Raw genomic sequence first — 72,089 nt, forward strand, 5'->3', positions numbered from 1 at the left:
GTGCCTCACACACAACACTCAGTAACATCACTCTCATTAACTGCACCTGCCTCTTGGTCCAGCCAGACACGCCTGCAGCTAGGCAGATTTTTCCATTCTTCGGCAATGGGAATAAAGTGTTTTCGCGTTTTTCTTTTTGCAAGTTTGTAACTTAAATCCAACTGTTACAACATGTACCTCTTACGATGATTAATACGGTCTTGCAGTGGCTAGAATGAATTTGAGACACAACGGCCATGCCACGTTGAGTACACCGCTGCCCGTCTGATCAGCGAAGTTAAGCAACGTTGGGTCTGGTTAGTACTTGGATGGGTGACCGCCTGGGAACACCAGATGCTGCTGGCATAACGTTCTCCCTACGTGTCAAGTGGGGTTGGTGGAGGATTAGTGCCCCTCCCTGTAAAACAGTTAACTCTAAGCCCTTGGCCACCCCGTTTGGGATGTCATAAAAGACTTTGTATTTACTTGTGGTTAGTTTTATATATATTAGACTTGTGGACGAGCGGTTTTTATATCTTGGAGTAGCTTGTAGTAGATAATCTTCTTTCCCATTTGTCATGTAGTGACAGGAGAGGTAAAGAATAGTATGGAACTATTTTTATTTGTCTTGGAAATATTAACAAGTCTCTCACACAGAGCGAAGTATAGAGTCCCGCTAGCTATCTCTCTGTCTCGCTCTCGCTCCCTCTCTCTCTCTCTCAAGTTGCTAAGCCTTTCTTGCCACTCCCTGCCTGTTCTATGGCATGTCTCCTTCTTCTCCTGCCTGTTCTGTGGCTAATCTCCTTCTGAGCTCTCTTTCCTAAATTCTGGTGTAGCAGGGGTTGTATCACGTGTGTTCCTTGTGGGTGGAAAGTTCTAGAAGCCTGTGTGTGAGTATGTGTGTATGTGTGTGTGTATGGTCACTAGGCGCTGTCGTGTGCCTATGAAGCATTCCTTGAGTTGAGAGTGTGTAAGCATGTTTAGCATTGCTCGATTCTCGCAGACACAATACCTTCTCATCATCTGACTCCCTGCTTCTATCTGTCTCTCTATCTATCTATTTATTATGATTTGTAATTATAATATGGAGTCCTAACACATTGCTCGGCCGCGCGAAAATGGCGTACCATCGACAGTTAATAGTCCTAACATATTAATACATATTATATACACATTATAATGAACTTATAAGCTAATTAAGTGAAATACATAATATTGTAAAAGTAACATAATTGTATGAACATTGTATACATATAATATTTATAGTAAAAAGTGATTATTCAGTAATATTACATTTTAAACAAGTTGTATACATATTTGAATAAATGCAATGGTTGTTGTATAACACTTTGTAAGACGTGCATGTACAACAGACGTACGCATATAATTGTGCAATGGTAATACTGCTAGGTTATACATTACATAGAGTTATCACTTTAGTAATGTCTAATATTTCACCTAACTTGTATGATGATACTGGTAATACAGAATTGTGCTATAATTGTATGACTTATAATATTGTACTAACATTGTGGTACTACATAATTGTAACATTTTATGAATTGTTACAAAATATTGTGTTAATGCATAATTGTGTTGGCCTTATAATTGTAGTTACATTTTGTTAATGCAACTGTTACATAAGTGTCTTGGCCTTATAATTGTAGTTAAAGTTACATAAAAGTTACATCTTGTTAATGCAACTGTTAATTGGCAAAGTGTAACATAATGCAATCGTTTGTCGTTACATAATTGTTACATATCGTTTGTAGTTACATAATTGTAGTTAAAGTTACATAAAAGTTACATCTTGTTAATGCAACTGTTACATAAATTGGTACATATTGTTTGTAGTTACATAACTGTAGCAAGTGTAACATAATGCAATCGTTTGTCGTTACATAATTGTTACATATCGTTTGTAGTTACATAATTGTAATAAGTGTAACATAATGCAATCGTTTGTCGTTACATAATTATAGTATGGAGTTACATAATTGTTACATATCGTTTGTAGTTACATAATTGTAGCAAGTGTAACATAATGCAATCGTTTGTCGTTACATAATTGTAATAATTGCAGTCCTAACATATGCTGCGGTCGATGATAGTGATGATGTGTCATGCCACTTGCTTGTGGAGACAACAATTTGCTTTTTTGTTTGTAGTTTATGTGGTATTTTGGCATATGTAGTAACACTTACACTTATTTTCATTTGTTTGTTATGTGATCTTACTCTATTTCTCTCGTTTTTCTTTCTTACTTTTTCTTTCTTTCTTTCTTTTTTTTTTTTTTTGTATGTATTGATTTTCTATAGTTTGTTTTTCTTCGCTTGTGTACGCTTTTTCCATGTTGTTCATGGTTGCATAATTACTGGCTAATTTCCTTGGGATACTTTTTTAAAGTTTAGTTTATATTGCACAGGTATTACTGAAAATGATATATTATAGTCCCATATTTTGTTATTTTATATAAAAAAATATATATATATACTATATACAGTATTAACTATATACACTGACTTGTTGTTCACTTGTACCTATCGTGGGTAATATGTGTGTCAGCACTGTGTGGAAATCATTGTCTTCATGATTGTGTTGAAGATGTTCGCTCTTGCTAACGTCATTTGTGTTGGCCATTTTTTTTTTTTCTCTAGTTTACCTTGTAACTTAATTTATATGTTTCCACTAGGTAGCTTTAATTAATAAATGTTTAATACAGTTCTCTTAATCGCTCACAGAGTAACTGTGATGGTATATTTTCTTTATCACTTTGTAGATGTAATAATGTATAGCTGTATGTATGAAACACGTATTTTATGTAGGTATAAATGGTAACACTCGTTGGTAGTAAATAAATGTTATAATAAATGAATGAATATATACAGTGTAGAATATTTATTGTTGGTGATTATTTAGTGTTTGAGTTATGCAGACAACTGAAGTAAGTATGTGTATTTAAGCTGTAACTATACAGCACGTTTTATATGTTTGTGCAGAAGCTTATTGTCTATCACTGTGTATTGCATAAATGAAGTAACTATGTAACTCACTAATTTTTACCGTGGTGGGAATGGTGTGAGTGGTGGTGCAAGTGGTGAGTTGACTGACGTGGCGTCTTTTCAGCAAGCACGCATGATGACCTCAACTTCCCACACTGGTAGCTTTGGTGAGTGAATGAGTAGCGATGAGTAACATGAGTGAAGATGAGTGAGTAAGATGAGTTATGAGTCGTGTCTCACTCTTCGTTTGTTTGTTCCGTTTTTCTATGTCGATGTTTTCTCGGTCCTTTTCTCTAGTGATTTACTCGTTGTGGGATGAAGACTGCCGCTACTTGTAGGTGCGTGTAGAAGATTATACAGACGACGTAGAGTTGTTAATTGTAGTTTATTGTAGATGGTTGTAGTTCGCTGATTCGTCGTAGAAATTGCAAGATCGTAGCAATATTTTGTTAAACTACTTGCAAGGCGTCGTGTGATCACTTCTAAATCAGCGTGATGATCGTGGAGACGGAGGGGGCTGGTTGGAGAGAATACTGTCAGGAGCTGGTTGTAAGTTGTTGGTTGTGAGAGGTATTTTTTTGCTTTCAATCTTGATATTTTGTAGGAATTCACTGTTGATTCGTAGACGAGGTTCGTATCCCACCGCTGCCACCAAATGTCATAAAAGACTTTGTATTTACTTGTGGTTAGTTTTATATATATTAGACTTGTGGACGAGCGGTTTTTATATCTTGGAGTAGCTTGTAGTAGATAATCTTCTTTCCCATTTGTCATGTAGTGACAGGAGAGGTAAAGAATAGTATGGAACTATTTTTATTTGTCTTGGAAATATTAACAAGTCTCTCACACAGAGCGAAGTATAGAGTCCCGCTAGCTATCTCTCTGTCTCGCTCTCGCTCCCTCTCTCTCCCTCTCAAGTTGCTAAGCCTTTCTTGCCACTCCCTGCCTGTTCTATGGCCTGTCTCCTTCTTCTCCTGCCTGTTCTGTGGCTAACCTCCTTCTGAGCTCTCTTTCCTAAATTCTGGTGTAGCAGGGGTTGTATCACGTGTGTTCCTTGTGGGTGGAAAGTTCTAGAAGCCTGTGTGTGAGTATGTGTGTATGTGTGTGTGTATGGTCACTAGGCGCTGTCGTGTGCCTATGAATCATTCCTTGAGTTAAGAGTGTGTAAGCATGTTTAGCATTGCTCGATTCTCGCAGACACAATACCTTCTCATCTTCTGACTCCCTGCTTCTATCTGTCTCTCTATCTATCTATTTATTATGATTTGTAATTATAATATGGAGTCCTAACACAGGGATACATGGCGTCTGGCAATGAATGAATGAAATATTGATGGGGTAAAATGAGTATGCTTCATACTCTCCACTATGGAAGTTATCTCATGAGATAATAAAATTTGTTTATTGCTGACAAGAAATTGTATGGGTCAAAAAATACAAGCAGACAGAAGATACAAAGAGAAAATCAAAGCAAGACGAGCGTAAGACGTACCTGTGCCGCTGCTGGATTTTGGCAGGTCATGCCTCAAAACACCATCATTAGTCACCATCACTCAGCCATGCTCTGTAATTCGCACGGAGAGAGTGATTTCTGTCTAGCCCTTACTTCCATCACCTATTTCACGTTTCCACGATGATGACTTCATTATTGAACTTCGTGCAACTCATTCTCACCTTCCACCAATGGTGGCTCTAAAACTGGTAGCAACAGCATCTAGCTTTGTTGTGCGAGGCTGTCTGAAGAAAATATACTCACCCTCAGTTTCCCTGATGTGGCAGAACGTCAGGTCTTCCGTGAGTGTGTAGTGGAACGATATGACCCTCCAGATGGCGGAAGCGCAAGCATAAAATAACAACACCTCGCATCCTGCTCATCGAGTTGCAGCAGCCTGTCAGAATATAATGATCCATCGGATCACTTAAACTCTCTGAGTGGTTTCAACCCACCTTGCTGCTGCAGTCAGCTTATGTGTTGTGATACACCAGATTGTAAAGATACCAGGAGACCAATATAGTCCCGTGAGTCTCGCCTGTCTTCAGTCATGAGTGTCATCTCCAACACCCTGGCCAAGTACTGGAACTTGATCGACTGTAAAGACTGATATCACCACAGAGGCAGTCCAGGCCAAACTCTTCCTCCAATGACCCCACAACGAGAACGAGGGGAACAAAATCACAAGAACATCACACTCGCACTTAGCCTACCCTTACACTGCCCTTCAGGTAATTTGCACCATGTTTGATGGCCACTTAGACAATACCTGCAGTTTCCATCACTCTTTTCCTATCTTCAACCCATCTCGCTCTTACCTCCTCATTCCAAATCCCGCCTACACCTCGTCGTTTCCATCATCATCACCACCACCACCACTACCACCACCAGCTCCCATGCTACACTGACAGTCTCCATTTATATAACATTTCTGTTCATCAGTTAACTTCAAGCCATCACCATATACAAAATCGGCCTGAACACGTAGCCTCAATGGAGACATGTACACCATATTCACCTGTTCATCTTGTTCATCTCGTTCACTAACTTGAGACGATCGGAGGTTTTTTGGTGGTCCGAGGAGTTGATACCCTGAGAGTTACTCGTCCCGGGTTATGGCTGGGTATGATAAAATTACGGGCAGTTATACGGAGTGGTTTAAAAGGAAATTTTTAGTTCGATATTACTTACGGTTTGTCGGACGCATTCCCTACGTTGTAAAGAGGAAAAAAAGAGAGGAAAGAAAGGGGGGGAAAATACAAATTGAATTAAAAGCCTGATGGTCTTATCTGATCTTCAACTAATTGCAAGTTTATCGTCGAGATCAATCTGGGAGGCACGCTAAGTAGCCTCGTAATTCTTGTTTTATGTGTTTCGTTCTCTGTCTGCCTGTCTATTGCTGTGTTTGTCCATTTATCTATCTGTTTATCACAGAAAGGTCCCTATAACTCTTTCTCAACCAGTGAAACTATAGATGTGTGTGTATATATATATATATATATATATATATATATATATATATATATATATATATATATATATAATCTATTTATCTATTTGAGAGAGAGAGAGAGAGAGAGAGAGAGAGAGAACGAGAATATTAAGATTAAACTATATTCCCTTTTCTCTCTCTCGTATCTCCTCTCTTGCCTAATACTAACCCAATACCCAGTCAGCAGTCATCCCTTCGCTGATACTATCTACCTATCTATCTATAGCCCGACGCCCTAATCCCGCAAAGGGTGGCCGCAGACAAAACGCCTCCAAGTCACTCTGTCACCCACCATTTGACTCCCCTCCCCCCAACTCACCCCCCCCTCCCTCATATACCTCTCAACTCCATCCCTCCACCTCATCCTCGGTCTACCCCTCCCTCTCCCTCCCTCCACCTCACCTACATACACCCTCTTAGTCAGTCTTTCATTCTCCATCCTCTCCACATGTCCAAACCACCTCAGTGTATTTCTCCTAATCTTTTCAACCACATCCACATCTACCCCACAACGTTCCTTCACTTCTTCATTCGTCAACCTGTCCCTCCACGTCACTCCACATGCTCCTCTCAAGTAACTCATTTCCACTGCTCTCACTCTTGACTTGTTCCCCTCTTGCAAGGTCCACGCCTCGCTTCCATACGTCAGGGTAGGGATCACAATACCATCATGCAGTGACTTCTTAACTTCCATACTCACCTCCCTATTTCTCATCACTGCTTTCAGTGTGCCAACAACCTTCCTTCCCTTCGCTGATACTCATGCTGATTATTAGGAAACCTCCCTTGCAAACCACGTCCAAGCAGCCCAGTTGTATCCCAGTAACAGCGTCTTGATCAGGGTCGAATGGTGAGTTGGGTGAATGGATGTGTGACCTATTACGAATCAGTGGATCTGTAATGAATAAATGTTTGAGCAAGCTGGAGTGAATGCATGTATGATCTTTTTTTAGTGATTGGATGTATGGTGTGAGTGGTCGGATGTAAGGACTACTGTAAAATGCATGATGAAAAATAGTCTTCGACCTGTTTTGAATGTGTGTGTGTGTGTCTTGCCTCTTGGTACTGTGATCTGCCACCGATATTCCAAGTTTTACATACATTCTTACCCAGAGAAAAATAATATAGTTCTTGAAATATAGTCTGCTCATGTTTTAGGTAGAACTGATAGCCATTCTGGGTGTTTTCGAGGCTGCCAAGTTGATTAGATTTCACTTGTTTTACCTCGCTTGATTGGTCCAGCATCCATCACGTCTGAGATATTCATGATGGATAAACAAGGTGAACCGTGGGGCATAATTGAGTTAATGAATGATGAAAAATGGGTGGCAGGTGACGGGGAGGGAAAGTGGGAGGGAGAGAGGTGGAGAGAGAGATTGAGACTGATGGAGGAATGATGACTGGGAGAGAGGGAAAGAGAGGAGGAAGGGGGAGAGGCAGGATGTGACGGGGAGGGAAAGTGGGAGGGAGAAGAGTGGAGGGTGAGTGAGAGTGATGAAGGAATGATGATTGGGAAAGAGAGGGGGAATGAGGTGAGAGAGTACGTAGGGACAGAAGGAGTACAAAAGAAAGCAAAGAGGTTACAAGATGGGAGAAATATGGAGGGAGAGAGAGGAATGTGACAGACAGGAAGAGTGAACATGGAGAGAGAGAGAGAGAGAGAGAGAGAGAGAGAGAGACAGACAGACAGACAGACTTAATCAAAAGTGCTCATCTGTGGCTAAACATACGAGTGTACCTTGATCCGTAACCTTAAACTCTCATCCATCTGCACCAAAGTCGAATCATTTCTTCTTGGAGTCATACAGTGACAGGTACAGTCGGCGTCAGAAATCATGGCCCTTCCCCTGCCTCTCTTTCTCCACGGACCTTGAAAATCAGTGTGGTGTTTCGGCAGCAAATGACGCTAAGGACACTGATCTGAGGCCAAAGGAAGCCATCAGTGTCGGTTGTTGGAGATCCACAACACTGATTTTTTTTAAGTACATGGAGGCAGGAGAGGTGACAGAATTTTTTATGCCGATTGCACACGACAAACTTTATCTAAATCGGTTCAGGCGTTCATGAAATTTTTTGCTCGCATACATATAAACATAGAAACTAACCTAATTACAGCAGTTACCCCGGCATCGCAAACAGACACAGAGAAATAAACAGTGAAGAAGAGGGTGAGAGATTAATGAGAAGAGGAGACTGATGAAGGTTGTTGATTGGAGGATCGAGTAAGTAGGTAGGTTGGTAGGAGGAGAAGGGGAGGTAAGTTCAGTCAGATGCTTGATAAATAGGCCTTAATAGCGGCGTAATGACCTTTATTCGACTGGGTAGCGGCCCTGATTAGGTAGAGGGGTGAGGGCGGAGGAGGGGGTGAGGGTGGGGGTTGAGGAGGGGGTGAGGGTGGGAGATGGGGAGGGGGTGGAGGTGGGGGGGAGCGGACAGAGATCGAATGCGTGTTGCTCGGAAAGGGAGAATGAGAGAGAGCGATGGATGGAAAAAGGACGTTCAGTGAGAGAGAGAGAGAGAGAGAGAGAGAGAGAGAGAGAGAGAGAGAGAGAGAGAGAGAGAGTACAATAGGGGAAAAAAAAAAAAAAAAGAGAGGGTGGGAGATGCACACAAACACAGTGGAACGCATATCAGTAGGTAATGAAGTCATAAGGCACAGCTGAACCTCCCGCAAGAATCCTACGGTGAACCCTGAGTATGAACCAATGAACCTCATAACAAACCCCTCATTTGTTGTTGTTGTTGTTGCGTTAAGGACATCTGGACATGAACCTGGTGGAATGCAGGCTAAAGTTGGCCCTTTTCTGCAGTCCACCATCCTCCTTTCTCGGAATAGGGAAGGAACTGAGGGACGTTTGTGTAATTAGACAGCAGAGCCGCCTAGTTCTGTCGGTGCCCGCGTGAAGGCGCCCCTCTCCACCACCAAAACCTGCAGTGTGAACCCGAGATGAGGAACATTAAAAGAACCCCCCTAAACTCTCCACACGAACCCAGGGAGATGCGTATCACCAAGAACCGCACCAGCAGGCAGGCTAATGAACCACCTTACATCATGGCTCACAACAACACAACAACCTAGTATGATGGATAATGAGGTGGGCTAATGAGGGTGCCGGCCCGGAGCACCATCACTAACGAGGTGTGAAGTTATTAGATTCGTATAATGATGGGGTTATTATCCTGGCCAATGTTATTATTTAATCATGCTTGCTGATTACATCTCTCAGCCCCGAGACTGAAGTGTATCTTGGGCTTGATCTCTTATCTCCTCCAACACCATGGTACAGTACCTTGCTGCATCAGGAATATGGTCGATAACTACCTGAGATTGTGAATGTAGCACTGTTAACGCCTGTTGCCCTCAGAAAGATTTTTACATAGATAGGTAGATAGATAGATAGATAGAAATAAAAATCACTTAGGAAATTTTCTTCAAATTATTGCTTTCCTTGAGTCGTACAGACTGACATACAGCATCACTTATATAAAATTTATGCATAGTTTTTCCTGGACATGGGGTGGGTAGGATCCAGAAGCAGGACACATGTAACACGCAAAATCAGGAACATAATACGCCACGCTTCCATACACTCATCATGCAAACCATCGAAGTTCCCGGCACAACCACGCAAGAGAAACCGTCTGCATTTTTGTTTCACGTGATCAGGTCCCTCACATGACGCCTGTAGGATAGAGCCATTGCACTGGAAACCAAGAAAAGAATAATAATTGGAGGAGGGGAGGTACTGGCAAAACTCCTATTATGTGATGGTCATACGTACTTCATCCATCCAATTCTGATATCATTATAATCATCATCATCATCATCATCACAGTCACCAGCAGCAGCATCCTAACCTTATTTTCCGCCTAAGATATGAGGTTACGATAAGGAAGCTGGATGAGGGTAAATGACTTCGCGGATAGGGTCGGTGTTCTCTTCGTATGTATGTACTCCCCCCCCCCTCTCTCTCTCTCACTTTCTCCTCCAACAGCTGGTTACCGAGGAATGCGCAGGGTGTGCTGGCGGTGAGTCGTGATGCGCAAGTCCTGCAATTTATTCGGCGGCCGCGTGTGTCCTGAGAGAGAGAGAGAGAGAGAGAGAGAACCAATCCCACGGCCGGTGTCATATGCACGGAGTGACTTTATGATGGAAGTTACCGTTCCTTTCTCTGTTACGCCTAAATTAACCAAACCTAACCAAACCTAACCTAACCTTAACCTAACCTTATCCTAGATCAACCTAACCTAAATAAACCTAAATTCAACTAATCTTAATTCGCGAAATGACTAATTTCATAATCTGCCTGTAACATACATATATATCTTTATTTATATATATCCATATATCAACCTATAGTTACCTACAGGTCGATAAGACATCCAACTATCTTCCTGGCACATGTATTTCATACAATGTTGTTGATAAATGGCATAAAATTTGGGATAACACGCAGATACTTTCAAAACAGCAGACAAACGGCCATTCGGCGCATGCGCAGTGAGCGGAACGGTGACTTCCAGCATAAGTCACTCCGTGCATACGACACCGGACCTAATCTCATTGTCAGTATTCGAGTTAAGACAGATTTTATCAGGCTGGGTGAGATGACCTTACCTAGCTCGCTTCATTTTCTCCATTTTCTTTATATCACTAAAGCATCCCTTCTGCATAAACTGGCTTGGCTGGTTTATATTTCTTTATTCACTTTCGTTTCCAGTATTGTCTTGGGCTTTGTCACGCGAAATACCTGTCGTGTTCTGTTGAATCATGCCGAAGCCCAAAATATTATATCCAGTGAGGCTGTGTTGAGGAATTTATGTGTAAAAGTGATGTTCTAGAGTGGCAGTGTTTGTGGGTGAGAGAGACTGTTTGTATACGTGATGGAGTGAATCTGGGAAGTAAACTAGTGTGGGAGAAATTTGTAAGGAGTTTAACCCAATCATATCATCGTTTTTCTTATCTTCAGTATATTATTCTTTCTATTTGTGTGCCTATCATTTTATCTTTGTTTTTCTACCTTTATACCTACCTACGGACCCCTATATATCTGTTTATCTATCAGTTTACCTCTGCCTGTTTTCCTACCTATATACCTACCTACCTATTAATTTATATACCTGTTTTTCTACCTATATTCCTGTCAACGTTCCCTTATCTCTAACTGTCTACCTATTAATTTTTCGTTATCAGGTTTTCTACCTATATTCCTACCTACGTACCCTTATCTCTGTCTACCTATACCTGTCTGTTTATCAATCTGTCTGTAACTGTTTATCTATCTCTCTGTCTGTTGTCCGAGGTTACATACTCTCAAGGGTGGCCTCGGCAGAAGAATTTCCATCCTTTACTGTCCCCATTATATTCTGTAACAGTCCTACTTCCCACGACACACTCCTCTCCCTCACATACCCTTACACCTTATCACTCGACATGGTTCTTAGTGTCTCTCTCTAACCATCCCACTCTCATACACTCCTAATCAGTCTCTCACTCTGTCATGACCTTGATGGGGTGAGGTAAAATACAAAAAACAGACAGAGGAAAGTAGTTGGAATATCAACACAGAAACGGGCCTCACAGTTATTCACACATCACTCAAACCTTCAAGATCTTACCTCCACCTCACAAGCAGAACAAATAAATCACTATATTCTGTGTATTGTTGCTTGACTTATCTAAGCAGAAAAAAAAAAAAAAAAAAAAAAAAAAAAAAAACCGTTTTCACCGTCAGTGTGGCAAATGCACCGTGACGAATACTTGGTGCATTTTGATACATCGAATTGTATTATATTTTAAGATCTGGCCGAGTGCATTCCAGATTCTAGTCACTTAAAATTCCTGTGTGTGTGTGTGTGTGTGTGTGTGTGTGTGCAGTGACGGCGGTGGTATAGTGAGTGACATGCGTGGACCTCTGCTTGACCGCCACAGATGCCTGATAATCAATTCGTGCCGTGTGGTGACCGCCCGTGGAGGAGGGGACCGGGAGCAAAAGGTGACTGCTTATGCATTTACCTTGGGTGGGTTAGGCTGGGGGGACGCTGTTGGTGATTGCTTGTACACAGGGACGGGAGGACGGAAGAGGTTTAGGGTAGATGTAAACTTCATTAATTCCTTACAGCTCGTGGACATACACTGCATCTTTGGCTTGGTAGCAGCAGATTATGTTATGCAACAGACTATCTCGGGGGGAAATAGTAAAACCCTTCAGTACGGTGACGTCTTTTTTTATTATTCTGTAATACCATTTTAATCGGAGCGTTCGCGCGCCTGGAGAAATGCCAGATGTCACCAATATTTTAATTTTTCAGATGGAAAAAAAATCGCATGTCGGGCAATAATTGAATGTCCTTTTTCATGCATCTTACTTGTTGTAAAAATACACAAATATTCTATTTCTTCTCTTTTAGACAGTATTGTGTCAATGCAGCATGAACAAAAGTAATGATAAAAAAATATTCCACAGCGGTTGCAGCCTGGTTTATGCATGCATAGAAATATATATGTATATCTTTATCCAATAACAGAAATTAGTTATAATTTATACTAACAAATTAAACTCCCTTTGAGTAAGAATAAAATTCAATTCACTTAAAAAAAACATGTCGATATTTATATGCTGCCTCCGGTAAAACAAGTTTTCCGAGGAAACCGAAACAGCCGTCTGTCTTCACTTGCTGATCTGCTCATCAGCTGTGCCTACTTCGTACGTCTGGCAGCGCTAAGCTTCGGTACGCCCTAATATTTTAGAGTCTAATAAATGTAAAACTATAGACAGACCATATGTGCCATTTTTTGTACAAGTCAGATTATATACAAATGTCAATATTCATACGCCTTTTTAACTTCTTACAGTCCAAAAACCGTCTTTTTGTTAAATATTGTGCTAATCTTATTAGGGAAGAATATACAAATATATTATTTTATAGGCGATATTTTGGGTCAAATAGCATAAGTAAGAGTGATTTAAATTTTTTAAAGCTATTTGCTTAACCAGTATCGTAATTATCGATCAGAAAAATAACACTGAAATTTAACTAAGACCCCCTTAGCCCGCTGAAACGAAAACGAGACATAGTTTATGGCGGTGTCTGGCAGATTTTCCTCTTCGCGCGAACGCTCCTATTCAAATTCGTTTTGGGGTGCGGCTCCCGATAGTGAAGAGATTCCTCGTAAGAATTTTGAACACCTTACATAGCTTTTTTCTGGGTCTACCACACCCAACCACACTGCCATATCAGTACATTAAGAGTGAAAGTGTGTGACTTGGGCGCCGTTTGTATGCCCGCTAACCTCCTTTCACAACCAGGACCCATATATGTATATGGATCCTGTGTGTATGGGTCCTGTTCACAACTACAGAGGCTGGCGGTAGAGAGGCGTTAGCGGTGGTGGCGCGCGGGACGATGAATGACGTTGACTTAGGCCTGGCGGTGCGATGCCAGGCGCTGATGGTGCAGTACCCAGGGCTGAGTTGGAAAGTCTGTCTAAGTAATGAATTGAGGCGGGCACAGAGGGATGACTGGCGGATTGGCTGCTGGGACCCTCCATATTCAAACTGGTAAATCTCATCATTTAGTTTTCATCTGCATTCTCACATCTCCAGAATACCTGAGTCTACCCCTACACATCACATTACTATTGCATTCAGTTTCTAGCCGACCTCTTAAGTTACTCCTCCACATTTCTTCCACTTGAAACTCTGTCAGTCAAGGAAGTACCACACATTCCTCAAGATTCTAGCCATCTTTATCTCTGTACCTTCAGACCTGCGGGTGTCATTCTCCTTTACTGTCCAAGCATCACTGTTATATACATTAATTCCTTCAGCCAGAGGACTTGCTTTTTATCTACTTGCAGATGATCCCATTCAGTTTAGGAAGGACCTCTTAGTAGATGTACTTATGAAGGCTGCATTTCATCCCATTCAGTTAGAAAAGTCCCTTCTTATCTGAATATAATGGTTTAAAGTTAGCAGGAATAAGTTTAATTGACGTCCCTTGGGTGAACGTGTTAATCTCTGTTAAACAACAGATTAAAATCTCTCATAGGCCAAAGGAAAGGAATATATAGAAAAATAAAACGCGGAGAGGAACACTTACGTAACCGGTACACAATTTTAAATAGAGAAGTAAAGAGGGAGATAAGAAAAGCAAAGAGAAGTTATGAAATTAAGGTTGCAAGTGAATCAAAAGAAAACTCCAAGGGTTTTTATCAAATGTACCGAACGAAAAATAAAGACAGGATAGGACCACTCAGAACAGAATCAGGTGACATTACCAGTGAAGATAAAGAAATGTGCTCCATCCTAAATAATTATTTCATATCAGTATTCACCAAGGAAAATCTAAGCCTGGTCCCTCAAGCAGCAAATATTTACCATGAGAATACGGAAAATATTCTTAGTAAAATAACCATTAGTAAGGAGGACGTATTGAAAGAAATTAATAAGTTAAAACCTCAAAAATCGCCAGATCCGGACGATATATATGCAAAAATTATAAAGGAAACCAAAGAAGAATTATGTCAGCCACTTTTAACGTTATTTAATGACTCTTTAAGTTCAGAAGTTCCAGAGGCGTGCAAAACCGCAAACGTAGTGCCCATCTTTAAAAAGGGTGATAAATCAGCTGCGTCGAATTATCGTCCGATAAGTCTAACGTCAATAGAAGGAAAAATGTTAGAGTCAATTTTGGCAAATAAGATTAGAGAACACTTAGAAAGATTTAATCTTATAAACGAAAGTCAGCACGGATTCAGGCAAGGACGATCCTGCCTCACAAATTTGTTGTCATTCTACTCGGAGGTCTATGAGGCAGTAGATAGCGATAAAGCTTACGATGTTATTTATCTGGACTTTAGTAAAGCTTTTGATAGAGTCCCACACGAAAGGTTAGTTAGAAAGGTTCGAGCACACGGTATAGACGGCGATATCTTAAAATGGATAGAATCCTGGCTGAAAGGACGAAAGCAGAGAGTATTAATAAATGGAACTAAGTCGGACTGGGGATTAGTAACTAGCGGTGTACCACAGGGTTCAGTACTCGGTCCCTTATTATTTATCATATATATAAATGATCTAGACTTAGGAGTCAATAGCAGCATCAGCAAATTTGCCGAAAATAGGGCGTATCATTAACTCTACTGACGATTGCCATAACTTACAAAAAGACCTCGATACATTGTCCAAATGGTCTAAAACTTGGCAAATGGAATTTAACGTTGAAAAATGTAAAGTACTTAACGTAGGCAAGACCATTGGAGATACTAAATACAGCTTAGATAACAAAGAAATTAGCAAATCGGAATGCGAGAGAGATCTAGGAGTTATGATTAGTAACGACCTTAAACCAAGGCAACAGTGCATTAATGCGAGAAATAAAGCAAATAGGGTCCTAGGATTTATTTCGAGAAGCGTGAGCAATAGATCATCTAAAGTAATACTAAAACTTTATCTAGCATTAGTAAGGCCTCATTTAGACTACGCAGTACAATTCTGGTGTCCCTACTATAGAATGGATATTAATTCGTTAGAAAATGTACAGAGAAGAATGACTAAAATGATACATGACGTCCGGAACCTGTTATATGAAGACAGACTGAAAAGACTAAGTCTGCATTCGCTAGAGAGGCGTAGAGTAAGGGGAGACTTAATTGAGGTGTTTAAGTGGATGAATGGTATAAATAAGGGAGATATTAGCAAGGTACTTAAAGTAAGCGTACAGGATAGAACTAGAAATAATGGTTTCAAACTAGAAAAATTCCGTTTCAGTAAGGAAATCGGTAGAAATTGGTTTGGTAATAGAGTAGTAGACGAATGGAATAAGCTACCTAGGAAAGTAGTTGCTGCCTCTTCCATTGAGAGTTTCAAGCATAGGCTAGATAAGCATATGACAAATAAGGGGTGGATATAGAATAAAGAAAATCTTATAACCAATACTAATTCAAAAAAATTTTCTTTTCAGGTTACACTATGATAGTCTCTATTCTCCTTTCACACTTTCCTGTAAAATGTCCACGCCAGTTTTTCTATACTGCGTGGTGTTCTTTCTGACTTTTTCCTGCCGGCTTCGGCTGGAGGGTTTGGAGGGCGAGGGAGAGCCTTCTTCTTTGCTATCCTTATCTCATTCTAGTAGTTCAATTACTCTTCTAGGAGCTGCCTAGCATGGGCCAACCGGCCTACTGCAGTTATCCTCTCTTCTTATGTTCTTTCCCTGGAGCTGCCCTCAAATTCCCCTCTCCCTCCCTGACCTCGCCTCATACTACCCTGATAATACTCCTCCACACATTCCAAAACATATATCGATAGAAACCTGATGTTCTTTTTCGTTTTCAAATAATCACTGATCAGGTAGTTTCTCGTATAATTCTCCTTGGCTGTGAAATGATTAATGCCGTTTAAGTCAAATGAGGCGAAGGTTAATTGGATGATAATATAGATAAGGTGACACCTAAAGTATTGCACAGTACAGCTTTCACAGAGTAAGGTCTCCCATACCAAGATATACCCTTGTTTAATTCAAGCAGTTGATTTTTGCTGTATCTGTCGATGGAGAATATCTGATGTTCATAAAAATGGTAAAAAATAGTTTTTTAGATATATAAATCCATTTAATTAAAAAAAAAAAAAGTATTTCTACGACGATAAAAAAAATATTCGTTTTTCGATCCTGCCTCGTAATCTGATCAAGGCCCATCACTTCAGAAGACCCTCGCTCAGATAGCAAAGCAATAATTATAATGAGCACTATTGTCACCCCAGACGCCGGGACATCACCAGGGACAGGCAGGCGTGTGAGGTGGCAGTGTGTCCTGTGCATAATGAATTCCTCCACCACACGCATCGAGGAACCAACGTGTGTAGGGAGGCAGGCAGGCAGACAGACAGGTATGAAGGGAAGAATGGAGAAAGGCAGGGGGGAAGGGAAGAATTAAGACAGGAAAACGGTCTGGCAGACAGGTAGCAAGTAATACAGGAAGGAATACAGGTAGGCAAGCAGACAGGAATGAAAGGAAAGTAAGAAGTAGGCAGGAAGGTAATAAGGGAAGCAGACAAGCAAGTAGCCCGGCAGGAAAACCGACAGGAATGTGGACGTAGATAAATTAACCGATACATTTGAACAGGCAGGCAGGCAGGAAGGAAGGAAAATAAAGAGGTAGGCAAGCAGGCAGACAAACAAAAACATTTAGAAACACGAAGGAGAGAAGGCAGACAGACAGGTAGGGAGGCAATAAGATAGAAGTCCAGGCAGATAGACAGACAGGAAGGTAAGCAGAGAGGAAGGCAGACAGGCATTCATGTATGTAGGAAGGCACGAAGGAAGAAAAGCGGGAAAGAGGGATGGAAAGAAAGAAGAAATACAGACAGTCATGCAGGAAGGCAGGTAGACATGAGAGGGTGGACAGGTAGGTAGGTAGGTAGGAAGGTAGAGAAGTAAATAAATAAATAAATAGCTGCACTCCAACAAGTCCAGACCGACAGGGGACGACAAAAACCCTTAACATTAAAGTGGCCTCCGCAGCCCCCCACGTAGCTGCACTTAGCCAATTCACGAGGACACATCACGTTTTATTCTGGCGACCAACAAAGTATTTTATTCACCTTAGGACTGGAGCAGATTGTATGTATATATATATATATATATATATATATATATATATATATATATATATATATATATATATATATATATATATATATATATATATATATATATATATATATATATATATATACGTATATATATATATATATATATATATATATATATATATATATATATATATATATATATATATATATATATATATATATATATATATATATATATATATATATACGTATATTGGATGGGGGTCATTGGAGTCACTTAACCCTTTCATATCGAGGACACCTTTTATCTGATCTTCATACCACGATCATCCACTTCTCTTCAGACAAACTAACTCCGATACGTCTCTCCTAAACAAGAATAATATACAGAATATGCCAAGGAGCTGAAGAGGTCAAGGGTTAAGAGATCTTCTGTATCCGTTTCAATTCCATGACGTATTTTATTATTGCTGTGACCAGACGATAAATATTTAGCTTTTAATAGAGTCTCCCTTAGAATCCAGCTTATAGTGAATCCCTCATAGAGTCCCATAGTTTACAATACAGCCCCGCAGCCCTCCCGTAGACTTCCTTACCTGCCCCCTCCTTCCGCCACGCACCGACACCACACCTTCTGGGAATTCTTTTGAGGCCTTGATTGCCTGTTTGTGATGGAGCGAGAGAGAGAGAGAGAGAGAGAGAGAGAGAGAGAGAGCAATTCTTTCTAGCTTAATTCTCTTTCTCTCATTCAAGCTCTCTCTTCCTTACCTGTATTTGCTAATGGTGTCTCTCCTATTAAGATCTTATTAACCCCCATTTAATCCTGTTACCCAAATACTCTCCAGCTAGGAAAAGAATCAAACCCTCTCCTTCCATTTACAAAAAGCATTAGATTCTGCTACTATTAAGAAAGCATTCAGACTCCCCCAGATTCTCTCCTTCACTTGTATTTACTAATTCTGTGTCTCCTATTATGCTCCTATTTATCCTTCATCCATTAATCCAACACTGGGACTATCCTATTAAGCTCCTATTACTCCCCTAATTTAATCCGACGCAGACCTCTCAAAGCTATAAGCAGTAAATTGGGCTAACTTGCCATGAAGCAGATATATGTAAGTATCTCCTTAACTTTCGGAGATGAAAATGGTTTGCTTTAAAATTTAGAGCGATTGGAGACCACTTTATGAGAGAGAGAGAGAGAGAGAGAGAGAGAGAGAGAGAGAGAGAGAGAGATGCATAAGATTTTTTTTTAATGGGTGCTCTTGCAGGATTTGAGTTTATTCTATGTGATTTGATTTATTCTCTCTCTCTCTCTCTCTCTCTCTCTCTCTCTCTCTCTCTCTCTCTCAGAATAAATTGTGCCCAAAAGTCTAACCTTATTGAATTACAGGGAACACATACACTAAATACCTTGGTTATATGACATGAAATAGTGTGTGTTATTTGGATTCTGTTTTCTTCTCTACAATAACGACAGTGATGTGCGATTCAGTATCTTCACTCTGTTCACTGTTCCTGTTAACTTTATTGATGTATGATGTAACAGTCCAAAAACTACAGACATTACAATCATACTGTATTGCTCAGTAGACAGGATAAAGTTACAACCAGATTAATGCAATATACTGTAGTGGCATTGCAACTGAAGGTCCAGTTAACGTAGAATCAGCCAAATTTTGCGTGTTTTTTTTTTTTCTGCAAGGAAGAAGGAACCAAAGGCCTATGGTAGTGGGATGCCCCAGGAGTCAGTTTTGGGGCCTCTTCTGTTCGTTGTTTAAGGTATTGACGTGTTTATATCTTCTCTATTTACTGTTCACGTTAACGATATCCATCTATAATTTAAATGTATCAAAATCAGGTGACAACACTAAAAAAGGGAAACTTCATATTAACTGATAATGAAAGGTTACATTTACAAAGATTTAAAAACCAAAGAAAAATTATGGTCATCCAACTGATAAACGTCAATTAACGTAAAAAAAACAGTCAGACGCTGCATGTGGAAAGTCGTAATTATAATTATGAATATGAAATGTCCGATCATAACGTCAGAGTCCCATAACACTAAAGACTCAGGTGTGACGGTTGCAAGGTACTTAAAATTCTCCTAACATAGCGGCTAAGATCGCTAATGTAATGCTAGGTTATACCGGCAGAAGTGAAGTATACTGAAATTAAGTACATTATTATTCAGTACAGAAGAATTTATGACCACCACACTTGGAATACGTAGTGCAAATATGGATTCTGCATAAGAGTCATTATGAGCATCTAAATGACTTTTTAATAACTAATGTCATAATAAAGATAGGTTAAAACAACGTGATCTTTATTTTCTGCTAATTCAGGTAAAATAGGGTCTTATACAGTTCTTAAAATATTCAGAGAGATTTATATTTTGAATGTTGATAATTTCTTCGCCTTTGCTCCCGACTTCCCTACAGAGACTTAGCCTAAAATAAACAGGTCATAGAGTTAATTTATCATCATCATCATCATCATCATCACATGGAGCAGCAGCATAAAACTTGAGCCACTGCAGGATGTATACGTCTCTGGTCTTTCTCAAATCATACTTATTAACTCTTACCTGTTCCACCCAGTCCCAGCACAACTACGAATTTCTCCTCATATTCTTTGCTTGCCACTTCCTCTCACTCCATCTCTAGATTGCTACTCGGATACCCTGATTTTATCTCTGCTGTCTTCTCTGTAAAAAAACCTTTATCCTTGTCCTTTTCTCCTTTTTAAATCTGTTACTCATCTTTAAGCTTATTTGTTAACTCTCCGTGTTCACTTCAGATATTCATTTCCTATAGGTTCTCTCCAGGTTCATAAAAAAATTGTTAGTAAAACGAATAATGTTCAACTTCTCACCGTTTATTGTAATCCCTTTATGTTTATTCTGAAAGCTCGTCCGGGCACACAGTTAATAAGTTTGGCCAGCTTGTGTTAACTAAGATGTCACTTAATAAATGGTACTTTTAATTAATAGAACAGGATCCAGGAAAACATTATAGAAAGCAAAGACGTAAACATATTAAAGGAGAGATCAGATCACGGTTTGTCGACTGTCGGCGTTGCTTCGCGTCTCGTAAAGCATGTAAAAGTTAATAGAAGTTTGTGATAAAGTGTTTGTTGAAGCCTTCCCCTAATTGTATGTAAACTTTGCTCGTTTAATAAGCGATGCATTTTCTGAAGTGGTTTTGCCCTGATCGAAGTAATTAGGTATGACTGATGTGGGTGGTTTTTAGACCTTACTCTCTGGCTGTGATATTGGCTGCATAAATTAATAAAGTGCTCTCGGCTACATAAGGTTAAATTCTGTCTATAAAGATGATGTGGTTATAATCCTTTATTTTATGTCCAAGGACAAAGAGGGGAATTATTATCCTTTTTTTTACAACTCGAGAGAATTACTTTTGTTACCTAATCATTAGTTACTTAAAATTCACTTATTTCTGTATTTATTTCTCTCATATACTGTAATTCTGCATCTTTTTTCTGTCTATATTCTTTAATGTTCTGCTCCCTGGGTTGGCTTCGTGTTTTGATGTCCTGTCTTGAGAAGTTTATGATTAGTGAATAAGTGTCTTTAATAGTGTACTGTAACTTATGTAATCTCTCTCTCTCTCTCTCTCTCTCTCTCTCTCTCTCACACACACACACACACACACACACACACACACACACACCAATCGTCCTTACCATACTGTGTGTGTGTGTGTGTGAGAGAGAGAGAGAGAGAAAGAGAGAGAGAGAGAGAGAGAGAGAGAGAGAGAGAGAGAGAGAGAGAGACGTCATGGTAATCTGGGAATGGATGGAGACATGCAAACACCTTCGGTAAACAGATCTCTCTTATTAATGATAAAAACACCATCCTCATGACAGGGTCACTCAGGATCTTTTGGTCAGTTGGAGTCTCTTCATTGTAAACATCAAACCTTCTATATATGTATTTGATTTCTTAGTACCAGAGAAACTTTTACGACTGCTTGACAAATGGGCTTGGGAATTTCACTTTTCATCGAACTTTTAAGAGTAAATTCACTTCATCCTGGGACACATTAAAGACATCATCACTCCTTTTTATCCTGAAATGGCCTGGTTCCTCTTTGATGATGTATTTTTCGTGTCAGATGCACTCGAAGTTGAACCATAAATTCAGGTATGATGGGAGCTGCTTTCTTTAATGAGGAAAGCTTTTAAAAAATTGAATAAAATCCATTCTTTTCTTTTTACCGACAGATCGCAAAATTTCAATTGAATAAAGAATGTTACAGAATCCACAAACGCTTTTATTATGAATGTATTTTTGTGTCAACAGGAAAAGTATTAAAATCTCTTCCCTTTCCAGACAGACCATGCAACATCTTTCCAGTTTTTACCGACATATCACAGAATTTCGCTTAATATCATGCACATGGATTCTCGTCATGAATTTTTTTTTTCTTTTCGTAAACAAGAAACCGCTTCAAACCCTTTCTTCACTAATTTTTAAAGAGAAAAGCAGAATTTAGCTTTAATTCGGCACTACAGAGAGCTTGCTTCTCACCACAAATATTCTTAATACAGGTGTAATTTTCTTGGAGCGGGAAAAAAATAATCTCTTTGCATTTCCTCTTACCGGGAGATCGCAGGATTAATCAGGAACTTGTATATGGCTAGACCACAGATGGATTTATTAACGGCGTAGCTTCTTGTAATCCAAATAAATTTCTCAACTCTGACATCTCAAAAATCTCTTCCCTGCCTTTTACAGACCTCTCGATTATTCTTTTTAATCCTGCACTTTGCTAGAGACTAATTCGTCTTCTGCAGGCCGAATCATCCATATCCATGTTATAGGTGTATTTTCCCATTTTTAGGTAGGAGAAAGAGTTAAAATTGATGACGATGGTGATGATTAAGATGACGATGATGATCATGAAAATGACAATGATGATGATTTGCCTATATTCAGGAAAACTTCAGAAACGTTTCTTTTTTCCCCTTTTTAACATTTGTATAGAACTTCATCTTCAAGTTTTCGGACACTTGGCAGAAGTTCTCATTAAGCGTGCACTTTGCAAGGGTCTGATATCATCCCCTGCAGGCCAGACCACACCGACGGATCTCACTGCAACATAAGTCTCCCCATAACAGCTCCACCCACTGATACGCTTTTTGCCTGATTTCTAAATGTCGGGAAAATGCCTAATCTGAATACAATTTCTCTCGCATGATAATGAGCCACCTGCCGCCTTCACCTTGAATTTGAATTCCGATTACGCTGCACGATAGTAAAACACCTGCTGAGTGGGGTATATGTAGGAGATCTTAATCCATTTACAAGATAGACGCTCCATATTTTTACCAATTTGCAGGAGAAATAAACCTCCCATTTACTCGTACAAGACAGACGTTTTCATCTTAACCAATTTATAGGATACATAAACTTCCATTACAGCTCACAATTATCATGGATCTTCTTGTTTTGTATTTTTTCCACTTTAATGTTGATCCTGATTTGGTTGTAAAGTGTGTGGTAGGTGTATGAGCGAAGGCAAACGTAAATAAAAGCACTCTTTCGTACAAAATCGTAATAATAAGACTTTTCATTTTTCCTACATCACTCGAGTATTTATTTTTAGTTTGGCTGGAAAACGTAGGGTGACTGTAAGAGTGAAGTCAATCGTATACGCAAGCAGTCTTATATACATCATAGGCTTGAGATAGTTAATAAATACGACCCTGGTTTCTTCACTACCTCCCCCGCCACTGAAAAAAAACGATGAAGGTTCAGAAGACTTTATTTGCCAGTTTGGGTAAGTGATGAGAAGAATATATAGTAGCAGAATAGACAATGTTTTTGATGTCTTTTCCTTGACTCCTTTTTTTTTTTAATTTATTTTTTTAATTACGCCACCACCAGTCGATTTTAGTCAACTACGGAAGAATTTTTGGTAGTAATGATGATGATGATGACTTTTTTTCTTTTTTTTTTCAGTGATTGCATTACTGTAACTCTTACCTGTCGAGCTGTTTCCTTGTGGCGAGTAAAATCATGTGGCATTACAAGAATAAAATACATAGCCTTCTTGTATGACGTCAGCCGTCGTTATTACTCAGAATTTAAGACACCAAAGCTTATAAAATATCAGTCATGGCCATTTTCATCGACCCTGCTGGAATGAATGATAATAATTGTTTTGTTGAGTTTACAGTATAAAAAAAAAAAAAAAAAAAAAACTTTATCTCTAAGGTCGATGATTCTGGTAATGAGTGCTTTTTCTCTCTTTAGTTCAATATGTCTTTCAGTTCTGAATAACCATTAGCAGGCGCCATTTTATCTTTCCCTTAATTATGGCATAGAAGAGAATAAATACACGTTCACTGAAAAAAACATAGGACACTGTACTTTAAACTGCAGTATTTCGTTTTCTTTCGGAATGCAAACTAGTCAGAAAGTAATTAAGAAATATTTATCTTACGTTTCTGAATGTAAACCACAGAGAATAACGTTACTCATTCCTTTCACAGTGTACATAACCACTTAAGAATTCTTCGTGTTGTCTGCAGAATATAAGATCACAGAGAGCTAATAATTACCTTCTTTTCGAGACTGTACATATATGCAGGTTGGGCTTGAGCCAGTGGAAGGGAGGGAGGCTTGGGGGGCGACATTGTGTGGTCTACCCTCCCGTGCACCGCCTCCCGTTTTTTGTTGGGGAATTAGTTGGGGAATTATGACGCATGTACAGTCGTCGGAGGCTTTGTTGAAGGTTCCTTGTTCCCTAACCATCCCTACCCCCCATTCCCGCCCATATTCATAGCAGAACTTAAGCATTTTTTTATAACTTCATTGCAGTCAGTTATGGTCTTATTTAATTTTGTTTTGTCTTCTTTTTTTTTCACGTTATTCACACTGGTTTGGTTGGGTGTGTTTATGCAGCTTTAATGAACTGAGATAGAAGCATAGAAGATCTTGTACGTAGCTGAAGTACAAGAAATTTTATGAACACGTCCCCTGGGGTTGTGTTGGGTCAGAGCACTCCCACAATATGCTGGGTCAATTTGATTCAGACAGGCAACATTGCAGCACTGCGTTCGTTATCTTGCATGAACCGCCAGGGGAGCCCAGTGGTGGTACAAGGTGTATTTTTACAGAAATTGTCTCTGATTTAATGTTCTAATTTTCTTCTTAATAGTGGGCTTAATTTATGGTTCCCTCTCGCCTAAATGCAGTCCTCAGTTGCATGGTAAAATAAAATAGCTAATTGATGTTCTGTACTATAAAGAGTAAATTTCCTGACTATTCTGCACTAGGATTTTACGCAGGTAAGATCTTCAGGTGTTTGCTCAGATAATTAAAACCTAGAGGTATTTGATCGAAGTAATTTTATTATATGCATCCGATTCTGGACATAGACCAGACCTAAGTGCATTCATAAAAGCAAAGGTGATGCTGTTACAAAGGTACTGGATCCTCCCTCTATCTACACCATTCTCCTTAACTCCAATTGCACTCCGTTGGTTGAAACGGAATGAACCGGTTGCAAAGGGGGAGCAGTTAATTTATCATGCCTATTCCTTATACACGTTCCGGTTTTCAAAACAATCGCCGCCAAATAAAATGTTGAGCTGCGAATTCCCTCTCTGTAACTGAAGACAGTTTTATCAATTGAAGTACAGTCGGGGTCAAAATTACGTCAACAATTCCACTGCGTCTGCTTTACACTAAGGTTATGTTCGCCCCTTTCCTCCCTGACGCATTATACTAAAGGGGATCATCTATGGGCAAAGAAACTAACCAGATCTCTCCCGGATTAGATATAGTCGCCAGCAGAGGAAAGTGATAAACAGAAGAGCTGAAGGTTTATTTTCTTCTTCTCATCCTGAACAGAGAAGTTTTTTAGCTTTACATATCACTGTTGTTTTGAATGACTGATCAAAGTAGATTTAAACTTTCACCGGCAGACGATTTTCCACATATGACTGCAATCGTATGGCGTTTTACTAGTGAGAAAAATGTATGAAAGACGCCATAGTATTGCATGAGTTAACAGAACCTGATTTTATCATTTATCAAGAGTCTCTCCACAGCCGAATTAGATCTTCTGACATTAGGAGGGAGAGAGAGAGAGAGAGAGAGAGAGAGAGAGCGATATGAAAAGACGTCCTTATACTGAAGGATTAACACATTTGTAACAGACCTCGTTCCTAACCCAATCGCTATAATTTATTTCCGCTACGCAAAATAATATCGTCCGGGGATAGCCAGAACAATCCAATACAGACATTATATACGGGAGTAAAATACGGGATGGCATGTCGGTTTTATTTGCTCGCAGTTCTCCTTTTGTTCTCCGTTCATTTCTTGCTCAACATTTACCGCTCTCGACAGATGACCGTGGCGGGATGAACAGGTGTGTAATTAGTGATGTTCAGTTACTGACCTGAACATCATTTGGGAGAGAAAAGGGAGGAACGAGGGAGGGAGGGAGGAAGGAAACAAAGGAGAGGGATGGAGAGAGGTAGGGAGTAAAGCGAGAGAGGGAGGGGTGAAGGGAGGTAGGAAGGGAGGGTTTTGAAAGAAAGGGGGGAGAGGGATGGGAAAGAGAGAGAGGGAGGTACAGAGAGATTGTTTAATTGTTGTGCTGGAGAGAGTATCATATGGAAATGTGTGTGTGTGTGTGTGTGTGTGTGTGTGTGTGTGTGTGTGTGTGTGTGTGTGTGTGTGTGTGTGTGTGTGAGAGAGAGAGAGAGAGAGAGAGAGAGAGAGAGAGAGAGAGAGAGAGATTATTTGTAAGTTTACACGTATAGTTGCCCCGAATTTACATGTGAAAGCCCACCTTTGAATATTCATGTTCGAATCTTTAGGTGGGAATATGGGTCGTGATGAGATGCTGCTGCTGCTTTTGTTGTTGTTGTTGTTGATGATGATGATGATGAAGATGATGATGATGATAATGAATATACAGCTGTAAACTCGTATATCCATCTATATTTGTATCTTTATCTGCCCTTATCAAACCCATTGCAGGACTCCTGATCTTCCCGTAGGAGAAGTAATAAACAGACTTTGACCCATCTCCATGTTGATCAAGCTTGAATGAAAATATGTGTTAGAGAGGTGGATGTGAAAGTCGGTGTTGTTATGGCTGTGTGTGTGTGTGTGTGTGTGTGTGTGTGTGTGTGTGTGTGTGTGTGTGTAAGTCATCTGCAGAACAGACAAGGTACAAATATAGTCTGCCACATGATAAAGTATACATAACTACCGGCACCCACCTCAGATATCCTCCACACCTGGGTTTCGAGCACTGAACACGAGGCTTGCGTATCGAGAGACAGCACACTAACTACCAAGCTGCCGGAGCTTCAGGACATAGTTAACATATGCACCTAATGAACTAAATAAACGTATCTGTCTCCTTGCTCTGTCACACGCATCTTCACCTTTCTCCCCACGACCAGCCACTTGCTTCTAGACACATTACAAAAACCAGCTCTCGACTCAGGGGGTTAGGGCTATATCGAGATAAGCTATTTTAAGGACAGGCATTTAGTACTTTGAATGCTGAGTGGCAAGGTGGTGTGAGGATGGGCGTGCCGGGGAAAGCTGAGAAGTGTAACAAGGTGGAGGTTTTATTCTTTTATATCTGACTCTGGACATAGGTTAGCAAACCCGTTGACGAGGTGTAAAGATACTAATTTAGTCCTTTAGAATGTTCAATGGTATGATGATGCGAGATAAGAGAAAAGAAGCGCCTTTTCATTCTTTAACTTGTGAATTAGGTTACATATTATAATGGATTATTCTTACCACTTGCCGACTGTTCTATTAGTCTTGGGGGACACGTGTAAATTTAAGAGGTCACCAAAAGCTGCATTTAACACCTCCAGTTCAAAAGGCCTCTCCAAAGCTTTATAAAAAAAATCGTCAGAGGCAGCAAGAGCATTCACTGACTCCTTGAGAATGTTGAATGGCAGGATGGTGTGGGATGTGTGTGGCGGGGAAAGGCGTGAGTTATTTATGTATCCGACTCTGGACATAAGATAGAAAGCCCGTTTTCGGGGTTGACTAGTCCACTTATGACGGACTAAGAGAACTAATCCTCAACTGCCTTCGATTTGAGTTTTTTTTTTGTCCTTTTTTTATGCATTGGACTCTGGACATTGATTGAAAGCCCGTTCCCGAGATATAGGACGACATATCACCTAGAACACGCCTGACAGATGGTTCATTCTCAACAGTCCTAAGATATCAACATTTTTTTTTTTTAGTTGATGATTCTTTATTTCCATCATCATCATCATCATCATCATCATAACTATCCGGATATATTTTCTTGCGTGAAGACAGTGGGGTATCTTAAAAACCACCGTTCTCAACCTCAAAATGATAAATTCTCCCCCCACAGACCTGCCAATCATCTTATAAACATCTCTGCCATAATCACAGAGGGATTCGAACCTAACCCAGGTGTGCATTGGAATCAGAAGCGTTGTATTAGTAGCCGGGGCCGACCGCAAATGTGCAAGAGAGTCCAATATGATGCCTGGGTGGTGTAGAGTCAATTAGTGTGTTCTTCGGCTGTGATGGGGCCCGCAAATTAGAGTCGTAGGTTTGGAGGAGTCAAGAGGGGGACGAGGGGAATAGGGAAGGGGGCGGTGGATGGGGAAAGGGTGCTGCAAGGAGAGAAGGAAGGGAGGCAAGGGGGCAGGAGGAATGGGGGAAGGGGAAGGGTGAAGTGAGGAGCGACAGAGGGAGGGGGAGCTGCAGCGAGAGGATAAAGGGTTATTTCGGGGTAAGAAGGGCAAGGGAGGTGGAAGGGGGAGGGGCAAGGGAGGAGCGACGGAGAGAGGGGGAGGGGGATGCTTCAAAGGTGCTATTCACACGGGTAATCATTTTCTTACAAGGCACCTGGAGTCCTATTTATAAACTCTCATAGCATAAGTTGTGGGCAAGATTCTTTGCATATACACTTGTCTTTCATCCAGCAACTACAGAACATTTCATAGTCAAATAGAGGTAAGTTCTGAGATATCTAATACAAAAAACGTAACGATCTTTGGTAATAGTTAACTTTTATGGAGACCCGTTTATCATAGGAATTGTTCGGGATCCTTCCTAAATACTGTCTGAGGAGTTGCGAGGTGAACTTTGCTCCCGGTTGGCCGTCATTGAATACTTAATATATGCCCGGGGTAAGTCGATTGCACGATATCTATTTGAGCTTTCATATGCTTAAAATCGCCTAATGATACACTTTGCGGTAGGTCATAAGAGGGATTATGAGTTGCTTGGTAGGTGGTTAGACTCCTCTTTGCCTTCCCTCCTCCCTTTTTTCCCCAGCGGTGATCCTCGGTGGTATAATCAGCGTCAGGGGATATAACATCAAAAGATCCCTGACTGCGTTTAAATAGCCAGCGAGACGAGGTAAAGAGGGGTGGCCACATACCTCTCTGAACCAGCAGTAGCTCTCAGACTCACCCATTCCCTGCCCTCGCCCCACCTCGCTCCACTTGGCCCCACTTCGCCTTACCCCACCCAATCTCACTTCACGTCCCCTTATCCCGGCTTACTTCGCTCCACCTCGCTCCACCTCTCCTTACCTCGCTCCACCTTGCCCCACATGATATCCTTCTCCCTCACCCTGTCCCTCCCTTTTAATACCCTTTTTTCCTTGTTCAGCTCCACCCCACCTAACTTCCATCATTGGCTTCCACATTCTACTACTCCCCTGTCTTGCAATTTCTTTTCCATCCTATTTTATCCCATCCTGCCCTCCTCTTTTAACACCTACTTTTTCCCTGCCCTCCCCACCCCACCTGTCTTCCGCCCCCCATCTTTTATAGTAACACAGTCCTCTCCCTCCAGCCACTCACCTACCTCCCTCCACCTCTCATTTCCCTGCCACTCCCCTCCCTTCCTCTCTTCACCCTGCCGCTATCCTCTCTCTCCTTACTCCACCTCTCCTTCCTACCCCTCACCTGCCTCCTTTACCACCTGCGTCATCTCACCTGCCCTAATTACCCCGCCTTTGTACCTTGCGACACCCATCACCCACTTTATGGCAGCGGGGGTGACCAGGCAGTAATGGGGGGGGGGGCTGGACAAGAATGGCCTAACACGCACCCATTAGAAGGCTCAACAGTAGCCCGCAATGGTTCTCTCGCACCTCAGTTAACGGGGCGAGGTGTCAAGGGAACGTGGCCTGGGTTTGGACTTGGAGAGAGAGAGAGAGAGAGAGAGAGAGAGAGAGAGAGAGAGAGAGAGAGAGAGAGAAGACATCGTGCCGGGATGAAAAGAGATGTGGGTTGAACTGGATTATGTTTGGTCAGATAAACTTATGGGTTCAGACACATGGGTTGACCTGAGTTAATGAGTTGGGTTTGAACGAGAGGGATGACAGACCTGGGTTGGGGAGAGAGAGAGAGAGAGAGAGAGAGAGAGAGAGAGGAGAGGTGGATCTGGTCTTTGGAAGGATGATAGAGCTGAGAGGAAAGGAAACATGGATCGAGTCTAGATCGTGAAAGGAGAGAGACGTGGGTTGGATTTAGACCGAGATTGAATACTACACTTGAGGTGGGAGAGAACATGGGTAGAGTCTGCACCTTGTTTTGAGAGAATGATGAGATCGTGGTAGATAACGTATGAGTTTACTTGAGAGAGAAGGGAAGGAAACGTGGGATGAATGTGGACCTTACCTTGTAGGAAGAGGAGAGCCAGTTGAGTTTGGACCAGGTTCGTGCGATAGGAGATTCAGAAGAGGAATCGTAGGTTGATTTAGAACGGAGTTTGAATATCACACTTGAGAGGAGAGGAGTAAAAAAACAAAGTGTTTGAGCCACATATCATGAATTTGCTAAGAGCGTGTGTTGAATTTAGACCAATTTGTGTAAGAGGTGCATGTGGGTTAGGACACTTAAATTGGGTTTAAGTGTACAGTTTAGAAAAGAGAAAAAATAAAGTTGAATTTAAACAGTATCTAAATTCTTTTTCTGCATTTGCTTGTAGAGGGAGTGGGTTGAATGAATTTAAATCTTGTCTGAAAGAGAGAGAGAGAGAGAGAGAGAGGGAGGGAGAGAGAGAGAGAGAGAGAGAGAGAGAGAGAGAGAGAGAGAGAGAGAGAATGTAGGTTGGCTGTACACTATGTTCTCTATCTACATTGGAGACCGAAATAGAAAAAAAAATAAGTTCTGACCACACCCGAATTTGTGGGCAGAGGAACATGGTGTGAATGTAGACCCGCCATGAATTCCTACACCTGTTACCTAATGAGTTTTACAAAGACCTTATTCAGGACCAGAGTCGGCCCGTTGCATTTTTGCCGCAGTGCCCCCCCCCCCTCTTTGCACCTCCTTACGTTTATTTAGTCGGCAGTTTGTGTCGGAAGTAGATTATTTATTTCTCTATCATATTTTTCCATTTCTTTTTTTTTCCTTTTTAGATTTGTACCATCCGTTTTGCATTATTTTTTTGTTTGATTTTTATCATTATTTCTTTTTTGTTAACTTTTTCGTGTTATGTTGGCCTGCCTCTCTCTCTCTCTCTCTCTCTCTCTCTCTCTCTCAACCTTTCTTTTTAGATGTAGAATTCTAGAAGCGGCCATGTCCGTGTGTCACTCTCTAATGTTTTTTTTCGGAAACGAGGTGCTTTACTACCGTAGACTTTAACCGAGCCTCGAAGATCCCAAAGCTCCTTCTTCACGCCTGTAGACTTTACCGACATCAACAACGCCGAAACTGAGGTTACTTGAGGCCAGGAAAACTCCCACATCTGCCTGGTACTTCTATTCTTGTATCTCTTCCCACTTCTCCCCCTCTCCCCCAATCCATCACATCAAAACCCCCTTTCCACCCATCCTCTGCCCCTCTTCTTTTCCATTGCCCTTCTCCATAAACCCCTCTCAACGTCCTTCTCTTTTTCTTACTTAACTTCCCCCCTTCTGTCTTCCCTCCAGTCACTTCCTAACACCCGTCCCTCTCCCCCCTCATCACCCCAGCTCTGACAGGACACTCCAGGGATGTCAACCCTAAATTAGGCCATGAAGTCACCCCATGCAGGGAGGTCACACACACACACACACACACACACACACACTCTCTCTCTCTCTCTCTCTTGATCGTTTAGTGTCGAGCGAGACTATAACATCGAAGGAGCGAAGGAAGTTCTTGATTCCACCTATTAACGAAGGTGTTGACCTGGCCTGGCTTACCGTACATACCTGCTTATATACTTTCTCACGTTCCTCTATATTAACTCCTTCTTACTAGCCTACTCCCAAATTAGCGGTCAGCTTAGAAGAGATTTTTCGAGCAATAGGGGTTGTATGTCCTTTATTTACTCCCTCAAGCCGAATAAATTATTTTTGGTAGAAGAAATAAAGTGTAATAATGTTTAACCATTTTATAAAAGGGTAAAGGGATCAGGTGACGTGCAGTGGCAAGCGGGTGTGAAGGTAATTTCCCCCAAACAAGGATTGTGTCGACACAGCCAGCCTACTTTACTTACTTTACTCGCTTACTTTCTCACTTTACTCTTTACTTTCTCACTGTCAACGGGGTTTTGTAATTTAGAATGAATGTGTGTAATCCATAATTTAATGGAAGTTTAATGATTAATAAATTTATGGCAAATAGATCGCCATTTTATTCCGGCTGACTGCCGATTCTCAAAAGATGAGAATTAACGCTGTCTCTCTCTACAGTACTCAGCGGAGATTAATTACTCACAAATGCTGTACAGTCGGTACTGCAGGCCCCTGAGAGTTTTTACCCCCTGACAATCAATATTTAATATTAATAACAAACAGGCTCTTGCTGAAGCTTAACCCCTAGCTAGCACAACGGATTTCAGAATTAATATGAAAGAACTGCTTTAAGTACAGTTATGAAAAATAAGTAAGTTGTGCGAGCTAAGATAAGCAGACTAAAGAAGCTCGTGGTGAAATAAAACACGAATAACAATTAAGCTTAAAGGAAAGAACTATAAATTTATTGATTATAATAAATAAATTTACGTTACATAGAGTAAAATGAATTCAAATGTTAAACGGAATGCACTCACTCACTCTTTCACAAAGCTAGCTAAAATAATTATCTTAAAACTAAGAAAAAAAAACTAAAGAAATACTGGTCAATGTAGCGTATCACCAAGGAAGGGTGGGAGCTTCGAGAACTGTAGATCTAGTGAAGTTTGGGTGCTAGAAGACCTCTCTCACTTTCACTACTGGAACACAGAACCACACTCCGTCGCGACATATTAAAGCCTGCCCCAAATTCGATGTGTGGGGTAGGATGCCCAGGCCAGCCGGAAAAAGGGCGTGGCCAATGGTTAAGGCAAGCAGGGGCGAATAATATAGAAACAATAATATCGCTCAGTAGAGCACTTAATGACGTGCATTAGAACGGTCACTTTTGAAACAGTGACGAATGTTTTGAAAAAAGTATACCATCGAAATGGAGAGAGAAACGGTTAACTGAACGATACACAGTGAGTTTTCCACTAAAGTTCGTGGTTTCTCACAAAAGGAAAATGTCGCGAATTTGATTCGTGACACTCACCCCCTCTTGAAATTTCCCGTGTAGGTACTTAAAAAACTATAAGTGGGCCGTCCTCATTCTTGTGGCCATAACCTCCTGAAGTAAATAAAATCGTCTGCCGGTACCCCAAATAGATTACTTTAGCGACAGCCTGCCCAGCGAAAGGATTAGCCGTTTCATAGACCGTGCCTTTCCTCAGCAGAATGAAATCATCTTGCCAGAATATAACACGTGTTTGCATACTTTCTGTCTGGAAAGTTAAGGAAATGTTTGTGAGTGTTTCTAATTTTATACTTTCTTTTCCCTTCTCTGGATCTCACCTACCTTTATTCCTGGGAAGGAAGGAAGATGATGATGATGATGTTTAGGAATAGGAGGAGGGGGGGGGGAAATAAGTATGGTAAATGCAATGATGATGGTGATGATAAGGAGGAGAGGGGAGGAACAAAAAACAGTTATGGTGAAAGCATAGATGATGATGATGATGATGATTATGATGATGATAATGATGAAGATGGGTATAATAAAAATAAAAATGTAATGGAATCTGAACCCGACTACCCCTCTGAATCTACACGAAGCTCGCTCACAGAATGGCACTTTCACCCAATCAGCCTTACCCCACCACTGCCTTAACAATACCTCTCTTTCACTCAAGTCCTTCAGTATCACACTTCCACCCCCACCACATCCAGATCCTTCACCACTTTCTCCCAATCAACCTCACCCCAACCACCACAGCAAAACAGTACTCTCTTTCACCTCAGTCCTTCACTACCACGCCACCGCTATCACTCCATTACTACCATCACCACCAGTACACTAGTCCTGTATGTGACAGCCCTAGCATGTATTCAATATGGACGGTGGGTGTTTGCGCCGAAGTGGTGACATGTAGAGGTGTGTGGAATGTAGGAGGACTGCTGGACCTTGGGAGCAGGCTGTAAAGCCTTTGTCCAGACGCGGACATATTAAAAAAAAAAAAAAAAAAAAAACACCGCCACCTCACTTCCACCACATCACCACCACCATCATTACACCTTAACTCTCCACTATAACCTCAGCATACGCTTCACACCTTCGATCATCACCACCACCACTACCTCACTTCCACCGCATCACCACCACCATCACTACACCTTAACTCTCCATTATAACCTCAGCATACGCTTCACACCTTCGATCATCACCACCACCACTACCTCACTTCCACCACATCACCACCACCATCACCATTATACCTTAACTCTCCACTATAACCTCAGCATACCCTTCACACCTTCGATCATCACCACCTTCACCAGCACTCCATAACCCACCACCATTCACCACACCACCTCACACAGAAAAAGTCCCTTTAAAATTCATTGGTTCCCTGACAGACCACATCCCATCTTCACGCCACACCACAGTACGATGCCTCACCAGCCAGTAAATTGGAATCTCTCCTGACACCACATTCCACCACACACCACAACCCCCCACCAGACTGTGTGATGGTAGTGATAATGATAATGATCGTTAGGCCGTGAGGTGGAGCAAAGATTTCGGGGCATGGATGAGGCTGTTCTTAGTTTTTTCCATTTTTGTAATACATTCTTCTTGTCCCTGAATATCACCTCACCCCATCGTTATAATTGGAAAAAGGTAATGATGATGATGAGGAGGAGGAGCAGGTGGAGGAGTATGTCTGTAAAACCAACCATCACTCACGATAAAACCCCTTCAGACGCACCACCTGCGCCTTAGGTTTTGCTTCGAACCTTTATCTCCTTAATTATCTCGCCTAATTTAAATCAACTTAACAATGCAAGCAACGTTGGTGTATGTGTTGGTGTGCGCGTTGGCGGTGATGGGGGTGGAGGGGAAGTGGAAGAAGGGGTAGAAGTTGGGGACGCGGCTGGGACAGATGGAGAGGGAGTTGCGGAACTAGGCAATGGAGAGGTGGGGGACGGAGGGGGTGGAGATCCCTGGTATGCTCCCCCTCTAGGCGTACTCCAGGCTGCGTGTGGCCGGCCGTGAACCTCGCTGGAGGGAAACGCGAGAGATTCGGGTTGTACGGAAGGCCCTCGGACCGGCTCGACATGAAGCAATAGCCGTATGCGGGGAGTCGCCCTTGCACCCCTTGGTTCCCCCGCACCAAAAGGCTCGCCACGCCCTGGAACAGCCGCCCCTGACCCCCGAAGCCCGAGCTCTGTGTCGTAGATGGGTTTCAGGGCTCGACATCCACTCTTACTCGGACCACGTCCTCGCCGACCTACTAGCGGCGCATTTCAACGTGGCTTGGAAGGGAGGCGAGGATGAATTGACTGAGGATGACTTAACTGAGGATGACTTAACTGAGGATGACTTAACTGAGGATGACTTGACTGAGGATGGCCTGACTAAGGATGACCTAACTGAGGATAACTTAACTGAGGATGACTTGACTGAGGACGAGTTGACTGACTATGAGGGAGAAATGGAAAAAATAGAAGATATGCAAAGAGTAGTGAAGAAGGAATAGACAGAACTGCTGAATACCATGGAAATTGAACAGAGAGATATTGACGAAGGCGAAGTAAAGACGATAAAAATACTGAATGAAAGTAAAGAAGAAAAAACACTGAATCAAGCGGAAAATGAAGGAAGAAACTTAGAGGAAACGATAGGAATACTGAATGAAATGGAAAACGAAGAAAGAGAATTAGAGAAAACAACACAAATTTTGAGAAAAATAGACAGTGAAGAAAGGGAAATAGATGAGGAAAGATCAGAAATGAAGAATAAAATAGAAAATGATGAGAAGGAAATAGAATTGCTTGAAAATGTAATAGAGCTGAGCAAGGAAGAGAAGGAGGAAGAGGAGGAGACAGGAAAGGAGGAGGAGGAGGAGGAGGAGACGAGGAAGGAGGAGGATTACACAGGATTACACAGGAAAGCAAACAGCAACAGACCTTATGGTCCTTTCGAGGCTGCTTGTTAGAGAAAACTATGACTACAAGATCTAACTCTACATGTTGAAGGATAAGGATAGGAAAGCAAGAAGGCTCCCCCCACCACCAAACCCTCCAGGAAAAAGTGAGAAAAACCACCATGCAGCATGGAAAAACTGACATGGAAATTTTATAGGAAACACTGGAAAGGAAAAGTCACATTCTATAATACTTTATCTATAAGCTACCCGATAGAGTAACCTGAAAGAGAAAGTAAACAAATAAAATAATAGATACGGCATGACATTATAAACCAGTTACATTGAGTTAATGGGAAGTCTGTGGACATAACGTGGAAGCTACACACTGCACAGTGTGGATGTTTAGGGGTGGTGCAGCAGCCTTGCCTGGCGCTTTTAAGGTAGGCAGCAGTCAGTCAGGCCCTAGCTCCGTTTGCTCCACTGAGACAAGGAACTCTCCCATGTGGGACAAGTACACAAGTTTCATCCTGAAGCAGTGACCCCTGGTACATTAAAAAAATCCCGATGGTGGTCACTTGACTAACAGGGACCCTCAGTGATCCACAGCCCATCACAGGTCGAAAGTAAGAGTAGTGACCGTTAACTCAGGGTAATCTGTGCAGCTCCTAATTTGTGCTTATATTGCTTTCTTTGCACTGGGGAGACTGAAAAGTATATAGGACGGGTGTCTTAGATAAAAGGGGACTGCACAGTGCACAGTGTGGATGTGCAATGCACAGAGTGGATGTTTAGGGGTGGTGCGGCAACCTTCCCTGGCGCTTTTTAGGTAGGCAGCAGTCAATCAGGCAATAGCTCCGTTCACTCCACTGAGACAAGGAACTCTCCCATGTGGGACAGTACACAAGTTTCATCCTGAATCAGTGACCCCTGGTACATTAAAAAAATCCCGATGGTGGTCACTTGACTAACAGGGACCCTCAGTGATCCACAGCCCATGACAGGTCGAAAGTAAGAGTAGTGACCGTTAACTCAGGGTTATCTGTGCAGATCCTAATCTGTGCTTATATTGCTTTGTTTGCACCGAATAAATTGAAAATGTATAATATCGTGACGCAACACTATGTACGGGTACATTGTTTACGGGGTGTCTTGTAGACTAAGGGGGCATGAACTTACATGTACCGTAGCTATAAAAGCAAGTTATTCGGACAGAAAAAGAGTCAGCTGAGGATTTTCGTGCAAATACTTGTCTAATTTGTTTTTGAATGTCTCAATTGAGATACTGTTCACGGTATCTGAGGGTAATCTGTTCCAGATATTTACAACTCTGTTAAAGAAGAAGTATTTTGTTTCGTGGGATTGGAATCGTTTTCCCATGATTTTGCAGCCATTACTTCTGGTTTGACTCGACCGGTCTATATCAAAATATTTATTCATGTCTAAGTTGTCATATCCCTTCATGATTTTGAAAACTTCAATAAGGTCCCCTCTTAACCTGCGCTTCGTTAGGCTAAATAATTTAAGTTCTTCAAGGCGTTCCTCATATGGTTTGTTTCTAAGTCGTGGTACCATTTTTGTGATTCTTCGCTGAATTTTCTCTAATTTTTCAATGTCCTTTCTGTAGTATGGAGACCAGAATTGCACACAATACTCAAGATGGGGGCGCACTAGCGAGTTGTACAAGGCAAGTATGACTTTTTCCGATTTAAACTCGAAAGTTCTTCCAATAAAACCCACTAGCTTGTTTGCAATTTTTACCGCATCGGTACACTGCTTGCTTGGTTTTAGGTCATTTGATATTATCACACCAAGATCCTTTTCACTGTCTGTACCTGATAACTGAATATTGTTCATTTTGTAATTTGCATGGACATTGTTACTTCCAATATGAAGTACTTTACATTTTTCTGTGTTGAATTTCATTTGCCATTTTCCTGCCCAGCTTGCTAAAGTATTAAGGTCATTTTGTAACTGCTGCCACTGTAATTTTGAAGTGACTTTACTGGTTATTTTAGTATCATCTGCAAATTTGGATACTTTACAATTTAGACCCTCATCAATGTCATTTATATAGATAATAAAAAGTATCGGTCCAAGTACTGAGCCTTGGGGAACGCCGCTGATCACATTACGCCATTTGGATTCCTTTCCGTTTATCACAACTCGCTGTTTTCGGTCTGACAGCCAGTCTTGTAACCATTTTAGCGTCTTTCCTTTTATTCCATGTGCTTCTATTTTTCTCATGAGACGCTTGTGAGGGACAGTGTCAAATGCTTTCTGAAAGTCGAGGTAAATTATATCTACTGCTCTTGAGTCATCGTATGATTTGTAAACATCATGGAAGAAGTCCAGTAAGTTAGTTAAGCATGAACGACGATGTCTGAATCCATGTTGCGAGTCTTTAATTATATTATTTTCTTCTAGATAATTAAATATTTTATCTCTTATGATTTTTTCCATTAACTTGCACACTACTGATGTTAAGCTGATTGGTCTGTAATTTCCTGGGTGCGACTCATTTCCTTTTTTGAAAATTGGTGTTACATTTGCTAGTTTCCATTCGCGTGGAACTTTCCCAGTACTTAATGATTTATTGAATAAGACAGAGAGTGGCAGCAGTAACTCATGTTTTGCTTCTTTGAGAATTCTCGGTGATATTTTATCGGGGCCAGGGGTTTTGTTTATGTCTGTACTATTTATGGCTGAAAGGATATCATTATTATGGATAGCATAGTTACTAAGGACTGTGCTATTTGCTTGGTTTGTGGGTAACAGTAGGTTTCTGGTGGTGTTTTCTACTGTAAAGACAGACGCAAAGTAATCGTTAAGAGTGTTTGCCATTTCGACCTCATTTTCAGTGTGTCTGCCATTGTTTGTTTCTAGAGGACCTATTGATGTAGTCATAACCTTTTTCTTTCTAATGTAACTGTAAAATTCTTTAGGATTTGATTTGCACGTATTAGCAATGTGGATCTCCAGTGCTCTTTTGCTTTGTTTAATAAGTCTTTTCGATGTGCGGCGTAGATTATCGTATTGTAATTTATCATCATTATTTTGTGTAGCTTTATATTTATGGTATGCCTGTTTTTTGGCTATTAAGTTACTTTTTATTTCACTGGACCACCACTTTGGTTTACTATTTCCAGCTGGACGTCTGTTACGTAGTGGCACACATGACTTTACCACTTCATTAAATTTTTCGGTGAATATTTCCCATGCTTGGTTAATGTCATCGGTTTCAGACATTTGATTCCAATCTGCAGTTGCAAGCAGCGCTCTGAGCCTGTTGAAATTAGCTCTACGATAATCTGGGACCTTTTCTTTGCTCTCCGTTTCTTTTACTTTTTCAGTAGTAATATTAAACTGTATAGTTCGATGATCACTGGAACTAAACTCAGGTCCTATTTCAACGTTGCTGACTAGGTTATCATTTGTAGTCAAGATGATGTCTAGGATATTGTTTCCTCTCATTGGGTATTCTACGTGTTGGGAAAGGGCGCTTTCCTGAAGATTCGTATAAAGCTCTTGTCCTGAGTGTGCCGTCAGTGGTTCACCCCACTTTGTTACCGGTAGATTAAAGTCTCCAAAAATTACGCTATCCTCTTGACAACAAATTTCCGCAATTTGATCATAAAGTTTTTCATCTGTCTCAGTTGACTGTGCTGGAGGACGATAGATGAGACATATATTTATTTTGTGTGAATTAATACTTAGCTGAACATAACTGGCATCTATGTTGGTAATACTGGGTTTGGATAGCACAAGGGGATGGAGACTAGTTTTCACATATAGTAAAACACCGCCACCAGCTCGATGTGGTCGCTCACAGCTGAAAATATTGTACCCTGTTAGTGAGTATTCCGCTAGAAAGTCACGATCAGATGTGTTAATCCAGGACTCTGTGATGCCAATGATGTCATAATTTTCTAGGTAAATTAGAGATTCTAAATCCTCAAACTTGTTACGTAGACTACGTGCGTTAGCATAGCAGACTCTAATTCCGTTCCGAACAGTTGGTGATCTGACTTTGTGGGTATTTACGTTAAGGTTACTGTTCCTGGACGTGCCGCGTTTTTTGATCTGAAGAGGGCAACTTTATCGTGTAGAAGTCTACCTAGCCGTGCCGCTCCTACTGAGTTCAAATGGAGACCATCTTTCTGGAATAGAGTATGTTGCTCATAAAACTGGTCCCACAGATTGACAAAGTCGACTCCCTCTTGCGTGCAGAGAGATTTGAGCCGGTTATTTGTGCTGAAGGCCTTATCATAGAAACTATTTTCTGCCTTGATCCTTGGGAGTATACCAGATATTATCACATTAGTGGACTTAGTTTTGAATCGTTTGATCATTTCATGATACTTTGCTAGCAATTCCTCTGATCTATTGCGCTTCAGATCATTTGTACCAACATGGATAACGTATAGAGTTTGATCATTTGCATCTTTTGTGACCTCATCGCAGGCTTCTGTGATATCACTTAGTCCACCTCCTGGAAAACAGTACCTCTTTCTGCTGATGGGGGCACGTCCACAAAATTCCTCCAGCTGACTGCGTACAATAGAGTCCCCAATAAGCCTTGTTTCTTCTGTCTCATTTACCGCTTCGGCAAGGATCTGGTAGCGATTATACGTAGTTATGGGAAGATGCTTCCTCGAATCTTTTCCGGGTTTTGCGCCATTTCTTACCATAGTAAAGGGGACTTTGCTTGGCGAGGAACGTACTGAATCGCTGGGTGAGGAAGATACTGATACACTATTATTTGTGACTGCCTGATGGGCGGGGGCTTGTACGAGCTCAGTTTGTACGCTTCTTCCTTCTCGAGTGCTGTTGCTGACTCCTACATTTGCCACTACAAACTCTTTCAGTGTCTCAAACTCTGCCTTCAGTTCCCTGTAATTTCTCTGCGATTCAGCTAAACCATTTTCTAGATCTTTTCTCAAGATGCATAGTTTGCACACAGGCGTCGAAAAGTAATCTGAAAAATACTGAGCCGCAAAGCGACCAGTACACTCCTGGCAGGCCTTTAGGGTAGATGGCATTTTGCAGCAATATTTCCACAATCCCACACAAATAAAAAATAGTATACAGCTGGTTAATGGATGTTGTTACAAATGGTCAATTTACTCTATATATGAGATATTGAATTTCTAGGGAGATTCACTTACTTTTTATATATTATCTTCCTTTACCAGTATAAAAAGAATAGAAAATCTACCTGCTATGGCACAATCCAACCTACATGGATTCTTTTACCAGTGTAAAAAGAACAGAAAATCTGCTTGCTATGGTACAACCTACCTTAACATGAACTGTGTAAAATGAAAAGGGAATCTACTTGCTAGGGTATGATCTAGCTTACCATGAATTGTGGAAATACACCATACACTGATTCACTGGAGAAAAAGGAAAAACAAAAACAAAAAAAATAACAATGGAATGTTGGGGAAAAAATCAAAATAAAAACCTAGCTTCTCTCAGAGGAGATGAAGGGGAAGGAGGAGGAGGAGGAGGAGGAGGAGTAAAAGGAGGAGGAAGAGGGAGATTTAGATACAGAAAGTGAGGAGACAAAAGACAGGAGTAAAGAACTGGCAGAACTGAAAGATAAGATAAAAAAAGAGGAAGAGAGAGCAAGCATAATAAGAGAACAATTTGCAATGGAGATAGCGAAATTTGAAGCAATACAGGATGAAATTACTGATCAGGAATTAACACTGAGAGAGTTAATAGACGTATCAGAAAAAGAGCTTAAAATACTGGATGGAAAAGATGGGCCAGAAGCTGAAGAGGCTCGAAAATTGCTTGAAACAATTCTGGTCGACGCCGTAGCTGAAGTGTTAGATATAGAGGCCCAGAGGAGTGTTCAGGGAGCAGTGAGGCAGATCTCGCATGTCTTTCGTACGGTAATGGGACTCGAACAAGAAACGGAGTGGGAAAAAGAGTCGACACAGGAAGTAGAAGATGATGTATTTAAAGATGATGACCATAGCGTTGTGGAAGAGACCGGGAAGATGGGGGAGGAGGAGCTGGAATCGGAAATGGGGGAGGAGAAAATAGAATCGGAGAGACAGGACGCCTCCATAGAATCAGAGTCCCAGTCTATGAGTACAGCTGGCTCAGGGCGGGGTCAGGGAAGGGTTCGCGAGAAGAGGGTTCGGATGAAAACCGTCTGGGAATGGGCAGCAGAGGACTGGAACTGGGCCAAAGTGTTCACGGTGTTCAATGTGGCCGTGGTGGCTCAGATTATTTACCTCAAACGCGCTACAGTAGATTGAAGTGACTACCACACGACACGCCTCTCCCAAACCACACCCCGGCTCCCATCCCACACCACACTCCTATTACCACCCGCACCCCGTTGCACAGTACCTCTTTACTAGGGGGTGAGTAGACCGTCTTTTTCACCTCTGTAATGAAGGAGTTGAGGTGAACAGACTGTTTGTCCAGGCCTTAAATAAGGAGTTGAGGCGAACAGACTGTTTGTCCACCCCTTAAATAAGGAGTTGAGGCGAACAGACTGTTTGTCCACCTTTTAAATAAGGAGTTGAGGCGAACAGACTGTTTGCCCACCTCTTAAATAAGGAGTTTAGGCGAACAAAATGTCTGCCCACTCCGTAAGTACAGGAGTAGAGGCGAATGGTTTGCCCCCCACCTCGTAAGTAAAGGAATGGAAGGGAACGGAATATCTCCCCATCCCGAAAATAAAGGAATGGTCTCACCTTCCGTAAATAAAGGAATGGTCTCCCCCCGTAAATAGAAGAATGGTCTCCCTCCACCCGTAAATAAAGGGATGGTCTCCCCCTAGCCGTAAATAAAGGAATGGTCTCCCCCACCCGTAAATAAAGGAATGGTTTCCCCCACTCATAAGTAAAGGAATGAGAGTAGAGCGAACCCGTCCCCCGCACACACACCTTCCTTGGTGTAGGGAGTTAGCAGTCCCCCTCCTTTAACGCAAGCAGTCCTACATCAATCTGCACCTTTCTTAATGCTCTCTAATTCACCTTTTCTCTTTTTTTTTTCTTTTAATAAATATTGCACCATATATTTCCCTTGCGCATATACCTTACTATATATTTTGATATGGACATAGTGAGCTAAAAAAGTAATGAAAAAATAATTTAAGAAGCTACTATACTGTATATACAGAAAAATAAATGATCAGGATTTGGTACTAGGGAGCCTCCAAAGACAACACCGCGTTCTTGTTGTAGTTGGTTGAGTCATAGCAGTGAGTAGGGAATGAGTCTCTTTGGTTACCAGTCAAATCAACCTTCCATTCTGACCACACATGGCCATCAACTGAGCTGAAACGGGTTACGGATCTTTGTCAGGTTATAGTAAACACGCATTTTTTTTTTCTATAGAATTGAAGGCTGTCAGACACCTCTTCCTTATTTATTTGTTAAAGTGTTCATTTACGATATTTATGCGAAGTGTGCTTGGGAGGTAGCAGGGGCAGGGGGCTACAGCAGGTGGGAGCTTTCTTTCAGCTGGTCGAGGGAGGGAGGCTCTTTCAGCAGGTCGGGGGAGGGGGGTTCTTTCAGCTGGTCGGGGAATTTTTTTTTTTTTTTTTTCACCAGGTCGGCTACCCCACCCTACCCTCCTGCGATCTCCACTCTCAGGGTTTTTATCAGCTTCTTCGTGAGGGCACCATTACCTCACACCTGTACTTGCCCCACTCCCAGGCCGTACCGAGAAGTCTTTAATCCTCTTCAGTAGGGTTTATTTATTTATTAACTTATTTCCCGCTGCAGCTTAACTACGGTATACTTCTTCGCCGTAACGCTGACTTTTCGAACTGGGGAGGGTGGATCGAGACCGTGTTAAAAAATAAGAAATGGGAGCACAAAAGTATACATAAGCCCCCCAGAATTTGACGATAAGTTCTGAAACACGTGTTGATACTGTAACATACTTCTGAACTTTGTATCGCTCCTAACTGCACTTTGAAATGTGGGATGCAGGCTGAACACACCTAACAATTACAGGTGTTCCATAAATAACCGTGAAAAATTTGGGCTTGGCTTAAAGTTTCGCTCACTCGGTTTTCATAATCCAGTCGTTACATATAGTCTTCATTCATCCCATCAGGGTGCTAGAGAGAGAGATGCCTTCATGTGGTGGCACTGATGTAACTTGCGGCTCAACTGCCTGGTTATACATACACCCACCAACTACTATCCTGTTCCCCCAAAAAGAGGATGGTGGACTACAGGGGAAGGGGAACTTAAGCCTGCTGTCCAATGGGTTCACATTTCAGAGTAACTTGGAGATACAGTTACTACTACTACTACTACTACTACTACTAACCTTTGCAGTATGAGAAGGCTAAAGGAAGTGGTCTAAAGGTAGTAAGAATATGATTTTAAAAGGTTGTCATTGTGAACAGATTACCCCGATCAGTACATCAGAGGTCTAGGTATGTTCCCCTACGTAAAACCCTCCATTTCTTTCTTTTCTTTTCTTTTTTTGAGGGGGGGATGGCTGTCTGACTTAAAGAGCTACTGGTAATCGTTGCAACCCCTCGCTTATCTGAACAGTTTCCCTTCTGTAGTCCATTTAGGGGATAAGGATGTAACTGAGGGACGTTTTAATAATCAAGCAATCGAGCTGCCCGGTTTAAATCAAAGCCAACACACGAAGAGATAAAAACTGCTGTGCCGTATACAACACCCCGGCTGGTACGAAAATAGAAAGAGAGAGTGAGAGGTTCATGTGTTATGAGTCCATATTATAATTACAAATCATAATAGATAGATAGATAAATAGATAGATAGACAGCTCCATGCGAGCCTGGGAAAGGGAAATGATCTTCCAAGTTAACTGAGGAAATGCTGACGACAGATTAGGAAGTAGCAATGTCAGGAGATGATGTAGGTAGTGTGTCAGCGAGATAGCAGGGGAACAAAGCCTAGTGACATACACACATACTCACACACAGGTTTCTGGAACTTTTCAACCACAGTGTAACACACGTGACACGACCCCTGTTTCACCAGAATTTAGGAAAGAGAGCTCAGAAGGAGGCTAGCGATTGAACCGACAGGTAATGGAGAGAGTGAACAAGAAAAGAGGGGTTCAACTAGACTTACTTATTATATTGTCTCTGTAAGACATACCCTGCTCAACTTAGATTTCTCTGAAGATAATAAATGAAGATCAACTCCTTGTATTCATCTTTAATTCCTACTACAAGAAATCGAGAGTGAGAACTAAACCACAAAACTTCTCTACAAGTAACTACAAAGTCCTTTGTGACACATGCTCCAAAAGGAAAAAAACTCATAACTTTAAACAGAGGGAGAAAAAATAACCGAAGCAATTGAGATAGGAAGTTTAAATGAGGGAAAGGAGAAACCTGAAGTGAAAGCGAGAGAGAGAGAGAGGGGGGGGGGAGTAGAAACGAGAAGAAAATGGGAGAGGGGAAAAGAAATCAAAAGAAGGTAGAGAGGGAAAGGAAAGGGCTGGACAAGAGGGAGAAGTGAAGTGATGAGATTAGAGAAAAGAGAAGAGAAGGAGAAGAAAGAAGAGGAAAGAAAAGGAAATGAGTGCCAGAGAGCAGAAGTGTTGAAGATAGAAGCATTGGGAGAGGAGAAGAAGGGAATAGAGCGAAAGAGAAGTGCGAGAGAAAGAGACTGATAGAGAGGGGGGAAAAACGTGAGAGGCCAGAACAGCGAGGAGATAAGGTCAGTGGCTGGAGGTGTTCAGTGGCACAGTGTAATAGAAATGTCGGGAATCAGTGATAACCAGGACTCACACACACACACACACACACACACACACACACACACACACACACACACACACACACACACACACACACACACACACACACACACACACACACCAAACATGTGTGTGTGTGTGTGTGTGTGTGTGTGTGTGTGTGTGTGTGTTGTATTAGGAATACTGCATTTTGAATCACTGAGTAGCGCTGTGGTATTTACCACCCACTGTATTTATCCACATGTTAGCCTGATTGGAAAAAATATATATATATTTACTGGAGGGGCTTACAGCACCCAGCATCGCTCACCTCCCACGCCCCCACCCACGTGAAGAGCAGCACTGTAGAAGGTGGTGACCCCCCCCCCAAATACAGTGGCCTATTTCGAACTCTTACTTCCTCACCCTTCTCCCTCACTCCCCCCTCTTCACATTACCACCACGCCCAAATTGAGGGAGAAAGAGGGTAGGGTGAAAGTGGAAGAGAATGAGGAAAGCAATTAGATAAGAATAATGGAATACACACACAGACCCATTCACCCACCCAGTCCCACCCCACCCTCATTTGCTGTTACTGTACCACGATAGAGGGAGGAAGAGGAGAATTTTAAGTACTCTGTTCCCTATTCAGCGACACCTAAACAGAATTATCAAAATAGCAATTACAGTACTGTATAGACGTAACAAGATTTCTGCTCTCCATCTTCACACACACACACACACACACACACACACACACACACACACACACACACACACACACACACACACACACACACCGCTCGCTGGTGCAGTGGTAACGTTCTCTCCTGCCACCTGGTAGACGGGAGTTCGCGCCTCGCTCAGGTTGCGAAAAGTTTCACTGACGAAGTGGGTGGTTACTGTCCCCCTTGAGCAAGGGGACGGGTGTGTGCGTGTGTGAAGGTCACAGCCTTGCCCTTCGATCGGACTATATGAGCTCTCAGCTCCCTTCCGGGAGGGTAAAAGCTGACGATCACGACCATCAAGTGATCCTGACCGACCCGGTGAATTACACACAAAACCAACCCCTTTTAGTGTATATGTGTGTCTGCCACTGACCACAGTCCATATGTTTGCATGTTACTGTACTTAAGAAACACGATGGTATCCCATTTTATCTCGCTTATCTACAGCACCTTATCAGTCGTCTTGCAAATGACCTATACTTGTGCCACTAAACCCACCTCTTATATCAGGGTTAGGGAGATTTTTACCCACCTGTCGAACCTTTGATATCAAATATACTTTTTTTTTTTTTTTTCCTGAGAGTTTATGCTTCTCTAGGAGATTGTTATCTGTTCTCTGTCTAGCTAACCATCTCCGTTTGTTCCAACCAATCCACCTCTTATACTGACCCACCTATCTTGTTCCTGATATAATTTTCCACTATCCTTCCTTTCGTTGGCTTATCTCGACACATCCTAAATTTGCTTCCTCTTACCAGTTATTACCCTAATGGTCAATACCTGTACCAGCCATTGCACTCATTTATCAGGATTAGGGAGATAATGACCCACCAGTCTTGTCCCAGATATCATTTTACCTCATCCTTATCCCACTTTTTCATAGGCTTATCCTGACTCAGTATTACTGTATCTGCTTCCTATCAGTCGTCTTCATTTTAGCTTACATGTGTGCTCACCAACCCAACTTTTTATCAGTTTTCGGGATATATTCATCAGCCTGTCAGTTTTCTCTATTCTTACCCCTCTATCTCGCCGATATATGTGGATACTATCTACCTATATCTCTTATCAGTCGTTTTTCTAATGATCTAAGCATGTACTAGCCAACTCACTTTTTTTTTTTTTTTTTTTTTTTTTTATGTGTCCGACTCTGGGCAAAGGCTCAGGGCCTATTTCTTGGGGGCAGTGGCCTATCCCAAGGCCCAGTAGTCCTCCTACACCTCCACACGTCACCACTTCGGCGTTAACACCCACCGTCCATATTGAATACATGCTAGGGCGGGGTATTTTTATGACATGTCGGCGGGTCATCTGGTAGATCAGGAAAGTCTGCCTTTTAGGAAATTCAGATCCTTAAACTGTTCCCTGCCTCAAATGGGATTCGATCCTGGGTCCATTGGGACTGCAGGCCGCCTCTCTACCGATTCAGCCACCGCCTGCCCCAGGGTTAGGACGATAATAACCTAACTTGATACTGATATCAGTCTTCTTTGTCTCTTAATCAATCTTTTCACTGAGTTTACCTGAATGTTATCTTTTATCTGCCTCTTCTTATCTCTCGTGTTGTGTATGTCCTACACGTGTACTAGTCAACCCATATCTTTTATCGGGATCCGGGAGTTACTGACCTAGCTTTCTTGCTGCTAATACTAAATCCCCATTTTTACCTCGCCCGGGACGGAGTTCGGCGAGGTATTGTTTTTGGTCGAGTTTGTTTGTTTGTTAGCAACATTACGGAAAAACGGCTGAATGAAATTACATGACACTTTAAGGATTTGTGGGCACTGGTCTCAAAAGTAAGTGATTAAATTTTGGAGGTAATCGAGTGACCTTGAAAGGTCAAAATCAAGGTCACGGATTTTCAGAGGGTTGTAACTTGAAACCGGTTGAAGATACAGATGTTTACTAGTATCATAATACTGGAACTCCCACATGGACTTTCATCAGGCACTAAGACCTATGGCCTTGAGTGACCTTGAAAGGTCAAACTCATGGTCACGGATATTCATGGGGCTGTAACTCGAAACTGGTTGCAGGTAGATACTATTATCAATATATAGGAAGTCCCATATGGGCTTTTAATTGGTACCATGACTTCTGACCTTAAGTGACCTTGAAAGGTCAAACTCAAGGTCGCGGATATTCGGGGGTTACAACTCGAAACTGGTTGAAGATAGAGATAATTACTATTTTTTCTCCAACCATGTTGTGCCTGGCACCACTTATTCTGCGAGTAGTCTTTCGTCGGCTTTCTCTCAATTCATTGTTATCTGCCTCATCTTATCAGACGTATTGCTAATGGCCTACACGTGTACCAGGTTAGGGAGTTAATTACCCACCTATCATGTTGCTGATATCAATTTACTTTGTTCTTATGCCCTTCTTTTCGCTGGGTTTATTTTACTCTGACTCCTATCAATCGCCTCGTTAATAGGCTACACGTGTACCCGCTGACCCACCTCTTTCATCAGGGTTAGGGTGGTAATAATCCATCTTGCACGTAAAATCAGTATTTTTTGTCTCTCTGTCATCCTTTCATGGGATTAATATGATTTGTTTTGCTACTTTTACTTGCCATCTCTTATTAGTTATTTTGCTAATGCCCTCCACGTGTACCAGACAACTCACCTTTTTTTTTTTTTTTTAAATCAGGGCTAGGGAGATACTGATCCACCTATCTTGTTCCATATCAGTTTACCTGGACTCTATTTAACAAATCTAAGTGCTTTCTTCCGTTATTTACCTCGTGTTTAATCATTGTTGAGAAAAGAGTAACCTTTAAATAATTGACTCATCTGTCTTGTTTTTTATATCATTTGACTTCATTCCTATGCTCACTCTTATGTTGGATTTATTTTTTTTTGTCTTCAGTCAGTTGTTTCTCTGATGACTTACACCTTGACAGTCAAATCACCTCTTTTATCAAGATTAGAAAGATAATGATCCTTCTGTCGTGTCTCTAATATTAATTCTCTTCTCTTTCTACCTGTCTCTTTCGTCGTCTTTACCTCAAGGCGACCCATCTTTATCTTCCTCCTCTTTTTATCAGTCGCATTGCAAATGATCACTACATGTACTAGTCAGCCGACCTATTTTTATCAGTACTGAGGTGGAACGATAATTAACCTAGCACTCCTGTTTTTGATATCAGTTTCCTTATTCTTTTTTCCTTATCAATAACATACCATGCATCATCATCATCATCATCATCATCATCATCATCATCATCATCATCATCATCGCCATCAGTACTAGTCATCATCATTATCATCATTATCATCATCAGTGTTTTCATCTCCATCGTCATAGCCATCTTCGTCACCACCATTCAGTCCACTAGAAGAAAAAGGCCTCTCCCATCATTCTCTCCTCTAACGTATCTAATATAGTTATCTGATTTAACCCAGCCCTGAATGTTTGCGAATTTCATCTGCCCATCCATATCTCAGCCTGCCTCTTCCTCCCACTCTATCTCTGGGTCACCACTCCGTTACTCTGACTGCCCATCCATTATCCACCCTCCCAACCACATCATCTAGCAGCAGCGTCCCTAAAATTATTTCCCCTTGTCCGTGTGCCCATTCCGTCTCTGTGTTTATCCCCATCGACGCTCATGCCTTCCCTTGCAACAGCGTTCGTAAAATCAGCTTCCTTTGTCCCCCAGCTCCCTCCTTCGGCTCTCTCCTTGCAAATATTCAGGTGTTGTAGATCGGTCACTTACACAGACTCGAAACCGTATCCAAACCTAATGAGATCTTGCTAAACGGTTTGGAGACTCCTTTCATCGGCTTGGAACCTCTAAAATATAAGGAAATGGTGAAGCACTTTACACTTTCTTAAACTTTTCACCCCTTCTGCGTCTCGCGTTTTTCTGAGAGCTACTTACACTTTACACTTTCTTAAACTTTTCACCCCTCTGCGTCTCGCGTTTTTCTGAGAGCTACTTATACTTATCTGAGAGAGGTCTGGCATGTTTCTTGACCAAAGATAATTTTCTGGCCATAGAGTATGATGCCTTTGGGGGGAAGTGACGGACGTGCCCCCCCAAAAGTAGAGGCATTGAAAAAACAGGAGAATTTTTTGGCCTTGCTGTATATGCCCTAGTTAACCATCGTACTTGACTTCCTGTTTGTGAGTCATGCCAGGAAACCGACTTGGCACAGTTCGAGAGAGGCAATGTAGCTTTTGACCGCAACTGTACACGCCTTACCGCAGGATCTATACAGGTCTTGCCGTACCCGGTCATTACTTGTTTTGTGGTTCCGACACGATCACTTGATATCCTGTGTGTGTGTGTGTGTGTGTGTGTGTGTGTGTGTGTGTGTGTGTGTGTGATAGAGAGAGAGAGAGAGAGAGAGAGAGAGAGAGAGAGAGACCAATCCTCTAACACAGCTTGGAGAGACAAAGAACTTAATGACAACCAAGGCCTAATTACTGTCAATAGTCCTTTTACACAATTTATAACTTGAATACAACGAAAAAAACGAACTAAATATTGCTACACGATCAAAAATCCAAGCAGTGAGGAATTGTTGGCAACTTTTTCCACTGTTTATGTGCCTCGGACGTTTGAAAGGATTACTGACCTCATCACCTTTACAGACACAACACGATCCAACTATCCTAACCCTGGGCCCTGTTTTCCTCGTTTCTAAATCCATTCCTGCCTTGGGTTCACCTTCTTGATGTACGTGCATTGCCCAGTTCTCACCTGCTTCTACGGCTGTTGACACTCGCAGTTCCAAGGGGGGTACAACGGAATTACTGACAACGACTTCCCATACCTTAACACAGGTTCAGCGTAGGTCTGCCATGGTTACAGACACAAGTCACTTAGTCTTTGTTTGGGTGTCAGCACAGGAAACCAACCCAATAACACTTTTTTTTTTTTCCCTCCCTGACAACTCCACCGCTGACAGAAGCACCGTGTCTGCCGCTAGAATCCATTTTGATCCCCCTGCGAGTGTCCGTGTTTTGGTTAGCGTGGGTTAAGGTTCCTCGCACGGCGTGGACTGATTACATTTCCATTCTGTAAGAATCATGAAGGTCCATTTAGCTCTGTATTAGAGTTTAAGGGGATTAGGGCAAAATCTAACGGAAGCTTACAACGCAGGCTCCCTAGCATATTTCCGATAGAGATTTGTTTTGTATATTACACACTATTGATTGTAACTTTGTGTGTGTGTGTGTGTGTGTGTGTGTGTGTGTGTGTGTGTGTGTGTGTGTAAAGACATATATACGGTACATATTAAAGAATCAATAACTTACGTTTTTTCTGTGAGTGTACCATTTATCTCAACACACTCAGCTCCCTGACATATATGAACAGCCATATCTCCCAGCCCTAATATTCTCTGCCATCCGACCTTTCTCCCTCATAGGTGTTTGTCTAACCACATTCAAGGAGGCTCATTCATAAATTCAAAAGTGGAGATAAACTTAATACTTACCACAAATTCCACTGTTCTGACATCATCTTCTACACTGATCTGAATCTCCATGCTTAAACTGTGAATCGAATCCCACATAAGGCGGTAAACTGTCCTCCATTACAAGTGGATACAATGAAGGTTAATATTAATGCTCTATTCTTAAGTCCAAATTCTAGATAAACTTCGTACCTACAGCAAATCCCTTCATCTGGCCCCTCATGTATGTAACGATTTCAATACCACATAAGTTTGGCAAATCCCCCTTGTTAGAACTGGATACAGTGAATGTTAAAAGCCATACTCTTTTCATAAATTCCAAACTATAGATAAGCCTCATACTTACAGCAGATCCCTTTAGTTGGGCCATCATCTATACAAGGATTGGAATCCCAAATATGACAGTAAGTTGTCCTATATTAGAATTGGCTGCATTGAGTTAACAGCGATGCTCCATTCATAAGTTCAGAACTGCAGATAAATTTTATACTTACAGCAAGTATCTTTAGTCAGTATACCATCTCTACAAGAATTCCAATCCAACAAAGTCGACAAATCGTCCTCTATTAGAACTAGTTGCACAGAGTCAACATTGATACTGTTCATAAATTTAGAACTGAAGTTAATATATACTGATATAAACTTGAAATTTACAACAAATCCCCCTCAGAAGGAGCATCATCTACACAACACTTCGAAGCCTCACATAAAGGCGGTAACTCTTGCACCATTAAAAGTGGCTGCAATGGAAGCTAACATAATCCCAGTCTAGCGCCGTACTTACCCTGCTGTACCTGTTCCACCACCCTCACCCTACCCCAAACACCTTCCGCCCTAACCCCAACCCCCTGATATCCCCCACCCCTCCGTCACCAATCAGAGGGGTACTGCGTAAATCAGGTATACATTTCTTCTGTCACAGACCAGTCTTAAGAATAGTCGCTCCTGCAGCTCTACTTCCACATCTCTCTTCTCCTCCGTTAAATCTCTACCCCTATATTCTCGATTTTAATCTTTCAGATGGACGAATTTCCCTCACCTGAATAAAAATGTTTCGCTGTAGCCAGGATAAGATAGGTAGCTACCTGTACTTTAAAGAATTTCTCATCTCCCTCTCTCCCTTCTACATCTCACCCTCCTCTTCGTCACTCCCCCCCTCCCTCTCTGCCACCCTCCTCCCTGCACACAATTTTCTTCATGCACTCCCCAAACTTCCACATTCTGCTACCCACATTGACACTCTATACCCCCATAATTCAAGCATTGCCTTTGACTACTTAGGTTACTCACCCTTCTCCCCCATCCTCCCACACACACTCACTCCATCCCTCTTCCTCCTTTCACAAAACCACATACATTACTCTCTAGTTACCTGGGCACTACATCCCTCTTCCCTAACCCATTGCCCAACACACATCACCGTCCCTCTCCTCTCTCCCTCTCCTCCCCACACCCTCTCCTTCTCCCTCTCCTCCCCACTCCCTCTCCTTCGCCCCACTCTCTTCCCTTTTCTTACATCCCCCATCCTTCTTGCCACCACATCCCTCTTTCTCCAGCTCCCTGTCCCTCATCCTCTCTCTCCATCACCTCTTGCTCTTCCCACTCCCTCTCCTTCTCCATCCATCTTCATCTTCTCAAGGCTCCAAGCCATGATATCCCCCCCCCCTCTCTCTCTCTCCAGCTCCATACCCAACTCCATCCTCCTTTATCCATCGCCCTCAGTGTTCCTCCCCCATCCTTTTCTCTCCCTCCTTACCCATCACTTTCCCTCCTTTTCTACCCCTCAACTCCTCCTCCTCCACTCTTCTCATCCACTCCTGTAATCCACTCTCATTCAAGCACATACCACACCATCGAGCCCAATTTTTTACATTTAATTTCTCTTGGTCTTTTTTTTTTTTTTTTTTACATATTTTGGCAACGTCTGTAATTTTTTGTTTGTTTGTTTGTTTATGCATTGATCTCATCTGGATAAAATCGTCTGGCTTTAGCTGTAACAAAATAGTAGAGTTGTCAATACCATGAGAAAGTAAGACAGTTGTAAATACGCTCCTTGATTTCAACTTGGCTTTCCCAAATATAAATAAAACTGCGCACTCACTCCGCGTACTGTGAATTTACAAAAGTGGCAAGATGCGAGGATAAGCAAATTGGCTTGAACGAATGGACATCACGAAGGAGCAGCTTGTGTTCTTGAGAGGAGAGAAAATGAGAGAACAGTGAAATCTTGAAAGCTGTTGTAGATAAATGTGTGTGTGTGTGTGTGTGTGTGTGTGTGTGTGTGTGTGTGTGTGTGTGTGTGTGTGTGTGTGTGTGTGTGTGTGTGTGTGTGTGTGTGTGTGTGTGTGTGTGTGTGTGTGTGTGTGTGTGTGTGGTGATAAACGTTAATTAATAGTGGTGTCTGTCTCGGAATTTCCTTAACAAGATAAATTAGTGATGAGAGCCTGTTTTACACACACACACACACACACACACACACACACACACACACACACACATACTTATTACACAGCTTTCAATATTTCACTGTTTTCATATTTTCTCCTACCAAGTTTCTTATGTACAGTTAATAATATGTTAAAGAAGAGACGCAACGAAAATTTCTTGTACGTACCAATGAGAACACGAATGATTATGCGTATGTCAGATTTAATTTTCTTCTCCAGTTCGGAAAGTCTCTCCATACCTGAGTTTTGTCGTCTTGGGTAGCAAAAGTCAAGTGAAAATAAATAACGGGAAGGATGAGGAAAATGCCAAGAGATCTTCCCACGCCTACATGTGTTAAATTCCAAGATAAATCATTAAGAAGGAAGAGAAGAACACGAAATATTATGCTCCTCTCGACCTTCTTTTCTTTCTTGTTTTGTTTTTGTTTTTGTTTTTTTTTTACCCCCTGACATGAGGTTGGCGCAGGTATCAGGAAAAACGGTCGTAAAAGCTGCCTAATTGCCGGGTGATCAGTGACCCCCTCCTGAATGCCGATCATGGAGTTTGGACCACCTCCATCCAGGTAAATACAGGTGATTCACTGTTAACTACTTAAGGCAGAGGACGTCTTTTTATCCTGTTTCATTATATTTAAGTATTCACTTTCTGATTATTTACGTGTTTATTTATATATTTATCTACCTTATTGCTGTTTCCAAGCGATTATGGCGCTGACGAGGGGCCTACAAGTGGTGGCACTGTTTGTTCTGGGAGAAACGATGTATCTGTGGCGTCCGTCCTAGAGCCAAACCTCCTCATATTTCCATGCACCTCACTTTGGGGAAGGACCCTAGCCCGACCCTGGCGAGGCGCTGTATGCCACAAAGGGACACCGATTCCCTGCACGATTATATACTGGACTGTACCTGTAGGACTACCCCACACAAATAGTTGCTTACTTGTGATCGACGGGTTTCCTCCTCCAGACAGATCGGGGTTGAGCAATTGCAACAACAACCAGTTATATTCAGCCTAACCCCTTCAACACGAGGGCTTATTTTACACCTTATTGCTATCTCTGGGTGATTTTATTTAGCTCAGGGGGTCTTTTCGAACTAGAAGAGTTAGATGTACCCTCACTTAATCGCCTCATTACAGAAATAAAATCGGTAAATAAAGTTTTTGTGGGACTGTTACTAATATGAAAAGTGAGCCATAGAGCTGAAGTGGTTAAGGGCGACGACTCAAACAGCAGGGATTAGATATAGCCTCATTAACCCCTCATTAGAAGGGTAATTTCCTGATCTGAATATAATCACATGGAAGAAGCAAAATTCAAGTAAGCATATCGCCAAGGAGTTTAGAAGCTCCGTAGCACCTCTTCCTTACCCCCTAATTTTTTTTATTTTTGTATGTGACGTGTTAATATTTACTCTGATAATTATACATTCTTGGTCGACATTAGAGGAAACTTCATAGCATTTCTTCCTTAGCGAGCTGTTTTACATACCGTACGACACAGAAATATTCCTTTGTATGGTTTTGATTGTTTGATATCGACATAATTTGTTTTGGTACCACACAAGAGGATATTAAATATGTAAATTGCAGACTAAATCGCTGAGGAAGTGTTTCTACAAAATTCCTAATGCCAAAAAAGAAAATATTTAGTTGTAATATGCAAATTAAATCGCTTAGGAGAAGGTGTTGACACTGGTAACCCAGTGAATAAATTAGCTCACGAGAGATGAAGAAAATTATTACCCACGTATTCTCTGCGTGTCGTAATGCGCTGTGAATGCTTATCGATTTATTACTTGGAATGTAGTTCTGCGTTCTAACTTTCCCAACAAATTTCCTTTAAGCATTGCACCCATCAATGGTTCTCTGATGTGTGTGTGTGTGTGTGTGTGTGTGTGTGTGTGTGTGTGTGTGTGTGTGTGTGTGTGTGTGTGTTTTCATGCATGGGCTACAGCCAGAAGGCTTGGAGTGAGAGAGCCTTCTGTTGTATTATTCTTCTAGCATAAGGGCAGGATCATTTATTTCTGTATACTGTATGGTGTATGATCTCTCTCTCTCTCTCTCTCTTTCTCACACACACACACACACACACACACACACACACACACACACACACACACACACACACTGCACAGATAAATCACCATTGATAGTATCACCATTTGTCTTGCCAGCCGCCCACCGCCCTTGCTCCTGTTCTTGATCCTCTTCTGCCTACTTTTACCTGTGTGGGAACTTCTTTTACCTTGTTCTTGTTACCTGTTGACCATTTTATGCGGATTTTGATGGACCTCTGGTACTGATGAGGTTTATGAAGGCTATATCTAACTCTCCAGCTTGGTACATCTCTCCTATCATGAAGAAAAGCATCTAGATATGGGAAAAAATTAAGCTGGAAAATCATCAGCTTAATCTATAAATTTATCTCACACACCCCGTCACGTATCGTTTATAATGTTCCTCCTCCTCCTCCTCCTCCTCCTCCTTCTCTGGTTACTCGTCTTTATATCCTCATTCTTCCCTGCCAGCCAGCCAATTGTTATGCATATATTTTTTTCCCCTCTGCTTATCATCCTTCCTCCGTCTCACTTCCTCTTCTTATTTTTCCCTTCTCTTTCGTCTCCTTCTTCTCCTGCTTCTGATAATTTTCCTTACTAACTACTTCATTTCCATTCATTATTTTTGCCTTCCTTCTTTGTCTTCTTTCTTCATCATCTCCTCCTCCTCCTCCTTCGTACAGCAACCCTACTACTGTATCAGTATTCTTTTCGTCCTCCACTCTCACTTCTTTCTCTTCCCCTTCTTTTCCTTGGTGCTTCTGCTTATCACGTTCCAGCCATCGTTATCGTTCTTCCCCTTCGTCTCCTTTTCCTCCTCCTTCTCCTCTTTCTCCTTCTCCTCCTCCCTCTCCTAACCCCTGCTCCCGTCCCCCGCCTGGCCCTTTGCTTCATTGTGTTGGCCACTGATCCTGTCCATTACTTCTTCCTTAACACTTGGATTACACTCCTGAATGACTTGTATGGAATGATTTAACTCGAGTCTCTCTCTCTCTCTCTCTCTCTCTCTCTCTCTCTCTCTCTCTCTCTCTCTCTCTCTCTCTCTCTCTCTCAACGTGAATTACAAAGACGAGAATGCGCAAAAACATTTAGAATATATCACGTTCCCTTCTTTCTAGTGCATCATGTATATATAAATCTTTATTATGATTTTGTACAGATTAATGAGAGAAAATGATATTGCTAATTTTGCCCATCAGATATAGCGAAACACGGAAGAAAGTGTTTATGAGTATTGAGTAGTGTGGAAAATTGATACTGGCCTTTTATGTATGTTGGTCTGGCTTGCTTCAATTGTTGCGTGGGTTACTGTGCTACTTTCATGTTACAGGGAGGGAATGTTACTGCTCCCTGGCACGAAACTCTATATCGTCATCTTCATCGTCTTCGTTCATCGCCTTGATCAGCGTAGGCATCATTATTGTCATTATTTGTATCAACAACACCGTCATCAATAGTGCCATCAATATCATCATCATCAGTACCATCAATATCATCGTTATTATCATCACTGTCATCACACCATCAGTATCATCGCCATCTTGACATCATCACTATCATCACAGCATCACTATCACCATTGTTGTCGTCATCTTATGTCAGCATTCTACCATATCAGTGCGGTAGATAACATGATCAAGATAGAAAATAGAAAGCACAAAAGTAGGAGAAGCTATCAACAGAAAGCCCAGTGAAAAAAATCGCTAAAAGTATTCTGTAGCGTTTATTAAAGTTACATATTATACTAAAATATTAATATGGCAGTTTGTTGAATTATGTAGTTAAATTAAAGTTATATATCGGAAGCTTTACGGGAAAACACAGACAAAGCTTCGACTCTGTATACCCGACGTTGAAAGGTTAATGTATCCGGTATCGGCAACACCAGGATATTCTAAAACCCGGCCGAGACACGCAAGCGAAAATATCCGTGACTGGTGCCTTTACCCAAGCTGTTTACAACCCTGCTATATTTGGGCGAGTGTATTTGTTTATGCTTTCACGAAAACACTAAGGCTGGCCTGCTAATCGTGAGCACACCTTGTCATTTCAACTCACTTCACTTCATCTCTTGTTCGAGGCCTTGAAATCTTTGACACGCTTTCCGATAGAGTGGTCCATCGTTATCTCTTGTGTGACGCATTATAGAGCAGATCTGAACCCTGATGGTGATGATACTGCTTCAAAATCTTTCGCGATCTGCTAAATCCTTATTAAATGACCCCTTTCTTCCCCTCTCCCTTTTTTCCCTGTGTCAGTGACCGTTTTTCCCTATATTCGTGGTAATGTTCCTTGATAACGTCTTCCGACAGAGTGATCTTGGGATGTGCTTAGTCTCACGCATCATTTCTGGACCCTGAGAGCAGATATTAGGAGGAGTATTTTTAACTTTTTTTCTTTTTTCTTTTTTTACGATAAAGAGGATTCAATAGATTTTTAGAAATGGCGTCAAAAAGGTAAACTAAAATGGTCATCGCTTGGATTCAAGATGTTATATAAAGTGACCTTTTTTTTTTTTTTTTTTTTCAGATGAACATAGGAAGGAAAAAGAAACTGAATATAGGAAAACAAGCCAAATGCCAGAGTACAAGTGTACTCCATTCACGGAAAAAAATATCTCTAACAGTTTGATTTGAACTGTTTTGGGTCAAAGTCTCGGGAGGAAGGGTACTAAACTGGTGAAGCGATTTCCAAAGAGAAGCCGTTCGATAATAAGGGAATTTTGATAGAAGACAGTTCAAAAATATTCCTTCGTCTCTACCAGATTTTCTCATCCTTTTCATGTCCTGTTTTGGTTCTGTTGTTTATATTTCTTTTTCATGTTTTCAGGCAGAGTGGTTCCTTCTTGTCCCCGGCGCTGGCATCACCTTGAGAGCCGAAGAGCAGGTTAGTGAAGAGCATGTTTATTATTATTATTATTATTATTATTATTTCGTAAGTAGCATTGCCTCTCAGTATTTACAACTTCACTACGAAGACGTATTTCTACATTTCCTCGCCCCTTTCCATCTCTTTCCACCTCCCTCACCTCCCTTCCACCTCCCTCACCCCTTTCCACCTCCCTCACTTCTTCCGCCTTCACCTCCTTTCACCTCCGCCACCTTCTTCCATTACCCTCTCCTCCTTCCACCTCCCTCACCTTCTACCTTCACCTCCTTCCACCCCCCTCACCTTCTTCCGCCTCCCTCACCTTTCACCTCACTCATCTTTTTTCACTTCTCTCACCTTTCATCTCCTTCACCTTCTTCCACCTTCGCCTCTTTCCACCTTCACCTCTTTCCACCACCCTCACCTTCTTTCACCTCCTTCACCTCTTTCCACCTCCCTCTCCTCACCACCACCTCTCACTTCTGCTTAACTCTCTCTTCATTTCCCATCCTTAACCCCCCCGTATCTCACCACTAATTTCTCAACCCCCCAAGCCATCCCTCACTCCCTGTCACCCCGAGTCACCTTCCAAGCATTCAGGGGGTGCCAGGTCGTCTCAAGCCACCCCTGCCACGACCCCCACCCCTGCCGCGCCCCTGAAGACAATGGCCAATAAAGCAAGATTACCTGGAGTCACCACGGAGGAATTCAAACGTCACGCATTATCGATGAGGAGGGGCGTCTTCCAGGGGCGTCACACACACACACACACACACACACACACACACACACACACACACACACACACACACACACACACACACACACACACACACACACACACACACACACACACCGTACTTCCGACACTCATAGAACAGGTTTTCTTGCTCTCCAGGTCCAGGGTTTTGCTTTTCTCTCCTTATGGGTGACTGGTGGACGCATCCGGGGGTCGTGTGGTTGATTAGTGGATGAGGCAGCTGGCATTCTCTAAGTATCACGTGATGCATTCTACCTGGGAGTGTTTATTATCAGAACTTTATTAATTATAGTGAATGATTTTACTGATAATGATACCATATAACTTTACTAACCCACTTTAGTTATTTTTTTTTCTTGGCAGCCGGTTTTCCACAGCTGAAACACCCTCTTCCTTCAGGGTTTCATCTTATTTAATTTAGCCTTTCAGATGACAGGTGTTTCCCTTACTTGAATAAAATCGTTTGGAGATAACCAGAATATGGTCTAATTGTGTACCTACCGTCTGGAGAGTTTACGTTAGGCAAAAGTGGTAGATTGTGTGCGAGTTGCGGAAATGCTTGACTGAAATCCTGTTTATCTTGGTTTGCCTGTCTTCTCTCTTTGGCTGTCTGCATATTAACAATTTTATCTGCGGGACTGTCTGCTCACCTGCCTGTGCATCGCCTGTCTGTCCATCCCTCTACCTGTCTGTCTTTATCTGTCTACATGCATAAACTAGTAAGAGTATCAGCATAACTACCTACCTACTTACTTTCTTACCGTCCTACCTATCTACCTGCCTACTTTCCTGTCTGTCTGTCTGTCTCTCTGTCTATCCATTTGTCTGTCTTATCAGTCCATCGATATGTTTATATCTTTATATGCATAACTCTTTACGTATCCGTGTGTCTACAGCCTGTTTGTTTATCGGTAACACTGTCTATCTGTCTATCTTTTTATCCAGGTGTCCATCAATATATATATCTATGTCTCCCTTTCTGCCTGTCTAGGAACCATAAGAGCTAAATACTTAACTATACTCATCCTGCCTCCCCTTCTGTGTATAAATCTATCAGTCTATACTTTTCTGAATATTTGTCTGTCTATCGATCCACCAGTTCGTCTGTCTGTCTGCCAGTTGATCTCTCTGCATATCCGTTTTTTTTTTTGTCTGTTTCTGTCTATCGTTATATATCTCGACTCATCAGTAATGTATCTAAGTCAGTCCTATCTATCTAGCTATCTATTATTATTCTGTGTAGCTGTATCTGTCTATCTGTATCTATCTACCTTTCTCCTATACCAGATGCTATATCCTAACATCACGTCCAACATATTTATTTGCCTTTATCTGTCCTTCTATTTCTTCATCCATCTCTTACTAAATTCCCGAATCTCGTTCAACATGACATCAGTCATAGGATTCTACCTCTCCCTCCCCTCCACTCCACATCCTGTCTCCCTCCCGTCCCCTCCACTCCACATCCTGTCTCCCTCTCCTCCCCTCCACTCCACCCCCCGTCTTCCTCCCCCCCTTTCTACCTGTCACAACAAGCCTTCAAAAGACCCCCAAATTTAGATGTGTCACGTCCATCCTGGCATTCAGAACCTACTCCCCCTTTTTTCTCCCCTCTTCTTTTTCACCTCAGCTTCTCTCCCCTATCTCCTTTTCCTCTCCTTCTCTCCCCTCCCCCTCACATCCCCTTCCTTTCCCCCCTCCTCTCCCTCTCACAGCAATCCGTCAAAAGGTTCCTAGATTTATAGAGACGTTTGTAAATGCCTCGTCCATCCTAGCATCCATAACCCTCCACCCTCATAAGCCCCGGCCATAAAGTAGAAGTCAGTGAAGGCAGTTAGTATAAATTAAGGCCTAATGCTGTCCTCGCTAAGGGGTGATGGACAGGCGGTAACCCTGGGAAAAATAAGTGACGGCTGAGATTTTTATTCCCAGCTTGGACTGCCACTGCTGGGCCCAGGGATTCATAAAAGCTCTTTGAGTCTCTGGTCCGTATTCTCATCGCGTTTGGAGACTCCCTAGCACCTCTTCCTAAGCGATTTATTTTTGGACAGGGTTAGTTAAAATCCTTTTGTACGTTATTTGTGCAGAGTATTGTAATAAGCTAAATAAATCGCTCAGGAGAAGATGTTAGAGAGCTTCCGCAACCCAGGAGAATACGGGCCGTTGTCTTGAAGGATTTCTCACGACTGAACAAAAATTGTCTGGTCTCTACCTGAACAAAATACTCAATTGCACCAGGCGACGTGAAAGGGTTGTCCGATTTGTGCTTAGCCTCTTCAAACTGAGGACCTCTCTCTCTCTCTCTCTCCATACTGTTTTATTCAGGTTTGGAGGCATCTTTCTTAACAGTGGGGTTTGAGGGCGGGTGTTCTTATCCCCTTCTCAGTGAAAGGATTCCCCTACCATAACTAAAATACAGTAACATGAATAAGATATGAATGAAGACCTGGGGATGAAGGCGTTAAAATGTATAATCTTTACTCCCACAATTGCCAGATTAATAACGAGTAGACAAGAGTGAATAATAATGTGAGAAATACGACGAAACAAAAAAGATTCAATGTAATATTTAACGCATTGAAAACGGGGGTATTTTTCAATTTATTTTTCTAGTTTCACACAATTTTTTGGACTTCAGGAGAGGCCAATTGTGAAAGGAGTGAATAGAGTCTTTGTCTATTCCATCCAGATCGAAAATTCTTCACTAAGCTGAACAAAACCGTCTATAGGTAGCAAGATTTAAAAAAAAAAAAAAAAAAGCATCAGAGCGAAAGGTTTAAATGCGATGTAGACTTGTTCACCGTGAAAGTTGATCGAGAACCTTTATAAATACGGACGCAGGGCCAGGATGTACTAGACAAACTTATGATTCGTTGCCGTGTCGTAACTCAGATTTATTTTTATCCAGGAAGGGACAAGGGGAAAATTTCTGATGCACCTGTCTTTCCCTGTTACTTCTACAAAAACGTGCCTCTGTAGCATCTCTTCCTTGCCACGTTATATCTGCATATGGCACGTTATTTTTTATAGTATGTCGGTATTAAAGGGATATTAAAAGCATGTAGCAGAATACTGAGATTAAACAACTAAAATAATTAGTTAAAAAAGAAGACGCAAAATTTCCCAAGTCGATGAAATGACCGTTCTTCCCAGCCCCGCTTCCTATTCCGTGCCAGGTAATTTTTTGGCCATAGAGGCCAATTTACTCCTGTTTGATGATAATACACTAAGCGTCGGTATAACGTTAGCACCTTAGAAACAGAATACTGAAGTGTAATAGCCAATGCAAATAGTCCAGGGAGTGGTACAAGAAATACTACTAAGCATAATCAACCGTGGGTTATGGCAGGCGATAGATCTTATGCTGGTGTGAACTCCGGCTCCCCCCCTGACGTGAAGGTGTGGTGTGGCAGAGTTGAGGCTGTCCAGTATCTCACTTTCTAATTAGTGGTATGGGGGGAATTGGTCAGGACTTCATATGATTGGTGGAGAGATTGATTGGCTGTCTGGGGTCTCCTTAGACCTGAGGGTTGAAGAGGTGTTCAGTCATACCGTACATAGGCTATACATAAGCTCCCGCGTACGTAGGCAGACAGGCAGGCAAGGAGGCACGCACGCACGCACGCACGCATTTCTTGACCACACAGCAGCCTACTCAGACCTCTAATGCATCCACCCTGCTAGTGCATAATGTATACACATCCATCCTTACTGTACAAGGGACTCTTTAACATGCTGCAGCTTCTTTGAAAAAACAATCAACCTTCATAGCTAAGAAAACATATATACACACCGAAGAATCCTGCTCCCCACCACCACACACAGTTGCCTCTCTCTCTACACACATATAAACCATCCCTCTCCCCCACACACAGAGACAGCTCCACCCCACACTCACATCCCCTCCCCTAACACACAACCCATATACAACCCCTCACACACACCAAACACAGAACACTCCCTCTCCCCCCTCCCCCAAAAAAACACAACACGGAAGAAGTAAAAACAGCCAATAAAATATCCTGCCTCACCCCTGGGCCCCATGAAGGATTTACGGGTCAGGCCTTCCATCTCGTCCAGCATGCAGCCCCTCCGGATTATGACACAACACTAAATCTCCAGCGGATATAACCCTTGCTTATATACGAGACGCGTGCCACATCACCATCATAGTTGCCGTTATAGCCTCTCCCTCCCCGTCCTATGTGGAGCCTCTGGTGGTCGGGTGGGTAACGTTTTTGCTCATCAGTCATCTACGCCTGAGTTAGATCCCGCTAGGGGCTGGATATCAAATATGGTAGAGTAGTATGCTCTGACGTGGGTTCTCACAGGTGCACAAGTTGTCGAATTCTTGCAGTGACTTACACACACACACACACACACACACACACACACACACACACACACACACACAAAGATAACAGCACTCCAACAAAGCAAGTTTCTAAATGCATTCCTCGCTCTATATTTCAAAATCCTCTCACTCGTTTACCCGTATATGTACCAGTGAGTGGAGGCGGGTCGCTTTTCCAGTGACAGAAAGTGTGCTCCTTGGCTCTACAGATCAGTGCTCACTCATGACAGGTCGAACACTCCTATAACAGGCAGTAGGGCAGCCGAACCTTGTCAGACGCGTGCAAACCAGTCACCACAAGCCATTGTTTCTCTCATTCATTCATACATTCATTCATTTATTCAGGATCGTAAAAGCCCTATTCTCATAAGCTTAGCAGACACTTATTTTATATATACCGTTTTTTATATCTACCGTACATACCTTGCAAATAATACAAGAATTTACCGTGCAAAATAAACTTACAAGAATTTTTTAATCAACATTCTTTGCATAAGTAACGTAAACGAAGATCTTAACCTGCCACGCGGGGAATTAAGCTTGAAAGGAAGAGGTGGGGAAGCATCCAAAGCTGAGAGGAGGATGGTCTGGTGGGTGGAGGAAAGCAAGTAGTCTGACTATTAAGGCACACACACACACACACACACACACACACACACACACACACACACACACACACACACACACACACACACACACACACACACACACAGCGGGAGGGCGTTGGCTTGAGATGGTGTGTAAATCCAGTGTTTGCGATGTGTCAGTGAGGTGAGGTGAGTGGAGATGATAGCTGCGTCTTTGTGGTGGTGACATAGAGGTAGGATTAGGGTAGAGGCGGCGTGAGAAGGCTTCGGTGAAGCCAGAGAACTGTCAAACGGCCATATTGGTCAAGTCAAGAGGCCACGGCAACACCTACTTGACTTGAAGAAGATTGCTGTGCACTCCTACCTCTGTGGCTGTGCCCATAGAGGTAACAGTCCTAATCCTACCTCCGTGGGTGTGGCCATGAGATTATTAAGCCTTTAATACCTCCAGCTGTGTGTCCACCTGGTATTCTTCAGGGAGAATGCCAGAAACAAAGTAGACTTCATTCTACCTCTGGTTTTAGTTGTAGTTCAGCTGTGGGTGTGAGACGTTCTGTCCTAAGTTGTATCTCACCATCAAATAACCTAAGTCTCCAAAAATGCCTACCACCTGTGCCGCATTTGGGTGTAAAGAAAGAGATAAGAAATCTGACCCATCCATTACATTTCACCGGTATCTTTAGAGTGAATTATAATTTGTAAGTGTACATTATGTATATGACTGGAGTCAGTAAAGTCAAGCTGAATATTATATAGAATAATAGATATAAACTTTTTTCATAATGTGCTGATGTATATTATTTTAAATCATCTATCTGTCTTCCATCCTTCATTTTACCATATGTTCTTAAATGCTTCCTTTTTTTCCATTCATTAACTACTTTCTTTTCTCCTTCCTTTCATAACCTACTTTCTTCCTCATTTTTTATGTTTGCAACTAAGAAAACACTCGCGCCTGGTCAGCGGAACCAAGTCAGATAGCTGTCAAAGGGGTCGCCGCCATGTTGGTCGAGTCAGGTCTGTCGGCCTCACTCTGACCTACCCGTGGTTAATCCCTTATGCCGCCTCTACCTACTCCTACCTCTATGGGTGGTGATGACAGCGATGGCTTGAGTTGTTTAATACGGATATAGTTGTAATTTAGGACTGATTTTATCTCTACTGTTTCTTTATTATATCACTGTATCCAGTTTGTTTTAGGGAGGTTCTGCGTGTGTGTGTGTGTGTGTGTGTGTGTGTGTGTGTAAGGCAAGCAGGCAGGCTGGAGGAGGAGGAGGTAGATGAGGAGAGAAAGAGGGGAGGAAGGGGTGAAAGTGGGAGGAAAAAGTGACAGACGGAGGAGAGGTAGTGGAAGAGAAAAGAAGAGGAGGGAGGACAGGGAAGGGGGTTAGAAGAAAGGGAGGATGGAAGGGATAAAGGGAGAGGGGAGGGAGAGAGAGGGAGGGGAGAAAGGTGAGAGAAAGAGGGAAGGGGAGAGGAGAGTCGTGCAGGGAGGAGGGGGAGGGAGGGAGACTGGGAGAGAAGGAGAGGGGTCGGCAAGAGGTCAAGCTGGGTGGGAACTCTACATGGGGAGGAAATAGTCACCTTCCTCCTCTCTCTCGCTCACCTTTACCTCCTGTCTTCCTCCCTCTCTCCTCTTGTTTCCTCCTCCACCTCCTCCCTCTCTCCTCTTGTTTCCTCCTCTACTTCCTCTCTCTCTCCTCTTGTTTCCTCCTCCACTTCCTCCCTCTCTCCTCTTGTTTCCTCCTCCACTTCCTCCCTCTCTCCTCTTGTTTCCTCCTCTACTTCCTCTCTCTCTCCTCTTGTTTCCTCCTCCACTTCCTCCCTCTCTCCTCTTGTTTCCTCCTCTACTTCCTCCCTCACCTTTATCTCCATTTCTTTTCCTGCTCCCTTTTCTTCTTCCTTTTCTTCCTCTCTCACTCCTCTCTTTCTCTTCTTATTTCTTCATCCTCATCTTTTCTTCTTCTTTTTCCTCCCTTCTCAACTTCAATTCCATCCTCTTTTCCCCGTATTCTTCGTCTCTCCTCTTCTTCCTTCCTTCTTTCCTTCATCTTTCTCAGTCCCATTTCCTGTTTCTCTCAGGTCTACCTCTTTATCCTTTCATTTTTCTTCCACACTCTTCTTCCCTTATATTTTCATCTTTTATCTCCCCCTCTTCTCTTATTTTTCGTCCTTCTTTTTAAACTTTTCTTCCTCTTCTCCTTCTTTTTGATTCTTACTATATCTTATCCTCCTCCTCCTCCCACTTCAACCCCCTCCTCCTTCTCCTTCCACGTCAACCTCCTCTCTCTCTCTCTCTCTCTCTCTTTCTTTTCCTTCCTTCCTTCCTTCTCTTCTATTTCATTCCATTCCTGTCTGCTCTTTATCCCTATCCCATCTCTTCCATACTCCCCCGCACCCCATCACCTCCCCCTTTCCCCTTCCCTTCCCCATCTCCTGTACCCTGAACCATGTCCCCCTCCCCTTTCCCCCTCCCCCTCTCCCCCCGGTCCCGTCTGTTTATGCATATCCAGGAGTTTTGCATCAGTATCTCTGCAACGTCTCTCTCTCTCTCTCTCTCTCTCTCTCTCTCTCTCTCTCTCTCTCTCTCTCTCTCTCTCTCTCTCTCTCTCTCTCTCTCTCTCTCTCTCTCTCTCTCTCTCTCTCTTTCACACACGCACACACACACACACACACACACACACATACACAATCAATCAATCATTTCCTGTGGCACCCCACGGGATGCACAGGGACTCAGTGAACTCTCTCCACCAATATTTGTCTCTTGCCATCTCCTTCAGGTCCCACCAACACTCCTCTCCTGCTTCTTTTTTCATTGTCCTCAACCAGGTTTCCCTCGGCCTACCTCTATCTCTTCTTCCTCTAGCAGTCCACTCTGGCACATCCTGTATTAAACTACCTTCTTTCTGTATATGTGCCCCAGCCACTTCCAGCAAGACAGTCTCACATATTCATTAACTCGTTCCACTCTCGTAATATCCCTTACTCTTCCATTTGTAAGTCTGTCTTGCCACTTTACCCCAAGAATCCTTCTCAGTATTTTATTCTCAAATCCTAATACTTTCTGATCTGTTGCAGTTGTACTGTACCATGACTCATGCCCGTAAATTAAAATTAGTCTAACCATGGACTTGTAAATTTTCACTTTAGTATGTACCGAAAGCATATTATTATTCCAAACAGATTTCAACATTGCAACAGCTCGCCAAGCCTGTTTAATCCTCTCCTCAATTTCATTGTTTAATGATCCATTAGATGATACAATCGTTCCCAGATATTTAAAGTTTTCTACATTCTTCACCACATTATTCCCAATTACACAATTGATTTGATTCTCCACGTTCATATTAATAATTTCAGTCTTTCCACAATTTATTACCAATCCCACTTTTTCTCCTTCCTCCACCAAACAATCAAGCACCCTCTGCATTTCGTAAATACTTCCGCAAATCAGTACAGTATCATCAGCATAGTCCAAATCCATCAACTTCTCATTTTCTTTCCAGTTAATTCCTGCACCTGTTCTCCTTACAACCTTTTTCATAACATAATCCATAACCAAAACAAACAACAATGGCGAAAGAACTCCACCTTGAATCACTCCTGACCTAACTTGAAATGGATCACTCAAAGAACCACCCACCATTACCTTACAAAAAGCACCTTCATGCAAGCTTTTAATAATATTTACAAATTTTTCTGGTATACCATAGAATCTCATAATTTTCAACATAGCTCCACGTGAAACACTATCAAACGCCTTTTCAAAATCCACACACACACACACACACACAAAATGCCTTTCCTCTGATCTTCCCACCAAATGTTAAGCTCTCCCCCCTCCTCCTTCTTTGCCTCACCCCTCTGCCTAACCCAGCCCTGCCTCACCCTCCACCTTGCTCTCTGCCTATCCTCTCCCTCACCCACTGACCTTCCTTGCTTACCCTCCAAAAATTACTTCTGCCTTCCTTTTCCCTCCTGCCTTACCTCTCTGCCCTCCACTGCCTCCCTTTCCTGCCTCACCCCTTACACTCCTCCTGCCTCACACTGGGCCTCTCTCTCTGCCTCACCTTGCCCTTCCTTCCTCACCCCTTGCCCTTCCTCCTGCCTCACACCTTGCCCACACCCGAGTCACACCCCAGACCCAGCCAAGGAGACCAGTTTTATATTATTGAGACCCAGGGAAAGAAAACCCGACAGACCGCCTACAGATTAAGAGATTTACCAGAATACTAGGCACTGGTAGGAGAGAGAGAGAGAGAGAGAGAGAGAGAGAGAGAGAGAGAGAGAGAGAGAGAGAGAGAGAGAGAGGCGATTATATTCACCTGAAAAAAAAAAACATACCTGCTAAATTGTTAATGATAATCTCTGTTTAAGCAGTGATAAAGTAGCAATGTTTGGTTTTCTGAATACTGCCAGAAGCTGTATGTGTGTGTGTGTGTGTGTTCTTACCTAATTGTTCTTACCTAATTGTATCTTTACAGGAATGAGTCAAGCTCGTACTGTCCAGTGTCTTAAACCATATTTATCGTACATATCCTTAAACTTGTGAATTGTTTTGGCACACACTATTTCATTCGGTAGTGCATTCCACTGATCAGTTGCTTTGTTTGGGAAACTGAATTTCCTTACGTCTTTATCACCTCTCTTCTTATGCAGTTTTTTGCAGTGTCCTCTTGCTGATGCTTCTCCATATGTTAAGTAATCATTTATGTCTATTTTCTCCTTTCCTGATATGCACTTATATAGCATTATCATGTCACCTCTTTTCCTTCTCTCCTGTAGTGTTGGTAGATTCAGTTTATTTAGTCTTTCTTCATAGCTTAGGTCCCTTAAGCTTGGTATCCATCTTGTAGCGGCCCTTTGAACTTTTTCAATCTTATCTATATGCTTTTTAAGATGAGGACTCCAGACTACTGATGCATATTCCAGGGTTGGTCTAATGAATGATGTTATTATCCTTCTTAGCATGTCTTCATTTATGTATATGAATGCTATTCTCATATTTGCAAGCAGTGTATACATGTTCCGTACCTTCTCGCTGATGTGGTCAGCCGGAGATAGTCTGTTATTGATAATCACACCTAGGTCTTTCTCTCTTTCTGATGTGTATAGGGTTTTATTTCCTAACTTATAATCCCAATCAGGTCTTTTTCCACTTTTACCAAACTTGATTACGTGACACTTGTCCACATTGAATTCCATTTGCCATGTACTACTCCATTCATGAAGTTTATTTAATTCTTCTTGTAGCTCTTTACATGAGTCTGTGTTAGTAATTCTCCTTTGTATTTTTGCATCATCTGCAAACATATTCAGATAACTCTCATTTCCAGTGTTACTGTTTATATCATTTATATACACTAAAAATATGATTGGTGCCAGCACTGAACCCTGTGGTACTCCACTAGTCACTTCTTTCCATGATGAGTAGTTTCCTCTTATAGTAGGACTCACGCACGTTTGTGGCTGTGGTGTGCCCGCACCTGTGTACAATGGTGCCACGTTTCCCCAACTTGTGATATGAAACGGAAGCTATTTATGTACAAGGCATCACAAATTCGATAAATTCAGATGAATAAAACTTACACTTGTGTATTTTGATGGATGAATCAACAGTAATCTTATTATGCATAAAATATTTATACAGTAACACAGAAACATGGCATACATATTGTACAGTGTTGCTAAAAGAAATTGTAGTCACTTTTAATGGTTTTTAGCGTAGTTTTAGGGTGGGTAATAATATCACAGTTATGGATATAAGATAATGAGCCTGAAAAAAGAAGAAATATGCCAATATCCAAAGTAAAAGAAATAATTCATGTAATTCTTGTGAGTGGCAACACTTACACACCACAGTCTGGCCTAAGGTAAAGTACGTACCTCCGTAGACCCAACCATAGCTTGTACAGGTGTTGCTAGGGAAAAATGCTCACATTTACCGGCTTTTACCATAATTTTAAGGACGAGGAATAATCACATTTATAATCATAAGCTAATATGTAGGACAAAATAGTAGGCATATGCCAATACCGAAGTAAAAAAAAAAATTATTCACTCGCGAGCGGCAACACTTCCACACCCAGTCGGTGAGAGAGAGAGAGAGAGAGAGAGAGAGAGAGAGGCAGGAGAGGGGCATGCATTGAATGCCATGTCGGCATCACTAAATATAACAAAACCAAATTAACAAATGAAAGCACAGTTATAAATAACTTATAAAAGAATCAAAAGTACTCAGGGTGGCTCACATTTCCCGCCAGGAGAGAGAGAGAGAGAGAGAGAGAGAGAGAAAGAGAGAGAGAGAGAGATAACGGTATAGAAAACGTGGCAACACTGTACAGAGGTGCGGATCACACCACAGCCGCAAACGTGGGCGAGTCCTATTATAGTACTGTCCTCATTTCTCTTTTTATGAGAAAGTCTTGCATCCAACAAAACAGTTTGCCTCGAATTCCTCCCTGATGGTACAGTTTCCATAAAAGTCTTTGGTGTGGTACTGTGTCAAAAGCTTTCTTGAAATCTAAATAGATACTGTCCACCCATCCTTCCCTTTCCTGTATTGTGTTTGTTACTCTGTCATAGTAGCTCAACAGATTAGTAACACATGATTTTCCTTTTCTGAAACCAAACTGTCTTTCTGTTTTCATACTGTGTTCTTCTAGATGATTTACCCAAGCTTTTCTTATAAGTTTTTCTAATACCTTGCATACAACACTGGTCAGTGATACTGGTCGGTAGTTGAGTGGATATCTATTTCCTTTCTTGAATAAGGGGACAATATTTACTTTTTTCCAAATATCAGGTAGTTTACCTTGACTCAAGGATTTCTTGAAAATTAAAAATAATGGTTTACTTAACTCCTTTGCACATTCTCGTAATACCCAACATGAAATTTCATCAGGACCACTTGCTTTTCCTCTGTCTAATCTACTTAACTCCTCCTATATTATTTTTTCTGCTATTTGTATAATTATCTAGTAGTATGTGTGGACATGCGTGTTCCACATAGTCCCTCTCAAAATTTGTTTCTTCTGTAAAAACTAATTGGAAATTCTTATTTAGTGCTTCACAAATATCTTTCTTTTGTGTATAAGTGATTCCCTCGTCTGTAATGGATTGCATTATATCTTTTACTTTAGTTTTGCTTCTGATATAGCTGTA

General features: G+C 41.8%; 1 pseudogene; it reads left to right on the top strand.

Moving 5' to 3' along the window:
* The first annotated feature begins 226 nt into the window (after positions 1-226).
* LOC145393565 (5S ribosomal RNA) lies at positions 227-345 on the top strand (annotated as a pseudogene).
* The last annotated feature ends 71,744 nt before the right edge of the window (positions 346-72,089 follow it).

The sequence above is a fragment of the Coenobita brevimanus genome, chromosome 24 (assembly GCF_032717465.1).
Source record: "Coenobita brevimanus isolate Jiangsu-jjx chromosome 24, ASM3271746v2, whole genome shotgun sequence".
Taxonomy (NCBI): Eukaryota; Metazoa; Arthropoda; class Malacostraca; order Decapoda; family Coenobitidae; genus Coenobita; species Coenobita brevimanus.